General features: G+C 43.7%; 1 pseudogene; it reads left to right on the top strand.

Moving 5' to 3' along the window:
• Positions 1 to 30,922: 30,922 nt before the first annotated feature.
• Positions 30,923 to 43,274, top strand: LOC105705658 (pregnancy-specific beta-1-glycoprotein 2-like; annotated as a pseudogene).
• The last annotated feature ends 28,815 nt before the right edge of the window (positions 43,275 to 72,089 follow it).

The following is a 72,089-nucleotide window of genomic DNA, read 5'->3' as shown; positions in this document are numbered from 1 at the left end:
TATATATAAGTATATATGTCTGTAAGTCTGTATATATGTCTTTGTAGACATATATATATACTGTATACTATATATTGTATACATATAGTATAATTACTATACTTTAAAGATGCAACCACAGAAAGGTGAAATATTCTAATGGTATAGAAAAAAGCAATTACACTTTCTGATGTCCCAAACCTTCAAAAATATCTGAGTACAGCACGGCCAGTATGGATCTGACGGAAGACTCACTGTCAATCTAGAAACATGGTGAGAGGAATTTTTAAAAACTGAAACTGCAGGAATATAATTGGCTAATCACTGCCCAGCACCCTTTCCACAGGAATTATGTATTCCTTGAAGGAACAATTAGAGACTACTTCATGCTGCATGCTGGTTCCTGGGGCACCTGACTGTAAAATGACATCACCTTCATATTTTTCTTTTTCTTTTTTTTTCTTTGAGACAGAGTTTCGCTCTTGTTACCCAGACTGGAGTGCAATTTTGCGATCTCGGCTCACTGCAACCTCCACCTCCCAGGTTCAAGCTATTCCCCTGACTCAGCCTCCTGAGTAGCTGGGACTACAGGTGTGCACCACCACGCCTAGCTAATTTTTGTATTATTAGTAGAGATGGGCTTTCACCATCTTGGCCAGGCCATAACTGAGACATGAGAAAAAGATGCAACCACAAAAAGGTGAAATTTTCTAATGGTATAGAGAAAAGCAATGACCTTGGTCTTGAACTCCTGGCCTTGTGATCCACCTGCCTCGGCCTCTCAAAGTTCTGGAATTACAGGCGTGAGCCGCTGCACCCAGCCTTCTTTTCTTTCCATGACAGATGCTTCAGAATGAAGTTCTCTTGGCTTCTCAGCTGGGGCCACTGTCGGCATTATGATTGGAGTGCCGGCCAGGGTGGTTCTGATGTAGCAGCCCTGGTTTAGTTTCTGTATTTCAAAAAGACTGGCAGATCCAATGGCCTTCCCCCTTGTCCTATTTCCTACAGGACTGACTACCATGCTTGGGAGAGGGAAAGAACTTCTTTGCCTCTATCTGGACCAGATCTCCTCCTCCTCCCACTAAACTGCTTCTCAGCACTAATTCCTGCAGGTCGCTTCCTCCTTGGTGTCCATGCTCTCTGGATCCCCAGTTTCTCTTAGAAATCATTATCCCCAGCCTCTTCTCATTTGTTTCCCAGATTCAATACTTTGTAAAACCCTCCTGGTCCTTTTTAAACATCTCTCGCTTGTGTCATTCTCTCCATTTCCATAAAACCTCCACAGTTGCTTGAAGTACTGATTGACTTCTTGTCTCCAGCCTTTGAAATGTTCCCTGCATATGACTGCCTCATTACCTTCCCGAAATCTAGTGAATTCACCTAATCCAGAATCCTCAGGGTTCTACTCTAGCCTATTTGATATGTTCACTTTTCTGCTTTTTACTAATCCTTCTCACTTCCTTTACCTTTATTCCCTAGTGTAAGTTTTCCATCCTAATAGAACTGTCTTCCTCCACATCCCTGCCCCTCCACCCCACATATACATAGAATTCGTACTTTCAATGCTATGCCTAAAATCAGGGTGATCCCGCTCCACCATCTGCCTTTCAGGTTTACTCACACCCTCATCACAAGTAAACTCTGACCTCATGGAGAACAGAGACTCTAGCATTAATGTGTGAACCCGAGATTCAGGATACAACTTACATGTGATGGAGACTTTTTCCCTGATGACCAATTCATGTGTTTATGAAAGATACAGAAATGAAGGAGGCAAGGTCCGTACCCCAGGAAACATAAAGCCTAAGACAGGAGATAAGACCTGAAAATAATCATGATACCATAATACAAAGAACTGAGGCCAGGCATGGTGGCTCATGCCTGAAATCCCAGCACTTTGGGAGGCTGAGGCAGGCAGATCATCTGGTGTTAGGAGTTCTAGACCAGCCTGGGCAACATGGTGAAACCCCATCTCTACTAAAAATATAAAAATTAGCTGGATGTGTTGGTGGGTGCCTATAATCCCAGCTACTCAGGAGGCTGAGGCAGGAGAATTGCATGAGCCCAGAAGGCAGAGGTTGCAGTGAACTGAGATCATGCCACTGCACTCCAGCATGGGCAACAGAGCAAGTAAGACTCTGTTTCAAAAAAAAAAAAAGGAAAAAAAAAAAGAGGAAAGAAAGAAAGAAATGCATGTCACAAGAAATCAGAGAATTCTGAAATATAGCTACACATTGGAATCACTGGGAAACATTTTTATAAGTGGATGCTCTAGCCCCATCCATAAATTGTGATTTAATGACCATTAAATCAAACAGATTATAGAGTGGGACCCAGGCACTGGTAATTTTCAAGTCTTCTGAGATGCTACTAACATGTAACTAGAATAGAGAACCCCTGTTCTAATAGGTAGAATTCAGACCTACATCAATGATTTTTAGCTAGGAGTATCAGAATTACCAAGGGAACTTTTTCAACATACAGAAACCTACACTTTGTTGGCCCTACTCATTAATGGGCTACACAAAAACTAAGTAATCCATCTGAGAAACAGAAGGTAAATGGAAAACCCACCTCATTTGATATGTTAAATTATATGGAAAGCATTGTCAAATGATAAGTAATATGCGATGCTAAACTGTCTCTAATTTATATTTATGGGTGTGTTACTGAGGGTTCCAAAATTATGAGTCCTAGAAATCTATTATCAGTCATAATGTCATATGCCACAGTAGTACCTAAGTTTCTGTGTGAGCCATGTCTTTATCATAATGAACTCTAATCAGGTTTCTAACCATAGTAATTTTCAATCTTGGTCATTCACAGACAGCTGTTTTGACTTCTTCTCAAAGCAGGTGCAATCAGCTACAGTCCAAAGTTGCTTCTTCTTCAAAAAGATTTATAAAAAAGACTCTGACAAGTACTCTTGAATATAAGTTTCTGATAACTTTAAGATCATACCTCTGGACATTCTAAGAAGTTTTAGAATTTTAATAAACAGGCTGACATTTTCATGAAATTGCCAACCAAGAATAAGCAGGAAAAAAATCAATTTCATTGGACTAAATAATAATAATGAGGATAATATTTTTAAGATTTTTTTTATTTGGAATTTTGCCGATTCTTTAAATGTTTTGTTTTCCAGATTTATGACTTTTTTTTCTTTTAAGCAATCTACAGCTTACAGCCATTTGGTAAAGTACACTTTTGTGAATAAAACCAGAAATATTTATTTGTGCTCCTTACCTGACTGCCCCAGGAATGGGGAACTATTCATGAGTATTTATATGTTTATGGTAACACAGTTATTTGCACAAGTTCAGTAAGATTCTGCCCTTTCTATAACAGGACACATTTGAAACAACTGGTTATGTTACCAAGGCTTTGACTGGGATGTTATATTTGAGAATATACACAGAATGAGTCCACAGGTACTACAGGCAAATTCTGAAGTCAGCCTTGGTTTTTTTTTATAGTCTCAAAAGGTTTTTTTTTTTTTTTTTTAAAGTTTAATGTGAGATTCCTTATAAAAACTACTAGCAAAGCAAACTTTAAAAAGAGCCTCCGTGGTTCATTGGTACTCTTGCTGCACTTATTTGAAGAATCAGGCTAAGTTTGATGAAACTCAACTTACTTTGCAAACAACTTTGTCCTACTGGGAATTATCTTTGGTAAAAATAGAGACTCCTATAGAGAGAAAAAAATATGTTGAAAAGAAAGACTATAGTGCACCTGTGATGAGACTGCAACTCTGCTCCTTAAGTTTTTATTATCCACCTGTAGACTGAACTGGACTGTGGATTCTTCTAGCTACTTCAATCCAAAGCTCTCCCATGGAATTACTAAGAACAAGAGCTGCTCTGTTCCTGAAGCCCTATAAGCTGGAGGTGGACAACTCAATGTCAATTTCAAGAGATAACCCTCATGCCTGAGGTGTGAGCCACTTAGAGACTTCACTGAATTGTTTGACACACCATGACGAGAGACCCTCAAACTGCAGACCAGGACAAGAGTTGACAACTTCACACTGTGGACAGCTTTTTCAAAGATGTCAGAACAAGACTCCTCTCATGATGAAACTTTCACCCCTCTTAATTTGTTCTTGCTTATGCCTGCCTCCTTCACTTGGCAGGATAATGCTGTCATTAGAAATTCACCCACCGTTCTGGTATTATACTGCCCAGGGGGAGCTGCCCAAACAATGCCTCACAAATAAAAGTCAATTAGATGTATAACTAAATTAGTTGTAACTTTGCTTTATGATGCATGTTCACAGCCAGTGATGGCCAGTGGAGTCTCTCAGGCTGCATCTTTCTCACCCTGACCCTCCTGCCTCTCACTTTTACTTATATGGATGCTTCTGATTTCACTGGGCCACCCCAGATTATCCAGAATACCCTCAAGATACTTAACTTCATTACCACTGCAAAGCCTTTTTACCAAGAAAGGTAGATGCACGTGTCAGGGATTAGAATGTGGACACTTTTAGAGGCCATTGTTCTGCCTAACACTGGTAACCTTCTTTTGTAAAATGTATTTATTATACTTTATGTTCTGGGGTACATGTGCAGATCATGCAGGTTTGTTGCGTAGGTATACACATGCCATGGTGGTGGTTTGCTGCATCCATTGCCCTGTCATCTACATTAGGTATTTCTCCTAATGCTATCACTCCCCAATCTCCCCACCTCCTGCTATTCCTCCCCTAGATCCCCACCCACCAGGCCCCAGTGTGTGATGTTCCCCTCCCTGTGTCCATGTGTTCTCATTGTTCAACACCCACTTATGAGTAAGAACCTGTGGTGTTTGCTTTTCTGTTCTTGTGTCACTTTGTTGAGAATTATGGTTTCCAGTTTCATCCATGTTCCTGCAAAGGACATGAACTCAACCATTTTTATGGCTGCATAGTATTCCATGGTGTATATGTGCCACATTTTCTTTATCCAGTCTATCATTGATGGGCATTTGGGTTGGTTCCAAGTCTTTGCTATTGTGAACAGTGCTGCAATAAATACACGTGCTAACACAGGTAACTTTCATAAACTTCACCCACAACACACATTTGTTTTGTATAGTTTAAAACAAAGACGATAACAGTCCTTTCCCAAAACAAACCTCCTTCTTGCCTGGGAACTAGATTGCCTTTGTAGGACTTACAAATTAGCCACAAGATTAGAAATTACGGTTTAAGAGTCATGCAGTTGGAGGCTACAAGATTCTGACTCTCCCTAAACTGCTCCTAACATCAGTGTCTGAGATACGTTGTGGATCCGGCACTTGATGGATCAGCTGGCACCACCCAGATTGATAAACTGGGTCATCTGATCTCGTGACCCACCACTGAGGAGCTGACTCAGCACAAAAGGACAGCTTCAACTTCCTATGATTTCATCTCCCACTTTACCAATCAGCACTCATGCTATATCAGCTAATACTAAAGTTACTTAGATATACAATTTGAATGAACTCCATGGTCTAAGTCAAGTTACCTACAATAACCCATCACTTTTCAGTGCTATGCACATAATTTGAAGAACGACTGGGATTCAAGAGGATATAAGTCTAATATTAACTAGGGATGGACTCATGGCGAACCAGGATGGCCACCTTGTCCTTCCTAAGTCCTTAAAGCTTTTATCATTACAAATTCTGAATTCCATAACTCATCATGGAAATGAAAAATATTAAATGGAATATATTGGTGTGGTGACATCAATTGCTCAGAGCATTTATAACCAATGTTTGGCCCCATATTCCTGAGAAAACAATCAAAGCTTCAGGTACTCCTCATCACCTGGTGCTACATTTAAACATTTTAAAATGAGATTTCATTCAATTGTTATTTTCAATGCATGTTTTCTCACTCTGGTTGTATAAAAGTTCTCACATGCAAGGAGGTTCATGTTACCACACTAAGTTATTATGTTACAGTGTATTCTCACCAGGTAAAGGTTTCTATGGTTCACTAAATATAATCAACTTTTGCACATCTAGAACCTAAAGATTGGATCTTCTAAGAACAACAGAGAAAGCCTGTCCTTGCCATCCGGATTGCAGCAAAACGTTGGAACCTTGAACTTTGGTTTCATAACATGACAACTGTGAAGGGCCCCTCCACACGCTTGGAAACATACACCCATTGGAGCCCTTAAGGTAAAGCTAACCAGGAAACTCTCTCCCCAGAAGAAGCTGGCATCCTTGATGTGAAAAGTTTTCCAAGATCACGGATCAAGACTTCTACCATCATGAAATTGTTATCTTTGAATATTTTTTTCTTTTTTAGGCCTCTATAAACAACAGAAATGAAAAGCAGGTCTGTTGTGTGCACGTATGGGGTACACTTCTATTTGTGAAGGATTTTACAGCCAGCCTTATACATAGATAACCTTATGTTTTGATAGATAAAAGATAAAGGCCCAATGTAGGTGAGAAACCTTAATGGTATGTACGTTGCCTCATACCCAGTCAGAATCAGAACATTAATTCACTCCTCTTAACCTACATTATGAGTTTGAAACATCGCCAGGAGGCCTTCACTTTTCTATAATAGAAGGGCATTATTTGTTATGACCTTTTTATGTGGTTTGAAATAAATTAGGCAATAATTAGAAATGTGTCTTTCATAATAAGCTCTATAGCAGATTCTACTGTAAAGGCTGTGGTTACACAACAGGTTTTAAATTCTCATGTGAAAGTTATGCTAAATAAGGGAATTGGCTAAACAGAAAAGTATCTGTGCAGCTGCTGGCACTTACGGCCTATGGAGAAAACATCAGGTATTACAGAGATTTATTTGTAGAAGATTAACAAAAAGGTTACTTAGTCAAATGAGTAAGCTCTTTACCCAGCTTATTCTTTGATGTCTTTAATTTTAAGTGATTTGGTTTATGGGGACCCTGGGCAAAAAGCATACTCTAAACTCTTGGTATTATCCTCCTGATAGTCATAGTAAGTCTCCCCGGTGCACTGTATTTTCTCAAAGCTGTTAAATGTTTGCATGCAGTCATCTCTAGAATGACAAATGGTTACTCTTCAACCAGAATGACACAAGCTGAAAGAAAGGTGCAATCCTGAGGACACCAAAACCTATGAATGATATATGTTGAGACCAGAAACCCAAAGTGATGGTAACTGAGAGTGGCCCTGAGACCGTACGTTTTGGTCACACTCTCACCTAAGTGAGAACCTGACCCAAAAGGAGAACTTTCAAAAACAAAATTATGGGAGGACATTGTATTGGACTGAGCTCATGCACCAAACCCTGATAGAGCAAACCTAACAAAATGGAGTTTCTCATGCTAAACACCACATCATCAAGGTAAGACGTTAAAGAAACACATGGATATTAGACCAGAACAGACCAGGTTTTGTTTTTCTCCCGTAAACAGAAAGTTCCAGCATAAGGAGGCAGCTTCTACTTAGCCCTTCTTCCTACCTTTGAAAAACTCACTGTTCTACTGTTTTCCCAGTGGGCTTCAAAACCAATTAAGTACATTTATGATGGTGACAGTGATATCAAGGACTAAAGTTGTGGTCAATCTCTCAAAATGGAGAAAATGACCCAAAGGGATGAATTGTTAAAGCAAACTAAATATGGCCTGAAAAAGACTCTGTACTTCTCTATGGGAGTCCTTGTAGATGAACTGCAACCTCATTTAATAGCTAGACAAGATTAAACACCTACTTAGGTGTATGCACCTGTAACAACTGCTAAGTCTCGGCCAACCTCAGCAGCCATACTTCAACAAGTTATACACTGCTGATTGTCCAAACTGTGTTCAGATAAGGCAACCACTGAGCTGTAACTAATCCAGCTGTTTCTGTACCTCAATTCCAATGTCTGCACATCACTTTACTTTTTTTGTCTATAAATTTGTTCTGACCATGAGGCACTTCTAGTCACTGAATCTGCTGTGATTCAGGGGCTGCCTGATTCGTGAGTCATTCATTGCTCAATTAAACTCCTTTAAATTTAATTTGGCCAAAGTTTTTCTTTTAACACAGTAGAGATGAACACAGAGATATTGCTTGTGTGTTCAGAGAGAAGATGGTTTTTATAGGAACATATAAAAGCTGAAATTAGAGTCACCTTAAAATGTACATTATGTAGATGGTTCTCACCATTCATCTAAGAGATGCATTGTAAAATGTGACATTAGTGATGATTCTAGAAGAATAAAACATGCATGACATTACCGATACCGTTTTTCTAAAAATAATTTTAAAAGAATGGGGTGGTCCCTCCCATGTTCCCAGGCTGGGCCTCTGAACAAAATTCTCCCTCTCCAGTGAGAACATCTCAGAAAATGACATGGACTCAGCCTGATATGCAGCCATTCTTGTCTACCTTGCCCCAGCTGTAAAACAGCACCAGCCCAGGGCCCAAATCTTTAACTGGGGAGCTGAGAGAGGACATGGGATACCCAAGGCCTCTTATCGTGTTCCAGTCTATGGCAATGGGTACCAGAGTGGTCCATTTACTTCTGAGGACACCCACATGCTGAACCCCAGCTTCTAAGGGTCAGACCTTCCTGGTTTCTCTGGGTCCCAGCTGCTTTTACCCTGCTGAGATATCCTCCTCCCCATGGGGGTCACTGCTTTGCCAGGCACCTCCTCAAGCTCCAGCTGACAGGTCAGCTAAGATCCAGACCTCAGAGGATTAACAAAGATTTTAACATCTACTATATCCAACAGAGATGGGAGCCATACAAAAAAATAAAGAAGCAGAAATACATACGGCTCCCGCAACAACAGTGTGTCCCAAAACAATGTCCTCTTTGCCCCTCACTGTCCCTCCCCACATGGGCAAGTGCTTCCAGGGTCTCTCAATTCTTTCCCAGTAGGCAGTGCGCATGGTAACACCGTGCCTCAGCAAAGGAAGTGGGGATTATTTATCTATTTAGATTAAGTTCCTAAAAAGGTCTCTATACAACCGAATTCCACGTCCCTGGGAAGAAACAGAAAGGGCTTCCCCAGTTGTGAACCACCGCTTTTCAAAAAAGCATCTTTGAACAGCCAAAACAATCTTGCCAGGATAAATTTAAGAACTTTCACTTTCTTATTAGAAATCAGATTCTAAAACAATACAATTATGAAAACAGTGTGCTGCTGGTGTAAGAATACACATAGGGATCAATGCGATAAAATTTACAGTCCAGAAATAAACCCTCTCACTGATTGTCAATGGCTCTTTGACAAGGGTGTCAAGATAATTTAATGAAGGAAGAATAATCTTTTCAAACAATGTTTCAGAAAAATCTCAATAAACACATTAAAAACAATGAACTTAGGAAAATTTACTTCCCACCATATCCAGCAATTATCTAAAAACAGATCAGTGAGTTAAATATAAGAGCTATAACCAAAAATCAAAATCTTAGAAACAGACATAGGCGTAAATCTTGATGACCTCAAATGTGCAATGAATTCTTAGATATGACATGAAAGCATGAGATGCAAGGAAAAATAGATACACTGGGCTTTATCAAGATGTAAGAATTCTGTGCATCAAAGCAAATTATCAAGAAAAAGACTAGACACAATGGGAGAAATAATTTGCAAATCACATATGTAAGTGTTTTATGTCCAGAATATATAAAGAATAGCCATAACTCAATATAAAAATGAAAAACCACCCAATGTATAAATGGGCAAAGGACTCAAATAGACATTTCTTCAAAGAAGATATACAAATTGTTTATAAGGACATGAAAAGACACTCAACATCATTAGTTATTAGGAAAATGCAAAGTCAAAGCCACAGTGAGATACCATATCACACTTACAAATGTGGCTATCATTTTTTCAAAATGTTAAGTAACAAGTGGAAGCCTTATGTAGAATTTAAAATGCTCAGCATCGCTGATGGGATCATAAAAAGGAATGGCCGCTATGAGAAATAGTTGTACTGGCCCTCAAGAAGCTAATCATAGAATTCTCATAGGAACCAACATACATTCCCAGGTATATACACAAAGAATTGAATCCAGGGACTCAAACAGGTACTCAAATGGGGATGCTGACTGCAGCATTATTCACAATAGATAAAATATGGAAACAACTTAAGTGTCCTTCAACACATGAATAAAAACAAAAACATTGTGATACATACAACAGAATGCTAATCAGCCATAAAGAGGAATGAAGCTCTGACACCTGCTGGAACATGCGTGAACTTCAGAAACATTATGTTCAGTGAAGTATGCCAGTAACAAAGTGACATGGATGTGTATGATTGTATTCCTATGAAACATCGAGGATAAACAAATTCAGAGAGAGAGTAGACCAGAGATCATCAAGGTCTAGGGTAGAACGAATAGGGAGCATTTATTTAAAAGACAGAATTTCTGCTAGGAGTGAGGAGAATTTTCTCCAAAAAAATAGTGGTGATGGTTATTTAACATGGTGAATGTAATTAATTCCATTTGCACATTTGAAAGTGGTTAAAATGGCGCATTATGTAAAATATGTGTACATTCATTGATATATTTATAAATATGTATTAAATGTATAAAAATATATTTACAGCTTACATATATAAATGTGTAAGTGTGTATATATACACTCTCCCACAATTTTTTGAATAGCCTTTGATGAAGAAACGCTACTATGTAAAACAAACTCACCGTGATCAGATAGCCCTCCTATACTTATATGCACTTTATTCATGGCCTCATCCACAGAGAGATTCAAGGATTTAGGAACACAAGACGGCACAGCCAACTGCAGATGCACAATATAAATGTATTCGCAAAGGGACTGAGAGTTAAGTTGGGGGCATAGATCTCAGCACGCCAGGATACACACTCTCCCCATGGATTCTAACTTTATCTGACCCAGGCAATGATCCAGATCTTGTTGTGGCATTGAGGAAGGAGAGGTCAGGAAGCCTGTCCTCTGGATACTCTGTGTGAGCACATGAGCAACCCCCATTAGGTATCCACACACAGCTCTGACCATCAGGCATTGCGAGGAGGACTCTAGTAGCAGCTCAGGGATCACACAAGAGAAGCAGCTACAGACAGAAACAGAGTTAAAGGAGCTGGTTCCTAACACACACCAGGGTTCCAGAGTGGGTCCAACCCACTATTAAGTGCCCAGCCCCACCCAGCCCTGCTGTGATTTAGGAACCCCTGAGAAACAGCTTTTTCCAACAGTGGCCTCCTTGGTCACACATCAGGGTTTCTCACTGTCAAGCTGTCCAGAGAGAGTAGCACCTTGGACAGCACTCATCCTAGCTTCACTCTTCCTCCCTCCCAGGGCTCAGGACTTAGGGCTCAGGGCTCAGAAGAAATGGCAGATGCCAGAGAGGGGAGACATGGTGAATGGGATAGTGACCTAGGGGCAGCTGCCTGGAATGGGAGGAGATGGGGCCACAGGAAGAAGGTGACACATTAAGGAAAACCCAGGAATGGGCAGGAGAGGAGAGAAGGACACAGGCTCTGTGGGGCTGCAGCCTGGGGTAAAACCATGTGAAGCCATCTCACCAGAAAAGACCAGTCCCCATGATCAGGAAGCGAAGTAGCTCCCACCTCCCCTGCTCAGGACTGAATGTGTCTCCCCAGAATTGGTGGAACTCTTATCCTTCATGTGATGAAATTTGAAGGGGGAGCCTTTGGATGTAAGTATAGTAAGACTAGGTCTTAAAAATGTGGGCTTCATGATGGAATCCATGCCCTTCTAAAAAGAGAAAGACACAAGGAAATGGTCTTTCTCTCTTCCTCTGTCTTTCCAACCCTTCCCAAACTCCAACATGTGCAGATACAGCAAGAAAGCAGGCATCTGCAAGGGGGGCCTCACCAGGACTGAATCAGCTGGAACCTTGACCTTAAACTTCCCAGCCTTCAGAACTCTGAGAAATAGATTTCTATTATTAAATCACCCAGGCTACAGTGTTTGCTACAGCAGCTCAAGCCCAGGAATACATCATCTGACCCACTGTTTTAAATGAAACTCTTCAGTTTCTCCATCAAATCAGCTGGTAGCTCCTGTCCCCAGCAGCAACAGGGGTCCCAAGATAAAAGCTCTGCTGGAGACTTGAAGACTGTGGGACGTGACCAACTCAATATACCTCTGGAGGCTATATGAGCAAACAGCAAACTGTCCTCACGAAAGCAGCAAACTGCGTCTGCCACCAGAAGGAATGTTGAGGGCAGTCACGTCCCAGGTCCCGTGCTCCTTGAGGTCATCTGTGCTCCTTGAGGTTATTATTTACCTGAACATCTGGGACCTGTTGAACAAGCAAAGTGGTCCCTGTGATAAATCAAGTAGCTGAGCGACAATCACCCCCTCCTCCTTCTTCACTTTACTTAATAAATATGAAGGGATGTAAAAGCTCAGGGCCTTTTTTCACTAGAAGCAAAGAGCACCCTGACCCCTTCTTTCAAACAGAACCTTTCATCTTTGTCTTCAATTCCAAATTTGTCCCCTTCATTCATGAGATAACTACAGCAAGTGGTGCCCGAACAGGGACCTGAATGAAGGTCTGTTGGAGCAGAGGTAGTGAGGGTAGTGAAAGTCATCAGATGGAAAAGGAACCCTGGGAATTTTATATTGCCTTCAGCGGACATAAAAGTTTCTGAATCAGGGTACGTGGGGCAGAATTTGTCTATTGAGGAGCAACAGTATATGTAGCTGCTTAAAGTTTTACTTAATCTGGTGCCCAGGTCAGTTTTCACACACTAAGCTTCTACAGGAAGTCATTACACACTACACATGACCCACGGTTTCCGCAAACAGGCACGCTCGGTGTGGAAAATTGGGACCGGGTAGGAGAAGATTTGAAACGGGCTCATCAGAATGGTCTTAAAGTAGATCCCTCTGTTTTCTCTGCTTGGAGTTTGGTCCTCACTGTCCTTCTGCCATTATCTCCTTCTCATGCAATTGGACAGCAGGAGTCAGGCTCTGACTCTCAAAAATTGAAAGAGCCTCTGCCTCACCAACAGCGCCCATTGAAAGTCACAAACAGGAGAGAGGCAGAGAGTGGGTGCATGCCATTTCCTTTAGTAGCAGAAACAGAGACTCCAATACAAAAAGTTCTGGGCGCTGCAGCTATAGCTGGGGAGCCCTCAGGACCTAGAGCATTTCCTATCACTGGAAGGCCCGATCCAAACAATCCACAAGAACTAGTTCATGAACACAATTCAGTAGAATTTAAGCTATTAGAAGAATTAAAAACTCACGTGGTTAATAATGGAGTATGGAGCCCATTTATTTTAGGATTGCTAGAATCTGTATTTTGTGCTATGTGCCTCCCACCTTTGATATAAAGCATTTATCTCACACTTGCTTGTCTGCTACTGCATATTTGACATGGAATCTAAATTGGCAAGAAATGGGTGCACACCAGACTAGACAGAATCGTGCCCTGGACACGGAAACATTACAGAGGATATGCTATTGGGCAGTGGTCCTTATTCAGATTTGGTGCAGCAATTGGCACTCCCAGACGCTGCTTACCATCAGTGTGCCTTAGCTGCCAAACGTGCCTGGGTCAACATCCCTGAGGAAGCGGTCTCAGTGCAATCTTTCCTACATGTTGTGCAAGCATGGCAGGAACCCTATGCAATGTTGTCACATGAATACAGGAGGCAGTGGGGCACCAGATTCCTCATACCACTGCTGCAGAAATGCTTACACTGTCTTTACCCTATGAAAATGCAAATGCAGATTGTAAACGTGCATTGGCACAGGTAAAATGCACACAAAACTTGGCACAGTTTCTCAAAGCCTGCCAGGATGTAAGAACTGAGTCCCATGGTTCTATGGTGTTGGCTCAAGTCATGGCTAGTGTAGTAGTAAAGAAATCTAAAAAGGCCAAGGATTAAGCCCTAAACTGGGAAAATGTTACAACTGTGAAAAAACCGGGCATTTTAAAAAGGAACATCATCTAAATTGGTATTTCTCCTAACGCTATTTCTCCCCACGCCCTGCAAACCTCAAAAGCACGTGTATACCTATGTAACAAACCTGCAGGTTCTGCACATGTACCCCAGAACTTAAAGTATAATTTAAAAAATAAAATTTATTGGGAGGCCGAGGCAGGTGGATCACGGGGTCAAGAGATCGAGACCATCCTGGTCAACATGGTGAAACCCCGTCTCTACTAAAAGTACAAAAAATTAGCTGGGCATGGTGGCGCGTGTCTGTAATCCCAGCTACTCAGGAGGCTGAGGCAGGAGAATTGCCTGAACCCAGGAGGCAGAGGTTGCGGTGAGCCGAGATCGCGCCATTGCACTCCAGCCTGGGTAACAAGAGCGAAACTCTGTCTCAAAAAAATAATAATAATGAAAAAAAATAGGCCGGGCGCGGTGGCTCAAGCCTGTAATCCCAGCACTTTGGGAGGCCGAGGCGGGTGGATCACGAGGTCAAGAGATCGAGACCATCTTGGTCAACATTGTGAAACCCCGTCTCTACTAATACAAAAAAATTAGCTGGGCATGGTGGCGCGTGCCTGTAATCCCAGCTACTCAGGAAGCTGAGGCAGGAGAATTGCCTGAACCCAGGAGGTGGAGGTTGCGGTGAGCTGAGATCGCGCCATTGCACTCCAGCCTGGGTAACGAGTGCGAAACTCCGTCTCAAAAAAAAAAATAAATAAAAAATAAATAAATAAATAAATAAGTAAATAAAATTTAAAAAATTTTTTGAGAAAGAAAAAAAGGAATATCATCAGACTAATGGGCAAAAGGAATCTTGTAACGTGATACCCTCACCCCCCAACTGAAAAAAATGCCTGGAATTTGCCCTTGCTGTAATGAAGGAAACCATGGGGCTAATCGATGCTATTGAAAATTTCAGAGAACAGCACTCTCCTGTTGGGAAATGAGATGGGAGCCTGGATCTGGGCCCCTCACACAATGACAGCACTCCACATCCAGACCACAACCCCACTTCAGGGTGGGTCGCTGGGGGAACACTGATTCCCTCTCCCCAGGAACATCTGGAAGTGCAGGATGAGATCTCCCAGTCAGAGAATGACCCACATTAGTTGGAGGAGACAAACCCACCAAATTCCCACCAGCATTTGGGGACCTTTGGCAACAGGATATATGGGATTACTCTTGGGTAAAAGCCATCTTAACTTACAAGGCATTAGTGTTGTCCCCCAGGTTGTTGACTCTGACTATGAAGGAGAAATTCATGTAATTGCAATGTCACAGGATCCTGGGTTTCTGAACCGGGGAATATATTGCTCAGCTGCTGCTTATTCCCTGCAAGTCACACCCTTCTCCAAGAAAGGAGAGACAAGAAAATCAAAGATTTGGGAGTACAACTACACGGGAAGTTTACCTCTCCCAACCCATAGCTTCTAATCAGCCCACCTGTGTAGTGCAAATTAAAGGAAAGAAGTTCTATGGGCTTATGGACACAGGAGCGGATGTATCAGTAATATCTAAAAACAACTGGCCCCCACCTTGGCCCTTGAAATTAACCTCTACATCCTTAGTGGGAATCGGAACGGCTCAAAGTGTTCAGCAGAGTACTGAAATTGTACCCTGCCTTGGTCCAGATGGGCAATCATGTGCTTTTCAAACTTATGTTGCAAATACAGCTGTTAATTTATGGGGCTGAGACTGACTTACAGCATGGGATATGAGGCTTACAAATGAGAAAATTGATAACCCAGGATTTAAAATGTTGAAAAAGAGTTATCAGAGTGGAAAAGGCTTAGCAAAGTCCCTGCAGGGAAGCCCTGATCCAGTATCTGGAACTGGCCAAACAAATAGAAAAGGGCTGGGCTTTCAGGATTTCTAATGGGGGTCATTGATTCTTCTCCTTCACCCACCGCTTTGCCATTAGAGCGGCTGACTGATAAACCTGTATGAGTGGATCAATGGCCCCTATCACAGGAAAAACTGACTCAGCTTCATCAGCTAGTAAGAGAACAATTTAATGCAGGACATCTAGAAGAGTCAGTTAGCCCTTGGAATTCACCAGTATTTGTGATTCTGAAAAAAATCAGGAAAAATGGTGACTGCTACATGACTTAAGACCTCTCAATGCACAGAAGAAACCAATGGGTGCATTGCAGCAAGGTTTACCATCCCCAACAGACATTCCAAGGGATTGGCCTCCCGTGGTCATACATCTCAAAGGTGCTTGTATTACTACACCATCACATGAGAAGGACAAGCCTCGATTTGCATTCTCTGTGTCTCCTATTAATCAAAGAGAGCCTGTCTCTTGCTATCAGTGGAAGGTTTTACCCCAGGGCATGCTCAACAGTCCTACGTTATGCCAGCATTTTGTAAGAAAAGCATTGAAGGAGCCTCGGAGCATGTTTCCCACCGGCTACATCATTCATTACATGGATGATATTCTTTTGGCCGCTCCGACAAATCAAGTACTACACCAGCTATTTAGAGAAATAAAACAAGGCTTGACCAAATGGAACCTCAAAATAGCTCCTGAAAAGGTGCAAACAATCTCCCCATATCAGTACTTAGAAACTACTGTTACTGAAGAAGTGTTTGGCCTCAAAAGGTAGGTCTTTGCAGAGACAGATCACAAAATCTGAATGATATCCAGCAATTACTGGGGGATATTAATTGGCTGCAACCGATACTAGGTATTGCTACTTATCAACTCAAACACCTCTATCAAACACTCCAAGGAGATTCTTCATTAGATTCTGCATGACAACTTACTCAGGAGGCAGAAGCCGAGTTGCAGCTTCTAAAACAAATGCTTCAGGAATGACACATCTCCCGACTCCACCCACAAAAGCCTCTGCCTTGGTTTATTCTTCCCACTCCCCATTCTCCTACAGGACTTTTAGGACAGTTCACAGACAAAACTATAATGGGAATAGAATGGCTTTGTCTATCCAATCAGACAGCAAAATCTTTGCAAGTTTATCTTTTTTTTTTCTTTTCTTTTTCTGAGACAGAGTCTCACTCTGTTGCCCAGGCTGGAGTGCAGTGGCAGAATCTCGGCTCACTGCAATCTCTGATTTCAGGTTCAAGCGTTTCTCCTGCCTCAGTACCTGAGTAGCTGGGACTACAGGTGTGCGCCACCACACCCAGTTAATTTTTGTATTTTTCGGTAGAAACAGGGTTTCACCCTATTGGACAGGCTGGGCTATGAACTCCTGACCTCAAGTGATCTATCCACCTCAGCCTCCCAAAGTGCTGGGATTATAAGCATGAGCCACTGTGCCTGGCCTATCTTTCTTTAATCACATAACTTAAAACAATGGGCAGACACAGATCAAAAATGCTTACAGGTATGACCCTGATACGGTTACTGTTCCCTTGGATTCCCAACAGCAGGCTGTGGCCTGGGAAACATCGACTGCATGGCAAATCACTCTTGCGGATTTTGTAGGAGATAGAGGTAACCATCATCCATCAGATAAGATTTTGCAATTTTACGAAGTCCACCCTTTCATCCTCCCTGTGATCACTCATCACAAGCCTATTCCAGGTAGACAGACTTATTTTACTAGCAGCTCTTCTAAAGGCTGTGCAGGTATTTATGGACCTAAACTTACTCAATCAAGACCCCTGGAGTTTCAGCCCAATGTTGAGAATTATTGGTAATTATTCAGGTTCTGCAGCTCACCGCTTTATCCCCTATCAATATTTTCTGTGATTTGGCCTATGTTGTAACTGTAGCCAGTCATAGTGAGACTGCCACTATTAAAAGCACCCTAGAGCCAGAACTGCTTAACTTACTCCTAAGACTTCAACAACTTATTCACTCTCGTGCTGCTCCTTTTCATATTTCTCATATCTGATCACACACATAACTTCCTGGGCCATCATCTCTAGGCAAGGAGAAAGCAGACAAGTGAATTTGTTGTGTATTTCAGCAGGCCCAAGCTTCCCATGCATTACTACATCAAAACACCTCTGCCCTCATCCGCATGTTTCATCTATCTCACAACCAGGCTCGAGGCATTGTGCAAGCCTCTCCCACCTGCAAACATATCCCTGGTGTTACACCCAAGGAAGGATGTAACCCATGAGACTTAGCTCCAGATGGAATTTGGCAGATGGATGTTGCACATGTGGCAGCCTTTGACAAGCTCACCTATGTTCATGTAACTGCAGATACCTGCTCTCAAATGTTACATGCCACATGTCAAGCAGGAGAAACAGCTGGTCATGTCCGACGACACTGCCTGTCATCATTTGCCCACATGGGAGTCCCTAAACAATTCAAAACTGACAATGAACCTGCTTATGGCAGTCATGCTTTTCAAAACTTTTTACAATTGTGGGCAATCAAACACAAAACAGGAATGGCATACAATCCCCAACAACAAGGGATTATTGAGCAGGCACATCAAACACTACAATGAATGTTGAAAAAACAAAAAGGGGGATAGGAGACCAATTACCACCTTAAACAAAATTACACATAGCCTTGTTTGCTTTAAATTTTTTGACTCCAGCAGAAAGACAGTGGCAAATGTTAGGGGAAAAGAGGCAAGTTTATCCAGAAGTGTTATGGAAATGTCTGGAAGAAGGACGATGGAAAGGCCCGGTGGATTTGCTGATGTGGGGATGAGGGTATGCCTGTGTTTTTACAGAAGATGGGCAAACGGTGTGGGTGCCGTCCACGTGTGTGCGACCATGGAACAGGAGACTGGAGGGATCATGGTGGCCAACCACGGGCGCAGTCCCTCCAGCATGAGCCATCTGAATGTGAAAACTGAATGAAGGCCAACCGGAGTCACAATGATAACCAAACCTTTAACGGGCACAGATCAAGAAAACCATGCAGGAAGCTGAGAAATTGCTGGAACAAAAGCCCCTGACTCCATGTTCCTGGCAGTGCTAGCTGTAGTGCTCTGTGCAGTATGTTTTCCCTGTGTGGAGGCAAAAACATATTGGGTATATGTTCCCAACCCCCCAGGAGTGGGACCGGTACTCTGGAGTGATATTTCTCCTAAAATATCTCATGATCAGGGAGCGGGGGCTCCAGGACTGCTGACTCCCCGAGACACAGAACAATTAAACTCCCAGAACAATAGCATCGATTACACTGCCCCTTTAGAAGGATTCCCTTAGTGTATCACCATGGATACATCACTCAACCATAGCTGTTGTGCAGTCCAATCTCAGGCATGGTTAAGTCACCAGGGGAAAACTTTGTATCTATTAGGCCTCAGCTCTATTTATATTACTGGTGTGTTTACTAATTGCTCCCAGTCCCATCGCCCAATTCGTATTGATTATGTGACATGGACTCCCTTTGAGAATTCTCACCCCTGTCCTCGGAACCAGTGTCTTGACCCCCTGGCCAGACAATCCATGTTAATAGGAGACATTACTGACTGGGGTTCTTGTGGCCATTTAGATGGGAAAGATGTAAATCAAACCTCTTGGCATAAACGTTGTTGGCACTGGACCTTCAGCACCTCTTCTTTACACCAAACTGGGATTCATCGCAATCTGCCCCACAACTTGCTTCGCATGCCACCGGCTTCAGCCCACCGTTACCTCAGTGGCATTATCTAGGGAAGAGGGGCCCAGTTCAGGAGTCGATTTGGAAAACAGCACTCCCATGTATCAATGGTAGCATTTGGGTTGGAACACTATCCAATAACATTAATTCTGTTCAACACAGTTTCAATATCACCTTTTGTTAGAAACATTACCACTCAATTTATGGTGTTTTCAATCCTTAGGTTTTTCTGGCAGCTAAGAAGGGTCAACTCCAGGTAATCATCACCCAACTGATTTATGTCTCTTGTCAACTGTATCATTGCCTTAATCATACTACTAGACAAACACACAACATATCCACCCTAATAATTCTAAGTTGTATTCCTGGATTATGGATTCCTGTCAATTTGTCTGAACCATGGGCTGCTACCCCTGCTTTACCTTTTGTGAAACTTCCTCCCGAGCTCACTCAGCATGCTCGTAGAGCCTTACACATGATAATTTTTGCTCTCATCTCCCTGGCCACAGTAATAACTTCTGTCATAGTGTCCTCAGTAGCACTACAAAGTTCAATTCAAAGAGTCTGACCTGTAGAAAATTGGACACGTACAGCTGACCACGCGTGGATGCTCCAGAAAAAATATTAATGCCAAATTACAAACAGAAGCCGCAATGCTGAAGACGACTGTTTGGCGGCCTGGAGAACAACTACAAGGTTTGCAATCGCAGCAGCAGTTGTGCTGTCGTTTTAACCATACTCACATCTGTGTAAACAGTTTGGAATACAATCAAAGTGAATATCCGTGGAACCTCGTAAAGGCTCATAACAAGGAGCTCTTACTCCAATGTTACTTTCAATTTCAGTGATTTACAAAACAAAATTCTTGACTTGAATAAGCAAACTCCTTCTTTAGAATCCTGGACAGAATTCCAGCAGGCCTTGGAGAGCCTTAACCCTGGGACTTATCTTAAACATAATCTCAATGTTTCTTTTATCATTATAGGAATAATGCTATTATGTCTCTGTTTTCTGTTCGTAGTCTACAGGATCAGGTGGACCACCAACCAGTAACTGAAAGCTGCCCAGCCTAGAATTACCTTTATTCAATTAACACAAAGAATGAAAGGGGGAGATGCTGGATACCCCAAGAATGCGGGATGTGACCAACTCAACATACCTCTGGAGGCTACATGAGTAAACAGCAACCTGTCCTGACGAAAGCAGGATGTCGGGAAACTGACAAACTGCATCTGCCACCAGAAAGAATGTTGAGGGCAGTCACGTCCCAGGTCCCGTGCTCCTTGATGTCATCTGTACTCTTGAAGGTCATCTACCTGAACATCTGGGACCTGTTGAACAAGCAAAGTGGTCCCTGTGATAAATCAAATAGTTCAATGACAATCGACCCCTCCTCCCTATTCACTTTACTTAATAAATACAAAAGCTCACACCTGTAATCCCAGCACTTCAGGAGGCCAAGGCATCTGGATCACAAGGTCAAGAGTTTGAGATCAGCCTGGCCAACAAGTGAAACCCTGTCTCTACTAAAAATACAAAAAAAAAAAACACAATTGGGCATGGTGGTGGGTGCCTGTAATCCCAGCTACTTGGGAGGCTGAGGCAGGAGATTTGCTTGAATCCGGGAGGCGGAGGTTGCAGTGAGCCGAGATCGCACCAATGCACTCCAGCCTGGGCCACCGTGCAAGACTCCATCTCAAAAAATAATAATAAAATAAAATAAAAATGAAGGGCTGTGAAAGCTCAGGGCCTTTGTTCACTAGAAGCAAAGAGCCCCCTGACCCCTTCTTTCAAACAGAACCTTTGTCTTTGTCTTCAATTCCACGTTTGTCCTCCTTCGTTCATGAGATAACTACAGCAGAGCTCCATTGGGTGAACCTGCAGAGGTCCCATGGGCCGCCTCAATGTGAGGTCCTTCCTCACTCCTCCTCCCCCCAACCACAGTTTGAGCCGTGTATTTTTCATCTACACATTCAAAGAAATAAGTAGTCCTCTGAAATAATCATTTATCGTAACCACTGTTAGTGTCCTCCAAAGCCGTAGCTCTTATCACTGACCCAGCAGCCATCACACATACATGGTCAAGTATCTTCACAGTACTAACTAATCTCTGATGTCCCCCAAAAGCCGAAGAAGTCAGGTAACACAATAAAAAAGAGAGAAGAGTTTTAGATCTGACAGGAATCCATTCACTTAAAATTCTTGGGGTTCCATGATTAAAAACTGTGGTTCCTCCTAAATAGGGGTGTCTGTGGCATCTTTTCTGTTTATCTAAAGAAGTCCCTGGCTTTTAGAAATTCTTCATGTCCCCTCATGTGTCAACAAGGGGAGCAAGAGGAAGGAGGAACAGAAAGAAATAAACAAAAAGAGATTTCTAAAAAACAAGAGAGAGACTAAGCACATAATTCTGAAAGATTTCAGTCTTCTGAAAAAAACGTTTAAAGATACAAGAGAAAAGCGGAAACTTTTTGAATATCTGTTCAAGTGCTTTCTGAATATATAAAGAATATAAATACATATGTCACATATTTAAAATGACTATATTCTACATTCATATATATTTAATATATAATAAAGATATGACTTGAATGTAAGTTCTTAATTAAGCTGACTTTTCATCATAGACCTCTTTTTAAACATTTTTCTCTTAGGAACCAAACATATCTGACACACGGAACCCAAGTATGTTAGCAGAAAATCTGCACAAGTCTGCAGCAACCTCACTTCTCGCCTCTTCAGGAGAAAGAATTTGACTAAGAGACGTTAGGCAGAAGAAGAGATTGAGGCAAGTTTTAGAGCAGGAGTGAAAGTTTATTAAAAAGCTGCAGAGAAAGAATTAAAGTACACTTAAAAGAGGGCCAAGCACGTGACAAGAGATCAAGTGTGTGATTCCATCTCTGACTTAGGATTTTGTAAGTTGGCATAATTCTGGGGTCTGAATCTCTTATTCCCTTCTTCCTCCCTTGGAGTGGGCTGTTGGCATGCACAGTGGCCTGCCGACACTTGGGGGTGGGGAGCAGGTGCAGTGTGTTCACCAGAGTCACACACATGTTCACTTGATGCCTTTTTCCCTTCTAGTCAAATGCTCCTGAAAGGTCATACACCAGTAAAACTCTACCATTTTGTCTCTTAATGCACGTGCTTGAGCTCAGTCACGCAACTTCTGAGAATTTGTCAGGAAGCTGCTCATCACCTATTTATCACCTATTTCTGGTGTTTCTTATCTGCTGGGAGACTGCCTTTCTCTGGCACTGACTGTGACCAATTATTATTTTAGAGAGACAAATAACAACCACCTTACTGTCACCTGGTGTCACTTGACATTCCTGGTGTATGGGGTGGGAAGCTCCCTCCTGCCCTGCTTAAGTCTCATGACACCTGATGTTCACCTGACATTCCTGGTGTATGGGGTGGGAAGCTCTCTCCTGCCCTGCTTAAGTCTCATGAGCTACCTACTGCAACACGTTCACACTTCTTATTAGCAGAGTTTAGCTAGGACACACAGCTGAAATTTATGGATTTTAAACTTTTTTCTTTACCAGAATTATCCTCTAAACTTAAACTAATAAGCCTTAATCAAGATTATGGCTTATCCAAGGATGTATGAGACATCTCGAAAGAGGTACATGAATACCACAAAAACTCAAGAATCAAACAAATATTAGAACAAAAGGGCTGTTTCCCTGACCCAAAAATTAAAATCAGGCCACAGCAGTGAAAGCAAAGCATAGAATTTTAACTATTTAACCACAAGGTAAGAGTGGCTTTTACTCGTATGCCCTCAGGGAATCTAAAGCAGGAAGTTTGAGCTTACAAAGGAAGTTAACTTTGTTTTAGGTCTGATTTTGACTCTGTAATTTAGTCAAGAAAAATTTTAAAGCTAGCTCTGCCACTATAATGTGTCTTTCTTTGAAATTTCATCCTCTCATCAACATTTGAAATAACAGATCTCTAAAATATATATGTATTTTTTTTTACTTAGAATTCCAATTTAATGGATCTAACTTCTGGCCATGGACAATCAGAATTTCCAGTGGTGTATTGATTCTAAGTGACTCAATGCAACAGCCTCTTCAGTGAAGATGCAGTCCCAAAGATCCTCTCCTCCCCGGTCCCAGTGAAATAAAATATTGACTCCCAGGAATAGGCTAGGAAAGCAAAAGACTCTTTTTACCACAGTCCTATCCAGGCAACAACAGTTGGGATGACCAAAGCCCCTTATGGATGGAACTTATTATGACAAAACCTCCCGGGAGCTCGATCCATTTGGAAGAAACAAAACAAAACATCTTGAGTTCCCAGGGACTCGAAGGCTGGTCATTTTATGTGACTCAAACCAATGACTTTCTTCAGAGAATTGGGAAAAAACACCTTAAACTTCATATGGAACCAAAAGAGAGCCCGCATAGCCAAGTCAATTCTAAGCAAAAGGAACAAAGCTGGAGGCATCACACTACCTGACTTCAAACTATACTACAAGGCTACAGTAATCAAAACAGCATGGTACTGGTACTAAAACAGAGATATGGACCAATGGAGCAGAACAGAGGCCTTGGAGGCAACACCACACATGTACAACCATCTGATCTTTGTCAAACCTGACAAAAACAAGCAATGGGGAAAGGATTCCCTGTTAAATAAATGGTGTTCAGAAAACTGGCTAGCCATGTGCAGAAAGCAGAAACTGGACCCCTTCCTGACACCTTATACTAAAATTTACTTCAGATGGATTAAAGCCTTAAGCATAAGACCTAACACCATAAAAATCCTGAAGAAAACCTAGGCAAAACCATTCAAGACATAGGCGTAGGCAAGGACTTCATGACCAAAACGCCAAAAGCATTGGGAACAAAAGCCAAAATAGACAAATGGGACCTAATCAAACTCCACAGCTTCTGCACAGTGAAAGCAACAGTCAAAGAGTGAATCAGCAACCAACAGAATGGGAAAAATTTTTGCAGCCTAACCATGTGACAAAGGGCTGATATCCAGAATTTAAAATGAACTAAAACAGATTTACAAGAAAAAAACAAACAAGCCCTTTCAGAAATGGGCAGAGGATATGAACAGATACTTTACATAAAAAGACATACATGAGGCAAACAAGCATATGAAAAAATGCTTATCATCACTGGTCATTAGAGAAATGCAGATCAAAAGTACATTGAGATACCATCTCACGCCAATCAGAACGGCAATCATTAAAAAATCTGTAGACAACAGATGCTGGAGAGATGCGGAGAAATAGGAACACTTTTACACTGTTGGTGGGAGTGTAAATTAGTTCAACCATTGTGGAAGACAGTGTGGTGATTCCTCAAGGACCTAGAAATAGAAATTCCATTTGACCCAGCAATCCCATTCTGGGTATATATCCAAAGGATTATATATCGTTCTACTATAAGGACACATGCACACGAATGTTCATTGCAGTACAGTTTACAATAGCAAAGACCTGGAACCAACCCAAATGCCCATCGATGATAGACTGGACAGGAAAAATGTGGCTCATATACACCGTGGAATATTATGCAGCCATCAAAAACGATGAGTTCGTGTCCTTTGTAGGGGCATGAATGAACCTGGAAACCATCATTCTCAGCAAACTGACACAAGAACACAAAATCAAACATCGCATGTTCTCACTCATAGACGGGTGTTGAACAATGGGAACACATGGACACAGAGAGGGGAGCACTATACACTGGGGTCTGTTGGGGGGGAGTGGAGGGACAGCAGGGGGTGGGGAGTTGGGGAGAGATAGCATGGGAAGAAATGCCACATATAGGTGAAGGGGAGGAAGGCAGCAAATCACACTGCCACGTATGCACCTATGCAACAATCTTGCATGTTTTTCACATGTACCCCAAAACCTAAAATGCAATAAAAAAAAAATTTCACATGATGTACCTTCTGCGAGTAACAGATTGACAGATATATCACGTCACCCTCAAATTTTTACATAACATCTCAGGGGGAAATGTGACTCTCTCCACCCTGCATACAGGGTTCCTGATAGAAATGAACACAGAGATATTGTCTGTGTTTTTGCAGAGAAGATAGTATCTATACAATGTCATGAAAGCTGAAATTATAATAGAGTCCATTTAAAATACATATTGTGTGGTTGGCTCTCACCATTTCCTAAGAGATACATTGTAAAACATGACAGTAATAGTGATTCTAGCAGAATAAAACATGTACCACATTTGCTAATAGTGTTTCCATAAAATAACTTTATAGGAATGGGATGGGCGCCCTCCCACATGTCCAGGCCAGACCTCTAAACAGAATCCTCCATCTGCGGTAACAATGCCTAAGAAGATGACATAGACTTGGCCCTGATATGCAGCCATCCCCATACAAATTTCCACTGTGGGCTGCCCACGGACATGGAGAGTAGCTGCAGAGTCCCTGGTGGCTGCACTGGGCTTGCCACTTTTTGTCTGTGCCATTTTTTGCTTTTTGTTTGTGCCGCTCCCTCCCCTCGCCTCCAGGGTGCTGCTGCCTGCTGGGCAAACATTTTTGTGCACCCCTAGCACCCCTCCCCAGCAGGTTAACTCCTGCACGTTGAGCCTGGCTGGCTGTCACCATAGCCCCATGAAGGCTGAGTTCCTGGCAGCATTTGCCAGCTCTGGGTTTCTGAGCTTTCTTGCTGTCAAGGCTTTCCTTCTGCCTACCGCTCGCTTGGCTGGCTGTGGACTTTAATACTTTTTCTTATCCTTTTATGTACCTGATTGATTTGTCAATCCTTTATTAAGGGGCAGGCTAAGAACTCCCTTTCTTTTTTTGTTTGTTTTATTTGTTTTGTTTCATATTTGTTTGTTTTGGAGATAAAGTTTCATTCTGGTTGCCCAGGCTGGAGTACAATGGCATGATTTCGGCTCACTGCAACCTCCGCATCCCGGGTTCAACCAATTCTACTGACTCAGCCTCCTGAGTAGCTGGGATTACAAGCATGGGCCACCACACCCAGCTATTTGTTTTTTGGTAGAGACGGGGTTTCTCCATGTTGGTTAGGCTGGTCTCAATCTCTCGACCTGTGGTGATCTGCCCACCTTAGCCTCCCAAAGTGCTGGGATTACAGGCATGAGCCACTGTGCCCTTTCTAATGCTGCTTGCCTATCTATTGGAGAAGGGGTCTCAGACAGAACCCCCATTTCCTCTTTGTTATTTTGGCCCAGTGGTAATGTTACTGGGACCGTTCCCCTTGTGCATGATGCTAAGATTTCTCCCCACTTGTTCTCAGAGCTTTACATCTAGCTTACTTTCTGCCGGGAACCCTGGGCTGTGGGAAACAACAGTTTGCGTTAGATCCCTTAATTGAGCCTGTGAAGCTGAGGTTCCCCTAGCCTTGAGCAGTTGTTTCAATACTTTTATATACTGTTTCTGTTGAGCTGGTAACTGTTGTCCCATGATGAAACCTCAGCCTGAACAATCCCCCCACCCCAATCTTGGTAATCCCCAGCAGGCACCAATGACGTACTAACTCACTGTTTTACTGACTTGACCGTGCAGTCCTCTTAATCTTCATCTCATGGGGTCCGACATGCTTTCTTTGCAGCGATGGTGAAACGGGTACCATTGTCAGGGTTGCCACCTGCGGGGGTCTGTCCTGCAGACCCTGACACAATGACGGATGGATAAAGTACACTGACACACAGATATTATGCTTTGCCAGTTTGACTGAGTGTCTGTGGCCACACAGAGGAGAGTGCCGTAAAGAGATAGCAGTGCTGACACACTGGCCTCGTGGGTCTTTATTGAGCACACATTAACTGATGAAAACCGAGTCAACACCACTAGAGGTTAAAGATTAAAGGATAAGTTCCGATGCCCAAAGCAAACACCAGTATTGGTTAAATCCGTGGTCGACCTTGGCCTTTCAAAAAGGTTTCAGACTATTCTGTGACTATCTCTAATATGTTTCCCTTAATATTTTTGCCACCACCCAGACTGAATCCCCACATGGTGATACAACCACAATGTGAAAGTGTAAGTGTTTTCACTACTTACAGACACTGGGGAGCACTCAGCACACCTGCAGACCACAGACACAGAGGTCAGTGAGCCCAGGCAGGGAGGAGAGAAGGGACCTGTAAGCCAATGTCTTTATTAAGTCCAGGGTGTTATCTGACAGGTTTCCAGCAGGGAGCATTAATGGATGTGTTTAAAGCAAGCAAACACTAGGACCAGGAGATCACACTGTGACTGAGAGGTGCTCACTATATTTGTTTATTTATTTTGTTATTCTTGCTATTATTTTTTGAGATGGAGTTTTGCGCTTGTTGCCCAGGCTGGAATGCAATGGCACAATCTCAGCTCACTATAACTTCCACCTCCCGGGTTCAAGCAATTCTCCTGCCTCAGCCCCCTGGGTAGCTGGGATTACAGGCATGCACTGAGGTGATCACATTAAATTTGAGGGCAAATGTCAGAACTGTCAGTTTAAAGAAAGCAGCTGGAGAGAGGGGAGCCCAGCATACCAAGCATGAGAGATGCCTCTAAGATTTTATCTCTGGTCACCAACTGGAGCCACTTGAACCAGGTACAGTATTAGAAACTGCCATGGTGACCAAGCCCTGCCTCTGATGTGAGGCAAGTAAACCTACACCTGAAAAAATAAATGCTAAGGCAATATGACATTATGAGCACTCAAGACATCCAGGGACACCAGCAGGGTGTGGCGCTGTGCCCTGGAGTCACGATATTGGGTTCTGGCCTCTGGGAGTGAGAAATGAAAATGACTTGTCCCTGCTCCCCTGACATTGATCTTCCCACCCTGCTTCTCCCTCTTCTCCTCCTAAACCCATGTGCAATGCTCAGCCCCAGATGTCACTGCCCCCAGGGTATCCACCATGCTGCCTACTGCACACACACACAGACCACAGGAGGTGACAACAATCTGCATTTGGGACCCCTGGTTGATTGTGAAAGAGGGAGAACAGTAAAGTTACATCTACGGAGAGTGGGACTCACCGGGCTGGAAGGTGATGGAACCGTCACATGATATATGTGTGACCTCATGTGGAATGTGCAGATCCATGAGGAATAATAAAACACACAGCCTGGCCTGGGAATGCTGCCATCCACACTTCCCTCCCCATCTACCAGAGGGTGGAAGAGTCCCTCCTTGCTTGGAGCCTCCCTGGGGGTTGCTGACTTCTCTCAGGGCCCACAGCCCAGCATGGTCCACCCTCACCAGGGTAACTTTAGCTCACATCCTTCTACATCATCCTCACTCTCTGACATCCCCACAGGGACTGTTAGCTCCTCCCTACAGCCTGGCAGCCGCTCCCTCTACAAACAGCTCCTTCCCCCATATTCCTTCCTTCTTGGGTCTCAGCCAGTAGGACATCTCCCAGGGCAGCGCTGGTGCATGTGAAGCCACACTGGACACGTTCCCTTCATGAACTCCTTCCATCCACATCAACTCTTTCTGTTACTGCTCTCTAAATGCCCACCCATGCTCCATCCGCCTTGTTCTCTGGGGCATCCCAGGCCAAGCCTAGCACTGACACAGAACAGCGGCTGCCTGGGGGCCCACAGAGTCCCTGGGAATCATCCAGACACCCTGTGACCGGCCTGCTGCACCCCAGGAGGCTCAGTGCATGTGACGGTCATACAAGGTTACCATCTGGGATGTGGCCGCCTACCCCCGGCTGTCCCTGGTGAAGTCAGGAGGGAAAACAGACCTGTCCTGTGTGCATGGGGGAAAATGGAGTGCATTAGTTCTCTTTGCTCCCAGAAATAACCCACTTGCCCTCTCAGGTGTGAGCAATGTCCCTCCAGACAGGCTCTGTGGCCACTGCCCTTTCTTCCTCCAGAGAGAGCAGCTTGGCCACGTCAAAACCCTCAGAGCAGACCCCTGAATATGTCAGCACATGGAGGGCTGAGCCCATGATGGCCACACAGTAAGTCGGGATGAATCTCTCCAGTTCTGAGCTCCTGCTCTGTCCCAGGCTCCCCCTCCTGAGTGTTAATGAGCCATGTCCTGCAGGATTCCTGGGTAACTACCTGCTTCCTGCTCAGACCTCAATCATGTCTGGATCACCACCACCTGCAGAGGTCTGTCCTGCAGACCTTGACTCAGCAACGGATGCATAAATGCACTCTCACACCCATTACAGTGATTAGAGTGGGCCAGGGATGGTCATCGGCTGCTTTCAGAGGGCAATTGCAGCCAACTGACCAAGACTCCCTCTCCATCCTCATATTTATTCAGGATACATGTCAGAACAGAGGCTCTAAATCAACATGCTCGTGGATAATTAACATGGTTAAAAGAGTGGTTTTACGAACGATAAAAGCTTTAGGTTCTGGGGCCCAGAGTAAACATTATTCATGCGTAATTCCCCTTTGACCTCCCCTGAGAGGGTCATCCTGCAGAAAGGTTACATGATCAAACAAATCAGAGTAGAGACAAAGGGATGTGGAGTAAAGAGACTTAGCTGGGGAAATTTGATTGCTCTTTTACCCTATGACTTAAAATTCTAACGTCATGAACTGGCTGCCTTCAGTCTGTTCCATCAAAACCTTTAGGCCTTCCAAAAGGTTTGAGACTATATTCTTCTAACTTTCCCTAACATTTCCCTAATATTTTGCCAGCCGCCCCGAGTGAACCCCAACATCCTGCGGCACCACCATGGGAAAGGTGTGGGGACCACAGGACAACCAGCTGGGCAGAGAAGAGAGGACATCTGAGATGGTCAGGAAGAATGTGAAAAGCCCTGATCCCCAGCTCAGCTGCCAGACCCCAGGGATCAAGAGAATGACAGAACTTTCCCTGTGACCATGGGACTCACAGGCCCCACTGAGCAACCAGCACAGGCCTCTCCTCCCAAGAGGCATGAGAGATTTACCCTGCACACCTCCAGGAAGGATGGTTTCCTCTGGGACACCCAGGTCCTGAATGTCCATCCTTGGAAGTTGCAGCCAAGTTAGACGCAATCAGAGAAAGGAAGGGTCCTTCTCACCAGCCAACACTCAGCTCACCCACAGCACAGTCAGGCGTCCCTGTGACAGGGAACTGATACAGCCCCAGGCCCCTGCACTGAAAGGAAGAGCCAGATGGGGATGAGAAAGGGCAAAGGGTGTGAATGTGCATCCTGACCCAGAGCCATGGGGAGAGCAGGAGGCTGAGGTTCAGGACTGTGCTTGCCCAACCTATAGGGTATGTGTGTGACTGTATGTCTCTGTGTGTGTCTCTTTTGTGTGTGTGTGTCTGTGTTTCTGCACATAGCGTGTGTAGAAGTGGGTGAGAGAATCACTGCTGAAGGAGGCAGAGCAGTTCCCAGGGGCCTGAAACACAGAAAAAAGGAAAAAGAGAAGGAGGGAAAAGGAGGCAGGACTGAGGGGAGGGGACGAGAGGTGTCCTGGGTACAGACCCCACCCATGAGACTGATAAGTGCTCCTGCCAGGGAAGAGGCTCAGTGCAGAAGGAGGAAGGACAGCAGAGCTGGCAGCCAGGATCTGAAAGTTTCTGGATCCCAGGCTTATCTCCACAGAGGACACACAGGCAGCAGAGACCATGGTGTTCCCCTTAGCACCTCCCTGCACACAGCGCATCACCTGGCAGGGGTTCCTGCTCACAGGTGAGGAGAGCACAGGAGGAGGAAGTGCAGTTACTGGCTGGGGTCTCCTGGGGAGGAGGGGGCTCTAAAAAAGAAACAAGGCTCTGTTGGAGCCTAGATAGGGGGAAAATACACCAGAAAGGGACAGGGGTCAAAACGGGAAAATCTCAGTGAACTGGAATTGGTAAGAGGCAAGAAAATCTCAAGTGTTCTGTTTTCCTGGTTAATTATCACTGGCCACTACATTTCATAAAATGAGAATAACTATATCAATGACACTTAAAAACATAAGCAGGGCATGAAACAGTGTCCTCAGCCAAAAACCTCAACGGTTGGAAAAGGAAAAAAACACCACCAGGATGTGGAGGGCCCCGGGATCTCTCACATCTACGGGAGTCTGCAGTCTTTCCCAGGTACTAGGGTGCAACCAAGATCACAAAGCGTCTGTCCTCATGGAGCTCATGCTCTCATGGGGAGGAAGACAAACGTGCAAAGAGATCTAGAATGTGAGGTCAGGTGTTGACAAGAGCCCTGGAGGGAACAGAGCAGAGAAAGGTCAGAAAGGGAAACCCAGGGTCTCCGGAGGAGGTGTCAAGAAAGAAGGCTTCTAAGGGTGCCCTGATGTGAACAGGATCTGAGGGCAGTGGGGAGGGAGCCAGGCAGCCCTGAGGGAAGAGGATACCAAACAGCAAAAAGGTCAAGGTCAGAAGTGTTGAAGGAATGAGGGTCATGCTGCTGACCTTGACCCAGTAGAACAGTAGGACACACACACACACACACACACACGAGGTGTATGTGTGTGTCTCTTCAAGGCTGAGGATTGAAGAGACCTTCTCAGGACTCAGAGCCCCATCTTTACACCCCAATACAAAGCTCTCCATATTGACAGATGCTCTCTCTACCTCCTAGCATCAGTTTTAAACTTCTGGAACCCACCCACCACTGCCCAAGTCATGATCGAAGCCCAGCCACACGTTGTTTCAGAGGGGAAGGATGTTCTTCTACTTGTCCACAATTTGCCCCCAAATCTTATTGGCTACATCTGGTACAGAGGGAAAATCAAGGACAACGACCATTACCTCACAGCATATTTAATAGACACTCATGAAATTATATTTGGGCCTGCATACAGTGGACGAGAAACAATATATTCCAATGCATCCCTGCTGATTGAGAAGGTCACCCTGAATGATGCAGGATCCTACACACTGCAAGTCACTACGCACGGTGATAGGAATAAAGGAATAACTCGACATTTCACCTTACACCGTGAGTGATTCCACAGGATCCCTGGGTGGTGTCGGGTGGGAGGGTGGTCACTTCTACTTTGCACACACAGGATTGTCAGACCTGGACTGTTTGTGTTTCTCTCTGCGTTATGTCCCATGTTGGGGTTTGGGCATTTAGCACAGGACACACACAGGGGGGACAAACTTCCACAGATCAGAATTCCTTTCCTGCATCCAGACCCCACAGACATTCGCTGCAGAGGAAGGACAGTCTGATGGGGGACTCAGCAGGAGATCAGTCTCAGCCAAGCATCTCATGCCCTCTCCATAATCCTGACCCTGAGGAAGACCCTGGAGAATGGAGTAGGGCTTGGCCTGAGGGGTCCCCTCGGATACTCTCAGAGCAGCTCAGCCCTAGAAGCCCCAACTCCAGACCCTATCCCAAAATCCTTACTCCAGATAAACCTGAGGAGCCTGTGCGAGGGCCGGGTTGTGTCTTCCTGAGCAGGGCTTACTGGGAGTGAGGTTTTACCAGCTGTCTGAGGACTGTGGCTCCTGGAGCTGCTCACCAGCCAGGGCTTATCTCTCAGAGCCTCATCTGGGCAAGGACAGAACCTTCTTCACCCGATACTCAGAGTAGAGAGGACAGAAAGACAAGCTTTGTAGGCCATCAGCCAACTACCTTGGGAGGTTTAGGACACTCCATAGAAAGTCCAGTGTCCCCAGAAGCAGAAACAGAAGACAGAAGATGTACCTGGCAGCAGCTTGTCCACAGGGATCTGACCTAAAGGTGCTCTCTCATGGAGGCAACTCATAATAAATGCGGTTTGTGGGAACACCTCCTCTGTGCCAAGCATTAGGTCAGGTGAGTAATTTAAAGTGTATTTACAGATAGCATGAAAAGCCACAGACTTTGATGGAGAAAAAGCTTATTTGATGGAGAGAAAACTGAGGCACAGGAAGGCACAGTCACCCAACCAGAGTCACACAAACACCAAGGGCAGGTCAGAGTCCTGTGAGGTCTGTCTGCAGCCACAGGCCCATCCTCTCCACCAAAAGTGAGGGCTTACTGGGGTCTAAGGACCCTACAGTCATTTACTGGCTCAAATCCTTTCTTCTTAGGCATCCAAACCTCAGAGAAGTGAGGGCAAATGGACCGTTGATTAGTTTGTACTCCACAACTAAATCACCGGCCTCAACTGTCAGAGTCAGGGCAAAACTGTCCCGGCCTCCCCCTTAGATCTTAACCCCGATCACTGAATCTAAAATCCGGTGTTTCCCAAAGTGGTGACGTCACTCTCGTGAGAGGATACAGGAGAGGCCTTTGTTTTCTTTCCCCATTCACACCCTGCACCAGCACAGGCCCAGTGGGAGACACATACTCAGGAGTTCTCACGTCGAAAATGAAGGAATTGAATGAAGGAAGGAATGATCCGTAACCTCTTTAGGGACTGGATCCTGGATGCAGAATCCTAGGAGGTTCTAGCCACACCTGTTCTTTGTCCTTCCTAGACTGACGTCTATGTTTCATCCCCCTCTACCTCTTGCCCTAAAGCCACCCCACCTCATGTGACTTTGAATCTCCTTGGCCACCGGAAGGTTTTCAGGGCTCCCTGGACCTCGACTGTGGCACTGGGGACACCTGGTCCCTCGGGACTCTGAGGTCACTGTAGCCCCCTCTGCTCACTGCCATGGGTGTCTCTGGCTCTCTCTGCTCCTCCGTGTCCCTCATCTTCCTCCCCCTTCATTCTAACTGGCAAGGCGTGTCCTGCAAAATTTCCTCCACCTTAGGACTTCTCCAGACATTCCCTCTAACTAGGCTGATGATTCTGTTCCCTTCCCACTCACAGTTTGCCCTGGCCCACCTCCCACAATTAGGAAAGGCACAGAAATCAGCTGGAGTTGCCGCTCCTGCCAGGACATCTCAAGCCAATGTCCCCAGGTCACTAAGAGAATGAGCTTCCACTGTGTCCCCATCTAGGGCTCTTTCCCTGTGTGAGGCTGACCTGTGGAAAACACCATGGGGCAGGGATGGGCAGTACCTCCATCCACTCCTATAACTGCCAGACCAGTTCTTCTGGCCACCTGCACAAACAATACCAACTTATAGAGAGAGTGATTTGCAGTAAAGAAAGATTTTAATTACTCCAAATCTGCCAAACAGGAGGACAGAGGTTTATTATTTCTCAAATCAGCCTCCCCAGTGGATCAAAAGTTAGAGATTTTCAAGGAGTTGGCCAGGCGCAGTTGCTCATGCATGTAATTCCAGCACTTTGGGAGGCCGAAGTGGGTCAGGAGATCAAGACCATCCTGGCTAACACGGTGAAACCCTGTCTCTACAAAAAATACAACAAAATTAGCAGGGCGTAGTGGCACATGCCAGTAGTCCCAGATACTCGGGAAGCTAAGGCAGGAGAATCACTTGAATCTGGGAGCTGGAGGTTGCAGTAAGCTGAGACTGTTCCACTGCACTCCAGCCTGGGAGACACAGCAAGACTCTGACTCAAAAAAAAAAAAAAAGATTTTCCAGGAGTTTCAGGGACACAGGACTAAAAAATAAGTACTGCTAATTGTTTGGGGATGAAATCATGCAGGTGGGGGGAAATGATCTGTCTTTGTGGAATCCGCCTCTAGGTGGGTACCACATGACTGGATGAGCCATTAGTCTTTGGTATGGATGATGTCGGCTGGTTGCCAGAATGCAAAATCTGAGAAACATCTCAAAAGACCAATCTGAGGTTCTGCAATAGTGATGTTATCTACAGGAGCAATTAGTCACATATTTTGTAAACTCCGGCCAAATGACATTGGAACAGTAAGGGATTATAGACTGTGCCTACATTTTAGCAGAATTCAGGCTGCTCCTATAATCTTAATCTCATGATCTTTCATTAGTTTTACAAAGGCAGTCCCTGGGCAATAAGGGAATTAGTTTCACAGAGGAACGATTATCACTCTTGCTTCAAAGTTAAAGCATAAACTAAATTCCGCCCATGGTTAGCCTGGCCTATGCCCAGGAATGAGTGAGGACAGCCAGCCTGAGGCTAGACACCGGATGGAGTCAGCCATCTAGTTTGCTCTCACTGTTGTCATCTTTGCACTGACTCACCGGGGTGTCACAGGCTGGACAAGCCTGCAGTCCCCAAACCCCATGGGCTCATTTCACCCATGTCACTCGTGATTACATCCGCAACCTGCTGTGGAGCTCACATTCTCCAGTCACTTCCTAGAGGCTTCTGGTTTCCTGTCAGGCACATAACAAGCTGGAGATTTGTCATTCAGTTCCAACAGCAAGTAAAACACTGAACAAACTCAAAACTCAACAACTCTTCAAAATCCCTCAGAGATGTGAGGTCTCAGTGCCAACTGACCCACATATTGGAGAGAGTGACAGGCAAAGACAGATCAGCAACCTCATCTGAGCACAAACCCCGGCACTGAAACCCCAGTGGGAACCAGTGCTGGGGACAGAGAACCTGAACTGTAACTGGTGAGTTGCCAAAGAATCAATGCGGACAAGACCCAGAGGGAAACACTCGAGGGGATGGACCACTTTTGAGAACAGGGGCACTTTTTGTGACTCTTAGCTTCTGGAGCTCTACCAGGTTTTTGCAGTGAATATTCACTAAAAATATCCTCATCCTTTCAGTGGGGGGAGCGTAAAGGAACGACCTGAAGATATGCCAGTGAATTCTATTATTCTTAATAAGACCTGCCTTTAAGAGAAACTATTTTACCACAGCCTAATCAGCTAGGGTTTTGTCAGAGCCTAAATGGCCCGGAGGAGAGAAAATATCCAACTCCAAATTCCTCTAGCCATTATGTCTCACCTATAATGAGGACAAACCTGAGAGGCTTCAGGTTTTTGTGTCCTGGGCTGTGAATGTCACAAGTGCTCCTTGTGACATTAAAAGCCCAGGGGCACTCGTGACATTCACAGTCCAGGGCACAGACCTCATCCAGGACCACAGAACCCTTCCCTCTCCACTCAGTATCACATCACTGAATGCCTGCTCTCTCAAGTCCCTTTACCCACTACATCATGTCTGACTTTCCACAAATCATACGAGACAGACTATGACAAAATATATATATATATGCAATTTGAAAAGCAAGGATCAGAACAAAGCATAGATGTGACAGATGTGTTGAAATTATCAGACTGGGAATTTTTTTTTTTTTTTTGAGATGGAGTTTTTGCTCTTGTTGCCCAGGCTGGAGTGCAGTAGCATGATCTCAGCTCACTGCAACCTCTCCTTCCAAGGTTCAAGTGATTCTCCTGCCTCAGCCTCCTGAGTAGCTGGGATTACAGGCTCCTGCCACCATGCCTGGCTAATTTTGTATTTTTAGTAGAGATGCATTTCTCTATGTTGGTCAAGTTGGTCTCAAACTCCCAACCTCAGATGATCTACCTGCCTCGGCCTCCCAAAGTGCTGGGATTACAGGTGTGAGCCACTGCACACAGCCCACACTGGGAATTTAAAAGAAATGTCATTAAGGGTCATAATTTAAAAAGTAGACACCATGCAGGAACAGATGAATGATGTAAGCAGAGAGATGATTATTCTAAGAAAGAATCGACAGAAATGCTAGAGATAAAAAATACTGTTAGAGAAATGAAGAATGCCTTTGATGGGCTTACTGATGGACTGGACACAGCTGAGGAAAGAATCCCTAGCTGGAGGACGTGTCAATAGGAACATCCAAAACTGAAACAGGAAAGCTCAAAAAGGGTGGAAAAAAGCAGAACAACATATTCAACTACATGTTTAATATTTTGTATTGCAAATAGCAATTTTTAAATTTTATAGTTGTGGGTGAACTACAAAGTCTGTAACATACATGTAATGGGAATACCGGTGGTTTGGGGGAGCAGTTGGAGGTGGTGAGGTGGGTGCTATCTGATGGTTTTACTGTCTGTTCCACATACACCTGTTTCTTCATGATGATGCCATTTTCATAAGTTGGGGTTCTTCATGTGGAGAGACACACGAGCCACTGGCATCTCACTTAGACTCTTCCTAATTAACATGAACTTAAACTCTAGTTGTGTTTCCTGAGGTTACGAGAAAATGAAGAAAGCATTTCACATACGTGTTGTGGGCTCCTCCCCATTTTTCCTAACTCTGCACAGAAATGAGAAGCAGGGAGCTCTTTCTATATTTACTAACACAACACACATCACTTCTCTTAATTTGGCATCATTCCTCCCTTTATGTAATTGACACACCTAAGACTCTCTCTCTCACCAGTTCTGTCCTTTGATTGGGACTCTCTACTTGGGGAGTGGCTCATTTCAACTCACCTTCGGCTTCTTCCTTTGAGCATAGTGTGATCCTGCTGGAATTCACAACACACCTAAACCTTATTTTGCTATCAAGAGAAATACTACTACCAGCAATTGATCATAGTTGTTTGGACCATCAATAAAAATGTCCACTTATGAAAAAATTTTCATGTTGCCACCAAATGTTTTTTGTTACTAGAGTCAGAACATAACATGAGGTCTGAACTCCTGACAACTTTTACATTATTACAAATTGAGCAGCCAAAATCTAAAAATCCAAAATCTGAAATGCCCCAAAATCCAACACTTCTGACCACTTCTGTGATGCAAAAAAGAAGTGCTCACTGGAGCATTCTGGATTTAAACTTTTTCAGATTTTGGATGCTAAACCATTAAGTACACTGCAAATATTCCAAAATCAAACCAAGCTAGAAATCCAAAACACTTCTGGTTTTAGGTTTTCTGCATAAGGAATCCTTTATTCATATAAACTATAGGCATGAAGCTGTACAGCAGATCTCTAGAACCTCCTCATCCTGCATAACTGAAACTGCACACCCATTGAACAATGCCCTATTCTCCTGACCCCAGCTCCTGGCAACTACCATTCTATTCTCGGACTCACTCTGGAATTCGCTGATATGAGGTCCATAGAGTAGTCAAAATCCTGGAATCACAGAGTAGAATGTCTAATGAGACAAAGGATCTGCAAGACTTCTTCCCAAATTTTGGTCTCATGTCCAAACACATATGATCCATGAGGTGCAGATTTCCAGCAGTTCCTGCTCCCGCTTTCCACCAGTCAGTTCTGCATTTGCAGACATCCACATGTATTTCTAGAAAGATCCACATGGTCCTCACCTTTGCTCTACAAGGGGAAAGAGAGTATCATGGACCCAGAACAGGGAACATGGTCTTGCTCCAAAGCTGCCAGCTCTTGCCTGTCCCCTTCACTCTTTCTAGATCCTTCCTTGGACTCTGCTCTATCTTTAGAGTCACTGGCTCAAGTCAGTCACTATGAAACCCCTGGGGGAAACTGCCCCACCTTGTGCCTCCACTGCCTGATGGCTGAACTGACCTCCAGGCTTGCTCCTGGCCTCCCCTGTGTTACTTCTGCTGAAGTACCCAGTCCCAGGCCAGGCTTCCCAGTACCCACAGGGTACCCAAAGGACAATGGTAAGGTCCATCATCACCCATCTCTAGGACATCCTTGGAAAGGGAAGCTGCAGAGAAAACATACCAGGGGGAAAATTAAAACTGAACCTGAAAAGATTCCTGCAGCTGCATGTTCCAGGTGAGGACCACAAGGTGGGCCAGGCAGGCAGCTGGAGAGGGAGGAACTCAGAGATGCACCAGGAGCTGTTACTCTTGGTCTTGTGCCTTTGCATGACCCAACAGAGCTGCTCCATTCATGCTGGAGAAAGTCTGTACTTCTCCCACATAAAACAGGCAGCCTCACTATCTCTGAGCCCTCAGATTGCCATGCATCTGTCTTGTAACACACACACACCTGCCATGGGGTTTTAAGGACTTCAGTAGACTGAGAGGTGGGAGATGCCAACTCTCACTGAAAAATGCCTTTGGAGGAATCAAAGGTGCCACACAGGGTAATCTTCTCTCTGTTATGTGCGCAGTGGAGACTCCCAAGCCCTCCATCGCCAGCAGCAATTCAAACCCCAAGGAGGCCGACACTGTGACCTTAACCTGTGAACCTGAGATTCGGGATGCAAGCTACCTGTGGTGGATAAATGGTCAGAGCCTCCCAATCAGTAGCAGGTGGGAGCTGTCCAATGGCAACAGAACCCTCATTCTATTCAGTGTCACGGAGAATGATGCAGGACCCTATGAATGTGAAGTGAAGAACCCAGTGAGTGCCAGTCGCAGTGATCCAGTCACCCTGAATGTCCTTCGTGAGTATTGTCTGTTCCTCTGTGGGCCCAGGCTTCCATCCCAGATACACATGGCCAGCGACCAGGCCACTCAGGTCCAAGTACAGAGACCTTTACCCCTGGACATCGAAGCTGGCCATGATTTTCTGCCCTGGGCAAACCAGAGTAGGCCTAGCCTTAATCAAAAAAGGGAAGAAAGGGGCTGCTCCTGTCACAGGAGGCTAAGGGTCCACAGCTTGTGATGAAAGAAACAGGTGAGTGTCTCAGGCTCCAGATCAGTGAACACAGCAGGGGTTTGCCTGGGACTTCGGTGCTGTGACTTGGTTCACAGGGTCACTCTGGCCCTTCCACAGATCAGGAGCTTCCCCTTCCCCCTGACAATATCACCTGTGGCTTTATTCTCTTTGCTCCAGATGGCCTGGATGCCCCTACCATTTCTTCTTCATACAACTATTACCATCCAGGGGAAATCCCCAAGGTCTCCTGCCTCACAGACTCTCACCCACTGGAAGAGCATTCTTGGCTGATTGATGGGAAGTTCCAGCAATCAGCACAAGTGTTCTTTATCCCCAAAATCACTAAGACATGGAGGGGTCTATAACTGTGTCATCCATAACTCAGACACTGGCAGAACACATCTCATAATCAAGAGGATGACAGTCCCTGGTAAGTGGATCCCTAGAGCACTGGCAATGTTTCCCAGTGAGGTCTATCTGGATAGCAGGAAACAGCCACCTGCCCTCTGCAAAGGGAGAGGGGACATCAAAAACCCATGACAGGGAATGTTTCTACTCCAAAGCCACCAGCTTTGGCCTGTTCACTGCACTCTTTCTAGATGATTCTCTAGACTATACGCTAACAATAAACAATCTGAAAGGAAATTAAGAATTTCAATTGACATTAACATCAAAAGGAATAAAATATTTTGAAATAATTTTAACCAGAAAGGAAAAAGGATTCTACTCTGAAAACTACAAAACATTGCTGTAAGAAATTAAAGATGACATCAATAAATAGAAAGACATTTCATTTGCATGGACTTGAAGACTCAATACTGTTAGGAAGACAGCATTACCCAAAGTGAGCTGCAGTTTCAGCCCAACCCCTACCAGAATCCCAGTAACAGTTTCTGCAGAATTAGAAACATCTGTCCTAAATCTGACCTGACAGGCTCTTATTAATGACTGCCACAACAAAGACACTGAGAGAAAGAAGCAACCATGGGAAGGTTGAAAGTTCTGATGACACAGAAAATAACAACCAGCCCTTCTCACATCCCAAAGCATTCAAAAATATACGAGTGCAGCAGGGCCAGTATGGAATTCACCAAAGACTGATCACCAAGCTAGAAACGTGGTGAGGAACAAAAGAAGGCAGGAATATATCTGACTTGTCACCTCCCACTTTTACCTACTAATCTGATGCTGAAAGGAAATGCTCACTGGAGTATTTTGGATTTTGAATCTTTCAGATTTGGGATGCAAATCAGTAAGTGTATGACAAATATTTCAGAATCAAAAAATGTCAGAAATAAAAAACCCTTTTCATCCTAAGTCTTATGCATAGGAAATACTCAATCTGTGTGAACTACAGGCATCAAGCTGTAGAGCACATGTCTAGAACCTCCCCATCTCCCATAACTGAAACTGCACACCCATCAATAACTCCTTATTCTCCCCACTACCAGCTCCTGGCAACCAGCAGTCTCTCCTCTGATTCATTCTGGAATCCACTTATATGAGGTCCCTAGAGCAGTCAAACCCATGGAATCAGAGAGTAGAATGTCCAATGAAAGAAAATATTTGCAAAACTTCTTCCCAAATTTCTGTCTCATATCCATCAAACACTCATGGTCCGTGAGGACCAGATTTCCAGCAGTTCATGCTCCCCATTTCCGCCAGTCAGCCCTGCATTTGCAAATGTCCACGTGTACTGCTAGAAGGATTTCCATGGTCCTCACCTGCCCTCTGCAGAAGGAGAGGAAACTTCAAGAACCCAGGACAGGGAATATGGTTCTGCTCCAAAGCCACCAGCTCTTGCCTGTCCCCTTCACTCTTTCTAGGTCATTCCTTGGACTCTGCTCTATCTTTAGAGGTCACTGGCTCAAGTCAGGCACTATGAAACATCTGGGGAAAACTGCCCCACCTTGTGCCTCCACTGCCTGATGGCTGAACTGACCTCCAGGTTTGACTCTGGTCTCCCCTGGCTTATTTCTGCTGAAACATCCAGTCCTAGGCCAGGCTGCTCAGTACCTTCAGGGTTTCAGGACAATGGGAACTCCCATTATTACTCATCTCTAGAATGTCCTTGGAAAGGGAAGCTGCAGAGAAAATACACCTAAGGGGGCAAAGTAGGATGGAATTTGGAAGGGACCCAGCAGTCAAACATTCCAGGTGAGGAACCCAAGGTGGGCCAGCCAGTCAGCTGATTAGGGAAGGACTGGGAGGGGCACCAGGGGCTGTGACTCCCACTCACATGTCTGTTCATGACCCAACACTGCTGCTCAATTCACACCTGAGAAAGCCTGTGCTTCCCTAAGACAGAGCAGGTGGCCTCACTGTCTTGGAGCCCTTAGATCATCGTACATCTGTCTTGTGACACACATACCAGCCATTGGCCTTCAAGGACTTGGGTGGGCTTAGAGGTGGGAGATGCAACTCTGATTGAAAGATGCCTGTGGAGGAATCAAAGATGCCACACAGGGCAATCTTCTCTGTGTTATCTCCACAGGGCAGCTGCCCAAAGCCTCCATCACCATCAACAAATTCAATGCCGTGGAATATGACGATCAGGTAACCTTAACCTGTGTACCGGAAATTGGACATGCCACCTACCTGTGGTGGGTTAATGGTCAGAGCCTCCCGTTCAGTCCCAGGATGCAATGGTCTGATGACCACAGGACCCTCACTCTACAGAGCGTCACAAGAAATGACAGAGGATCCTATGAATGTGGAATACAGACATCAATTGGTGCCATTCTCAGTGACCCAGTCACCCTAAATGTCCTCTGTGAGTATCTTTTGTTCCTCTGTGGGTCAGGCCACCAGCTCAAATCCAAACAGCCAGAGGTCAGGACTCTCAGTCTCTCTCAGGTTCAAGTACAACACCTTTACTTCTGGACACCCGAGCTGGCCATGACTTCTTGCCCTGGGAAACCTGGGTGGGCACAGTCTTGACCAAGAATATAGGGGGAGGGATGCTCTTGTCATGGGAGACTTGGGGTCAACAGCTTGTGATGGGAGAAACAGGTGAATACTTCAGGCTTTGGCTCAGTGAACACAGAGGGGGTTTGGCTGGGACTTCAGGGTGTGTCTTAGCTCAGAGGAACACTGTATCCCTTTAACTGACCAGGACCATCCCCTTCCCTCGGAGGAGGTTACCTGTGGCTTTATTCTTTTGCTCCAGATGGTCCAGACTTCCCCAGGATTTCTCCTTCAGATACCCTTTACCGTCGAGGAAGAAACCTCCACCTGTCCTGCTTCGCAGACTCTAACCCACCAGCAGAGTATCTTTGGATTGTTAATGGGACATTTCTGCCACCAGGAAAAGAGGTCTTTGCCCCCCAAATCACTGAAAAGAATAGTGGGCTCTATGGTTGTTTTGCTCATAACTCAGTCACTGGCAATGGAAACTTCGCATTCAAGAAGATCAAAGTCGTTGGTAAGTGAATCCCAGCATCATTGGCAGTAGGTTTTTAGATGGAGTCTATCTGGCTTTCAGAGAAAGTCAGGAAAACATTTTTATTCCCAGCCTGTGTCCCATAGGCACAAGCAAATCCTAAATTCTCCTCCTGAACCCTCCCAATTGGTCTCTACAGACTCTGTTTTCCTTGTTTTTCTGATTTCTCATGACTGACCTTGTGTCCGGCCTGAGCAATGTAGGGAGGGGGCTTTGTCATGCCTGAGCCCTATGCGGTGGAAGAGGCTTCACAGAGGGACAAGAAGGAGAGGCCTCAAGATCAGACGCTTCTCGTTGTCACCAACACATCCCTTTCTGTCACGTCTTTGTTTTCTTTTACCTACTGCATGAGCTTCAAGAAACATCTGAGGCTTTGAAACAAGCTCACACTTTTCCCCCAGATGAGAGGAGGAAGCCCCTTGGATGAGGGAGGAGCAGCTCAGACTCTGCTCCCTGCTCTGCCTCAGGCTGCTCTGTGACTGGCCCTGCCTGACTGCACCTGGGGTGGGACCACTGTGTGTGGAGAAAGAGCCCTAGTGGCCTGTCCTGAATTTGGCTAAATCGAGTTGCCAGTTGAAGGCAAGTGTCCCCTGGGTCAGCCTGCAGGGAAATTAGCAGATGGGAAGCCTCAGGGAGGACTCCTGAGCTGTGTCCTGGCTCTGACATCAGTGGCTGTATGAGGCTGTGGGCACAGCACATGGGACACAGTACAGAGGACAGTGAGTAACGTACAGCTGGAGACATACAGAGATTCACCCATGGGGACTCTGCATGGGAGGGGAAGGGCAGTGCCAAAAAGTGTGTGTGTGTGTGTGTTTGTGTGTGTATATATATATATAGACTTTATATATACATAGTCTATATAAAGCATATAGTATATAATATATAAGTATATATAAGTTTATATATATATGTCTGTAAGCCTATATATATGTCTTTGTAGACATATATATATATATACTGTATACTATATATTGTATATATATAGTATAAGTACTATACTATAAAGATGCAACCACAAAGAGGTGAAATATTCTAATGGTATAGAAAAAAGCAATGGCCCTTTCTGACGTCCCAAAGCCTTCAAAAATATCTGAATACAGCATGGCCAGTATGGAGTTGACGGAAGACTCACTGCCAATCTAGAAACATGGTGAGAGGAATTTTTAAAAACTGAAACTGCAGGAATACAGTTGGCTAATCACTGCCCAGCACCCTTTCCACAAGAATTATGTATTTCTTGAAGGAACAATTAGAGACTACTTCATGCTGCATGCTGGTTCCTGGGGCACCCTACTGTAAAATAACATCACTTTCATATTTTTTTTTCTTTTTTTTTTTTTTTTTTTGAGACGGAGTATCGCTCTTGTTACCCAGACTGGAGTGCAGTGGCGCGATCTCGGCTCACTGCAACCTCCACCTCCCAGGTTCAAGCTATTCCCCTGACTCAGCCTCCTGAGTAGCTGGGACTACGGGTGTGCACCACCACGCCTAGCTAATTTTTGTATTATTAGTAGAGATGGGCTTTCACCATCTTGGCCAGGCCATAACTGAGACATGAGAAAAAGATGCAACCACAAAAAGGTGAAATTTTCTAATGGTATAGAAAAAAGCAATGACCTTGGTCTTGAACTCCTGGCCTCATGATCCACCAGCCTCGGCCTCTCAAAGTTCTGGGATTACAGGCATGAGCCACTGTGCCCAGCCTTCTTTTCTTTCCATGACAGATGCTTCAGAATGAAGTTCTCTTGGCTTCTCAGCTGGGGCCACTGTCGGCATTATGATTGGAGTGCCGGCCACGGTGGTTCTGATGTAGCAGCCCTGGTTTAGTTTCTGCATTTCAGAAAGACTGGCAGATCCAATGGCCTTCCCCCTTGTCCTATTTCCTACAGGACTGACTGCCATGCTTGGGAGAGGGAAAGAACTTCTTTGCCTCTATCTGGACCAGATCTCCTCCTCCTCCCACTAAACTGCTTCTCAGCACTAATTCCTGCAGGTCGCTTCCTCCTTGGTGTCCATGCTCTCTGGATCCCCAGTTTCTCTTAGAAATCATTATCCCCAGCCTCTTCTCATTTGTTTCCCAGATTCAATACTTTGTAAAACCCTCCTGGTCCTTTTTAAACATCTCTCGCTTGTGTCACTCTCTCCATTTCCATAAAACCTCCACAGTTGCTTGAAGTACTGATTGACTTCTTGTCTCCAGCCTTTGAAATGTTCCCTGCATATGACTGCCTCATTACCTTCCTGAAATCTAGTGAATTCACCTAATCCAGAATCCTCAGGGTTCTACTCTAGCCTATTTGATATGTTCACATTTCTGCTTTTTACTAATCCTTCTCACTTCCTTTACCTTTATTCCCTAGTGTAAGTTTTCCATCCTAATAGAACTGTCTTCCTCCACATCCCTGCCCCTCCACCCCACATATACATAGAATTCGTACTTTCAATGCTATGCCTAAAATCAGGGTGATACCGCTCCACCATCTGCCCTTCAGATTTACGCACACCCTCATCACAAGTAAACTCTGACCTCATGGAGAACAGAGACTCTAGCATTAATGTGTGAACCCGAGATTCAGGACACAACCTACATGTGATGGAGACTTTTTCCCTGATGACCAATTCATGTGTTTATGAAAGATACAGAAATGAAGCAGGCAAGGTCCCTTCCCCAGGAATCATAAAGCCTAAGACAGGAGATAAGACCTGAAAATAATCATGATACCATAATACAAAGAAGGGAGGCCAGGCATGGTGGTTCATGCCTGAAATCCCAGCACTTTGGGAGGCTGAAGCAGGCAGATCATCTGGTGTCAGGAGTTCGAGACCAGCCTGGGCAACATGGTGAAACCCCATCTCTACTAAAAATATAAAAATTAGCTGGATGTGTTGGTGGGTGCCTATAATCCCAGCTACTCAGGAGGCTGAGGCAGGAGAATTGCATGAGCCCAGAAGGCAGAGGTTGCAGTGAACTGAGATCATGCCACTGCACTCCAGCATGGGCAACAGAGCAAGCAAGACTCTGTTTCAAAAAAAAAAGAGGAAAGAAAGAAAGAAATGAATGCCACAAGAAATTGGAGAATTCTGAAATATAGGAACACATTGGAATCACTGGGAAACATTTTTATAAGTGGATGCTCTAGCCCCATCCATAAATTGTGATTTAATGACCATTAAATCAAACGGATTATAGAGTGGGACCCAGGCATTGGTAATTTTTAAGTCTTCTGAGATGCTACTAACATGTAACTAGAATAGAGAACCCCTGTTCTAATAGGTAGAATTCAGACCTACATCAATGATTTTTAGCTAGGAGTATCGGAATTACCTAGGGAACTTTTTCAACATACAGAAACCTATACTTTGTTGGCCCTACTCATTAATGGGCTACACAAAAACTAAGTAATCCATCTGAGAAACAGAAGGTAAATGGAAAAGCCACCTCATTTGATATGTTAAATTATATGGAAAGCATTGTCAAATGATAAGTAATACGCGATGCTAAACTGTCTCTAATTTATATTTATGAGTGTGTTACTGAGTGTTCCAAAATTATGAGTCCTAGAAATCTATTATCAGTCATAATGTCATATGCCACAGTAGTACCTAAGTTTCTGTGTGAGCCATGTCTTTATCATAATGAACTCTAATCAGGTTTCTAACCATAGTCATTTTCAATCTTGGTCATTCACAGACAGCTGTTTTGACTTCTTCTCAAAGCAGGTGCAATCAGCTACAGTCCAAAGTTGCTTCTTCTTCAAAAAGATTTATAAAAAAGACTCTGACAAGTACTCTTGAATATAAGTTTCTGATAACTTTAAGATCATACCTCCGGACATTCTAAGAACTTAGAATTTTAATAAACAGGCTGACATTTTCATGAATTTGCCAACCAAGAATAAGCAGGAAAGAAATCAATTTCTTTGGACTAAATAATAATAATGAGGATAATATTTTTATGATTTTTTATTTGGAAATTTGCCGATTCTTTAAATGTTTTGTTTTCCAGATTTATGACTTTTTTCTCTTTTAAGCAATCTACAGCTTATAGCCATTTGGTAAAGTACACTTTTGTGAACAAAACCAGAAATATTTATTTGTGCTCCTTACCTGACTGCCCCAGGAATGGGGAACTATTCATGAGTATTTATATGATTATGGTAACACAGTTATTTGCACAAGTTCAGTAAGAATCTGCCCTTTCTATAACAGGACACATTTGAAACAACTGGTTATGTTACCAAGGCTTTGACTGGGATGTTATATTTGAGAATATACACAGAATGAGTCCACAGGTACTGCAGGCAAATTCTGAAGTTAGCCTTGGTTTTCTTTTATAGTCTCAAAAGGTTTTTTTGTTTTTTAAGTTTAATGTGAAGTTTCTTAGAAAAACTTCTAGCAAAGCAAACTTTAAAAAGAGCCTCCGTGGTGCATCGCTACTCTTGCTGCACTTATTTGAAGAATCAGGCTAAGTTTGATAAAACTCAGCTTACTTTGCAAACAAATTTGTCTTTCTGGGAATTATCTTTGGTAAAAATAGAGACTCCTATAGAGAGAAAAAAATATGTTGAAAAGAAAGACTATAGTGCACCTGTGATGAGACTGCAACTCTGCTCATTAAGTTTTTATTATCCACCTGTAGACTGAACTGGACCATGGATTCTTCTAGCTACTTCAATCCAAAGCTCTCCCATGGAATTACTAAGAACAAGAGCTGCTCTGTTCCTGAAGCCCTATAAACTGGAGGTGGACAACTCAATGTCAATTTCAAGAGATAACCCTCATGCCTGAGGTGTGAGCCACTTAGAGACTTCGCTGAATTGTTCGACACACCATGACGAGAGACCCTCAAACTGCAGACCAGGACAAGAGTTGACAACTTCACACTGTGGACAGCTTTTTCAAAGATGTCAGAACAAGACTCCTCTCATGATGAAACTTTCACCCCTCTTAATTTGTTCTTGCTTATGCCTGCCTCCTTCACTTGGCAGGATAATGCTGTCATTAGAAATTCACCCACCGTTCTGGTATTATACTGCCCAGGGGGAGCTGCCCGAAACAATGCCTCACAAATAAAAGTCAATTAGATGTATAACTAAATTAGTTGTAACTTTGCTTTATGATGCATGTTCACAGCCAGTGATGGCCAGTGGAGTCTCTCAGGCTGCATCTTTCTCACCCTGACCCTCCTGCCTCTCACGTTTACTTATATGGATGCTTCTGATTTCACTGGGCCAACCCAGATTATCCAGAATACCCTCAAGATACTTAACTTCATTACCACTGCAAAGCCTTTTTACCAAGAAAGGTAGATGCACGTGTCAGGGGTTAGAATGTGGACACTTTTAGAGGCCATTGTTCTGCCTAACACTGGTAACCTTCTTTTGTAAAATGTATTTATTATACTTTATGTTCTGGGGTACATGTGCAGATCATGCAGGTTTGTTACATAGGTATACACATGCCATGGTGGTGGTTTGCTGCATCCATTGCCCTGTCATCTACATTAGGTATTTCTCCTAATGCTATCCCTCCCCAATCCCCCAACCTCCTACTATTCCTCCCCTAGTTCCCCACCCACCAGGCCCCAGTGTGTGATGTTCCCCTCCCTGTGTCCATGTGTTCTCATTATTCAACACCCCCTTATGAGTGAGAACATGTGGTGTTTGCTTTTCTGTTCTTGTGTCAGTTTGTTGAGAATTATGGTTTTCAGTTTCATCCATGTTCCTGCAAAGGACATGAACTCATCCTTTTTTATGGCTGCATTGTATTCCATGGTGTATATGTGCCACATTTTCTTTATCCAGTCTATCACTGATGGGCATTTGGGTTGGTTCCAAGTCTTTGCTGTTGTGAACAGTGCTGCAATAAATACATGTGCTAACACAGGTAACTTTCATAAACTTCACCCACAACACACATTTGTTTTGTATAGTTTAAAACAAAGACGATAACAGTCCTTTCCCAAAACAAACCTCCTTCTTGCCTGGGTACTAGACTGCCTTTGTAGGACTAACAAATTAGCCACAAGATTAGAAATTATGGTTCAAGAGTCATGCACTTCAAGGCTACAAGATTCTGACCCTCCCTAAACTGCTCCTAACATCAGTGTTTGAGATACGTTGTGGATCCGGCACTTGATGGATCAGCTGGCACCACCCAGATTGATAAACTGGGTCATCTGATCTCGTGATCCACCACTGAGGAGCTGACTCAGCACAAAAGGACAGCTTCAACTTCCTATGATTTCATCTCCCACTTTACAAATCAGCACTCATGCTACATCAGCTAATACTAAAGTTACTTAGATATACAATTTGAATGAACTCCATGGTCTAAGTCAAGATGCCTATGATAACCCATCAGTTTTCAGTGCTATGCACATAATTTGAAGAATGACTGGGATTCAAGAGGATATAAGTCTAATAGTAATTAGGGATGGACTCATGGAGAACCAGGATGGCCACCTTGTCCTTCCTAAGTCCTTAAAGCTTTTATCATTGCAAAATCTGAATTCCATAACTCATCATGGAAATGAAAAATATTAAATGGAATATATTGGTGTGGTGACATCAATTGCTCATAGCATTTATAACCAATGTTTGGCCTCATATTCCTGAGAAAACAATCAAAGCTTCAGGTACTCCTCATCACCTGGTGCTACATTTAAACATTTTTAAATGAGATTTCATTCAATTGTTATTTTCAATGCATGTTTTCTCACTCTGGCTGTATAAAAGTTCTCACATGCAAATTAGCTGAGCATCGTGGCGCGTGCCTGTAATCCCAGCTACTCAGGAGGCTGAGGCAGGAGAATTGCCTGAACCCAGGAGGCGGAGGTTGCGGTGAGCCGAGATCGCGCCATTGCACTCCAGCCTGGGTAACGAGAGCGAAACTCCGTCTCAAAAAAAAAAAAAAAAAAAAAAAAAAAAAAAAATTCTCACATGCAAGGAGGCTCATGTTACCACACTAAGTTATTATGTTACAGTGTATTCTCACCAGGTAAAGGTTTCTATGGTTCATTAAATATAATCAACTTTTGCACATCTAGAACCTAAAGATTGGATCTTCTAAGAATAACAGAGAAACACTGTCCTTGCCATCCGGATTGCAGCAAAACATTGGAAACTTGAACTTTGGTTTCATAACATGACAACTGTGAAGGGCCCCTCCACATGCTTGGAAACATACACCCATTGGAACCCTTAAGGTAAAGCTACCCAGGGAACTCTCTCCCCAGAAGAAGCTGGCATCCTTGATGTGAAAAGTTTTCCAAGATCACGGATCAAGGCTTCTACCATCATTAGATTGTTATCTTTCAATACTTTTTTCTTTTTTAGGCTTCTATAAACAACAGAAATGAAAAGCAGGTCTGTTGTGTGCACGTATGGGGTACACTTTTATTTGTGAAGGATTTTACAGCCAGCCTTATACATAGATAACCTTATGTTTTGATAGGTAAAAGATAAAGGCCCAATGTAGGTGAGAAACCTTAATGGTATGTACGTTGCCTCATACCCAGTCAGAATCAGAACATTAATTCACTCCTCTTAACCTACATTATGAGTTGAAACATTGCCAGGAGGCCTTCACTTTTCTATAATAGAAGGGCATTATTTGTTATGACCTTTTTATGTGGTTTGAAATACATTAGGCAATGATTAGAAATGTGTCTTTCATAATAAGCTCTATAGCAGATTCTACTGTAAAGGCTGTGGTTACACAACAGGTTTTAAATTCTCATGTGAAAGTTATGCTAAATAAGGGAATTGGCTAAACAGAAAAGTATCTGTGCAGCTGCTGGCACTTACGGCCTATGGAGAAAACATCAGGTATTACAGAGATTTAGTTGTAGAAGATTAACAAAAAGGTTGCTTAGTCAAGTGAGTAAGCTCTTTACCCAGCTTATTCTTTGATGTCTTTAATTTTAAGTGATTTGGTTTATGGGGACCCTGGGCAAAAAGCATACTCTAAACTCTTGGTATTATCCTCCTGATAGTCATAGTAAGTCTCCCCGGTGCACTGTATTTTCTCAAAGCTGTTAAATGTTTGCATGCAGTCATCTCTAGAATGTCAAATGGTTCCTCTTCAACCAGAATGACCAAGCTGAAAGAAAGGTGCAATCCTGAGGACACCAAAACCTATGAATGATATGTTGAGACCAGAAATCCAAAGTGATGGTAACTGAGAGTGGCCCTGAGACCGTACGTTTTGGTCACACTCTCACCTAAGTGAGAACCTGACCCAAAAGGAGAACTTTTAAAAACAAAATATGGGAGGCCATTGTATTGGACTGAGCTCATGCACTAAACCGTGATAGACCAAATCTAACAAAATGGAGTTGCTCACGCTAAACACCATATCATCAAAGTAAGACTTTAAAGAAACACATGGATATTAGACCACAACAGACCAGGTTTTGTTTTTCTCCCGTAAACAGAAAATTCCAGCATAAGGAGACAGCTTCTACTTCGCCCTTCTTCCTACCTTTGAAAAACTCACTGTTCTACTGTTTTCCCAGTGGGCTTCAAAACCAATTAAGTACATTTATGATGGTGACAGTGATATCAAGGACTAAAGTTGTGGTCAATCTCTCAAAATGGAGAAAATGACCCAATGGGATGAATTGTTAAAGCAAACTAAATATGGCCTGAAAAAGACTCTGTACTTCTCTATGGGAGTCCTTGTAGATGAACTGCAACCTCATTTAATAGCTAGACAAGATTAAACACCTACTTAGGTGTATGCACCTGTAACAACTGCTAAGTCTCGGCCAACCTCAGCAGCCATACTTCAACAAGTTATACACTGCGGATTGCCCAAACTATGTTCAGATAAGGCAAACACTGAGCTGTAACTAATCCAGCTGTTTCTGTACCTCAATTCCAATGTCTGCACATCACTTTACTTTTTTTGTCTATAAATTTGTTCTGACCATGAGGCACTTCTAGTCACTGAATCTGCTGTGATTCGGGGGCTGCCTGATTCGTGAGTCATTCATTGCTTAATTAAACTCCTTTAAATTTAAGTTGGCCAAAGTTTTTCTTTTAACACAGTAGAGATGAACACAGAGATATTGCTTGTGTGTTCAGAGAGAAGATGGTTTTTATAGGAACATATGAAAGCTGAAATTATAGGAGAGTCACCTTAAAATGTACATTGTGTAGATGGTTCTCACCATTCACCTAAGAGATGCATTGTAAAATATGACATTAGTGATGATTCTAGAAGAATAAAACATGCATGACATTACCGATACTGTTTTTCTAAAAATAATTTTAACAGAATGGGGTGTTCCTTCCCATGTTCCCAGGCTGGGCCTCTGATCAAAATTCTCCCTCTGCAGTGACAACATCTGAAAAAATGACATGGACTCAGCCTGATATGCAGCCATTCTTGTCTACTTTGCCCCTTCTGTTAAACAGCACCAGCCCAGGGCCCAAATCTTTAGCTGGGGAGCTGAGAGAGGACATGGGATACCCAAGGCCTCTTATCGTGTTCCAGTCTACCACAATGGGTACCAGAGTGGTCCATTTACTTCTGAGGACACCCACATGCTGAACCCAAGCTTTTAAGGGTCAGACCTTCCTTGTTTCTCTGGGTCCCAGCTGCTTTTACCCTGCTGAGATATCCTCCTCCCCATGGGGGTCACTACTTTGCCAGGCACCTCCTCAAGCTCCAGCTGACAGGTAGGCTAACACCCAGACCTCAGAGGATTAACAAAGACTTTAACATCTACTATGTCCAACAGAGATGAGAGCTGTATAAAAAAATAAAGAAGCAGAAATACATATGGCTCCTGCAACAACATTGTGTCCCAAAACAATGTCCTCTTTGCCCCTCACTGTCCCTCCCCACATGGGCAAGTGCTTCCAGGGTCTCTCAATTCTTTCCCAGTAGGCAATGCGCATGGTAACACAGTGCCTCAGCAAAGGAAATGGGGATTATTTATCTATTTAGATTAAGTTCCTAAAAAGGTCTCTATACAACCGAATTCCACTTCCCTGGGAAGAAACAGAAAGGGCTTCCCCAGTTGTGAACCACCGCTTTTCAAAAAAGCATCTTTGAACAGCCAAAACAATCTTGCCAGGATAAATTTAAGAACTTTCACTTTCTTTTCGAAATCAGATTCTAAAACAATACAATTATGAAAACAGTGTGCTGCTGGTGTAGGAATACACATAGGGATCAATGGGACAAAATTGAAAGTCCAGAAATAAACCCTCTCACTGATGGTCAATTGCTCTTTGACAAGGGTGTCAAGATAATTTAATGAAGGAAGAATTCTCTTTTCAAACAATGTTGCAGAAAAATCTCAATAAACAATGAACTTAGGAGACTTTACTTCCCACCATATCAAGCAATTATCTAAAAACAGATCAGTGAGTTAAATATAAGAGCTAAAACCAAAAATCAAAATCTTAGAAACAGACATAGGGGTAAATCTTGATGACCTCAAATGTGCAATGAATTCTTACATATGACATGAAAGCATGAGATGCAAGGAAAAATAGATACACTGGGCTTTATCAAGATGTAAGAATTCTGTGCATCGAAGCAAATTGTCAAGAAAGACCACACACAGAATGGGAGAAAAAAATTGCAAATCACATATGTAAGTGTTTTATGTCCAGAATAAATAAAGAATAGCCATAACTCAATATAAAAATGGAAAACCACCCAATGTATAAATTGGCAAGGGACTCAAATAGACATTTCTTCAAAGAAGATATACAAATTGTTTATAAGGACATGAAAAGACACTCAACATCATTAGTTATTAGGAAAATGCAAAGTCAAAGCCACAGTGAGATACCATATCACACTTACAAATGTGGCTATCATTTTTTCAAAATGTTAAGTAACAAGTGGAAGCCTTATGTAGAATTTAAAATGCTCAGCATCGCTGATGGGAACATAAAAAGGAATGGCCGCTATGAGAAATAGTTGTACTGGCCCTCAAGAAGCTAATCATAGAATTCTCATAGGAACCAACATACATTCCCAGGTATATACACAAAGAATTGAATGCAGGGACTCAAACAGGTACTCAAATGGGGATGCTGACTGCAGCATTATTCACAATAGATAAAATATGGAAACAACTTAAGTGTCCTTCAACGCATGAATAAAAACAAAAACATTGTGATACATACAACAGAATGCTAATCAGCCATAAAGAGGAATGAAGCTCTGACACCTGCTGGAACATGCGTGAACTTCAGAAACATTATGTTCGGTGAAGTATGCCAGAAACAAAGTGACATGGATGTGTATGATTGTATTCCTATGAAACATCGAGGAAAAACAAATTCAGAGAGAGTAGACCAGAGATCATCAAGGTCTATGGTAGAACGAATAGGGAGCATTTATTTAAAAGACAGAATTTCTGCTAGGAGTGATGAGAATTTTCTACAAAAAAAATAGTGGTGATGGTTATTTAACATGGTGAATATAAATAATTCCATTTGCACATTTGAAAGTGGTTAAAATGGTGCATTATGTAAAATATGTGTACATTCATTGATATATTTATAAATATGTATTAAATGTATAAAAATGTATTTACAGCTTACATATATACAAATGTGTAAGTGTGTATATATACACTCTCCCACAATTTTTTGAATAGCCTTTGATGAAAAAACGCTACTATGTAAAACAAACTCACCGTGATCAGATAGCCCTCCTATACTTTTATGCACTTTCTTCATGACCTCATCCACAGAGAGATTCAAGGATTTAGGAACACAAGACGGCACAGCCAACTGCAGATGCACAATATAAATGTATTCGCAAAGGGACTGAGAGTTAAGTTGGGGGCACAGATCTCAGCACTGTCAGGATACACACTCTCCCCAGGGATTCTAACTTTATCTGACCCAGGCAATGATCCAGATCTTGTTGTGGCATTGAGGAAGGAGAGGTCAGGAAGCCTGTCCTCTGGATACTCTGTGTGAGCACATGAGCAACCCCCATTAGGTATCCACACACAGCTCTGACCATCAGGCATTGCGAGGAGGACTCTAGTAGCAGCTCAGGGATCACACCAGAGAAGCAGCTACAGACAGAAACAGAGAGTTGAAGGAGTTGGTTCCTAACACAGAGCAGGGTTCCAGAGTGGGTCCAGCCCACTCTTAAGTGCCCAGCCCCACCCACTCCCGCTGTGATTTAGGAACCCCTGAGAAACAGCATTTTCCAACAGCGGCCTCCTTGGTCACACATCAAGGTTTCTCACTGTCAAGCTGTCCAGAGAGAGAGAGTAGCACCTTGGACAGCACTCATCCTACCTTCACTCCTCCTCCCTCCCAGGGCTCAGGGCTTAGGGCTCAGAAGAAATGGCATACACCAGAGAGGGGAGACATGGTGAATGGGATAGTGACCTAGGGGCAGCTGCCTGGAACGGGAGGAGATGGGGCCACAGGAAGAAGGTGACACATTAAGGAAAACCCAGGAATGGTCAGGAGAGGAGAGGACACAGGCTCTGTGGGGCTGCAGCCTGGGGTTAAAACCATGTGAAGCCATCTCACCAGAAAAGACCAGTCCCCATGATCAGGAAGGGAAGCAGCTCCCACCTCCCCTGCTCAGGACTGAATGTGTCTCCCCAGAATTGGTGGAACCCTCATCCTTCATGTGATGAAATTTGAAGGGGGAGCCTTTGGAGGTAAGTATAGTAAGACTAGGTCTTTAAAATGTGGGCTTCATGATGGAATCCATGCCCTTTTAAAAAGAGAAAGACACAAGGAAATGGCCTTTCTCTCTTCCTCTGTCTTTCCAACCCTTCCCAAACTCCAACATGTGCAGATACAGCAAGAAAGCAGGTATCTGCAAGGGGGGCTCACCAGGACTGAATCAGCTGGAACCTTGACCTTAAACTTCCCAGCCTTCAGAACTCTGAGAAATAGATTTCTATTATTAAATCACCCAGGCTACAGTGTTTGCTACAGCAGCTCAAGCCCAGGAATACATCATCTGACCCACTGTTTTAAATGAAACTCTTCAGTTTCTCCATCAAATCAGCTGGTAGCTCCTGTCCCCAGCAGCAACAGGGGTCCCAAGATAAAAGCTCTGCTGGAGACTTCAAGACTGTGGGACGTGACCAACTCAATATACCTCTGGAGGCTATATGAGCAAACAGCAAACTGTCCTCACAAAAGCAGCAAACTGCGTCTGCCACCAGAAGGAATGTTGAGGGCAGTCACGTCCCAGGTCCCGTGCTCCTTGAGGTCATCTGTGCTCCTTGAGGTTATTATCTACCTGAACATCTGGGACCTGTTGAACAAGCAAAGTGGTCCCTGTGATAAATCAAGTAGCTGAGCGACAATCACCCCCTCCTCCTTCTTCACTTTACTTAATAAATATGAAGGGATGTAAAAGCTCAGGGCCTTTGTTCACTAGAGGCAAAGAGCACCCTGACCCCTTCTTTCAAACAGAACCTTTCATCTTTGTCTTCAATTCCAAATTTGTCCCCTTCATTCATGAGATAACTACAGCAAGTGGTGCCCGAACAGGGACCTGAATGAAGGTCTGTTGGAGCAGAGGTAGTGAGAGTAGTGAAGTCATCAGATGGAAAAGGAACCCTGGGAATTTTATATTGCCTTCAGCGGATATAAAAGTTTCTGAATCAGGGTAACATGGGGCAGAATTTGTCTATTGAGGAGCAACAGTATATGCAGTTGCTTAAAGTTTTACTTAAACAATCTGGTGCCCAGGTCAGTTTTCACACACTAACTAAGCTTCTACAGGAAGTCATTACACACTACACATGACCCACGGTTTCTGCAAACAGGCACGCTCGGTGTGGAAAATTGGGACCGGGTAGGAGAATATTTGAAACAGGCTCATCAGAAAGGTCTTAAAGTAGATCCCTCTGTTTTCTCTGCTTGGAGTTTGGTCCTCACTGTCCTTCTGCCATTATCTCCTTCTCATGCAATTGGACAGCAGGAGTCAGGCTCTGACAATCAAAAATTGAAAGAGCCTCTGCCTCACCAACAGTGCCCATTGAAAGTCACAAACAGGAGAGAGGCAGAGAGCGGGTCTGTGCCACTTCCTTTAGTAGCAGAAACAGAGACTCCAATACAAAAAGTTCTGGGCGCTGCAGCTATAGCTGGGGAGCCCTCAGGACCTTGCGCGTTTCCTATCACCAGAAGGCCCGATCCAAACAATCCACAAGGACTACTTCATGAACACACTTCAGTAGAATTTAAGCTATTAGAAGAATTAAAAACTCACATGGTTAATAATGGAGTACGGAGCCCATTTATTTTAGGATTGCTAGAATCTATATTTTCTGCTATGTGCCTCCCACCTTTGATATAAAGCATTTATCACACACTTGCTTGTCTGCTAGTGCATATTTGACATGGAATCTAAATTGGCAAGAAATGGGTGCACACCAAACTAGACAGAATCGTGCCCTGGACACGGAAACATTACAGAGGATATGCTATTGGGCAGTGGTCCTTATTCAGATTTGGTGCAGCAATTGGCACTCCCAGACGCTGCTTACCATCAGTGTGCCTTAGCTGCCAAACGTGCCTGGGACAACACCCCTGAGGAAGGGGTCTCAGTGCAATCTTTCCTACATGTTGTGCATGCATGGCAGGAACCCTATGCAATGTTGTCACATGACTACAGGAGGCAGTGGGGCACCAGATTCTTCATACCACAGCTGCAGAAATGCTTACACTGTCTTTACCCTATGAAAATGCAAATGCAGATTGTAAACGTGCATTGGCACAGGTAAAATGCACACAAAACTTGGCAGTTTCTCAAAGCCTGCCAGGATGTAAGAACTGAGTCCCATGGTTCTATGGTGTTGGCTCAAGTCATGGCTAGTGTAGTAGTAAAGAAATCTAAAAAGGCCAAGGATTAAGCCCTAAACTGGGAAAATGTTACAACTGTGAAAAAACCGGGCATTTTAAAAAGGAACATCATCTAAATTGGTATTTCTCCTAATGCTATTCCTCCCCACCCCCTGCAAACCACAAAAGCACGTGTATACCTATGTAACAAACCTGCATGTTCTGCACATGTACCCCAGAACTTAAAGTATAATTAAAAAAAATAAAATTTATTGGGAGGCTGAGGCGGGTGGATCACGGGGTCAAGAGATCGAGACCATCCTGGTCAACATGGTGAAACCCCATCTCTACTAAAAATACAAAATATTAGCTGGGCATGGTGGCACATGCCTTGTAATCCCAGCTACTCAGGAGACTGAGGCAGGAGAATTGCCTGAACCCAGGAGGCGGAGGTTGCGGTGAGCCAAGATCGCTCCATTGCACTACAGCCTGGGTAACAAGAGCAAAACTCCATCTCAAAAAAATAACAATAATAATAAAAATAAATAAATAAAATTTAAAATTTTTTTTTAAAAAGAAAAAAAAGGAATGTTGTCAGACTAATGGGCAAAAGGAATCTTGTAACGTAATACCCTCGACCCCCAACTGAAGAAAACGCCAGGAATTTGCCCTTGCTGTAATGAAGGAAAACATGGGGCTAATCAACGCTGCGGAAAATTTCAGAGAACGGCACTCTCCTGTTGGGAAATGAGACCAGGGCCTGGATCTGGGCCCCTCAAACAATGACAACACTCCCCATCCAGACCACAACCCCACTTCAGGGGTGGGTCCCTGGGGGAACACTGATTCCCTCTCCCCAGGAACATCCGGAAGTGCAGGATGAGATCTCCCAGTCAGAGAATGACCCACATTAGTTGGAGGAGACAAACCCACCAAAATTCCAACCAGCATTTGGGGACCTTTGCCAACAGGATATATGGGATTACTCTTGGGTAAAAGCCATCTTAACTTACAAGGCATTAGTGTTGTCCCCCAGGTTGTCGACTCTGACTATGAAGGAGAAATTCATGTAATTGCAATGTCACAGGATCCTGGGTTTCTGAACCGGGGGAATATATTGCTCAGCTGCTGCTTATTCCCTGCAAGTCACACCCTTCTCCAAGAAAGGAGAGACAAGAAAATCAAAGATTTGGGAGTACAACTACACGGGAAGTTTACCTCTCCCAACCCATAGCTTCTAATCAGCCCACCTGTGTAGTGCAAATTAAAGGAAAGAAGTTCTATGGGCTTATGGACACAGGAGCGGATGTATCAGTAATATCTAAAAACAACTGGCCCCCACCTTGGCCCTTGAAATTAACCTCTACATCCTTAGTGGGAATCGGAACGGCTCAAAGTGTTCAGCAGAGTACTGAAATTGTACCCTGCCTTGGTCCAGATGGGCAATCATGTGCTTTTCAAACTTATGTTGCAAATACAGCTGTTAATTTATGGGGCTGAGACTGACTTACAGCATGGGATATGAGGCTTACAAATGAGAAAATTGATAACCCAGGATTTGAAATGTTGAAAAAGAGTTATCAGAGTGGAAAAGGCTTAGCAAAGTCCCTGCAGGGAAGCCCTGATCCAGTATCTGTAACTGGCCAAACAAATAGAAAAGGGCTGGGCTTTCAGGATTTCTAATGGGGGTCATTGATTCTTCTCCTCCACCAACATCTTTGCCATTTGAGTGGCTGACTGATAAACCTGTATGGGTGGATCCATGGCCCCTATCACAGGAAAAACTGACTCAGCTTCATCAGCTAGTAAGAGAACAATTTAATGCAGGACATCTAGAAGAGTCAGTTAGCCCTTGGAATTCACCAGTATTTGTGATTCTGAAAAAAATCAGGAAAATGGTGACTGCTACATGACTTAAGACCTCTTAATGCACAGCAGAAACCAATGGGTGCATTGCAGCAAGGTTTACCATCCCCAACAGCCATTCCAAGAGATTGGCCTCCCGTGGTCATACATCTCAAAGGTGGTTGTATTACTACACCATCACATGAGAAGGACAAGCCTCGATTTGCATTCTCTGTGTCTCCTATTAATCAAAGAGAGCCTGTCTCTCACTATCAGTGGAAAGTTTTACCCCAGGGCATGCTCAACAGTCCTACGTTATGCCAGCATTTTGTAAGACAAGCATTGAAGGAGCCTCGGAGCATGTTTCCCACCGGCTACATCATTCATTACATGGATGATATTCTTTTGGCCGCTCCGACAAATCAAGTACTACACCAGCTATTTAGAGAAATAAAACAAGGCTTGACCAAATGGAACCTCAAAATAGCTCCTGAAAAGGTGCAAACAATCTCCCCATATCAGTACTTAGAAACTACTGTTACTGAAGGAGTGTTTGGCCTCAAAAGGTAGGTCTTCGCAGAGACAGATCACAAAATCTGAATGATATCCAGCAGTTACTGGGGGATATTAATTGGCTGCAACCGATACTAGGTATTGCTACTTATCAACTCAAACACCTCTATCAAACACTCCAAGGAGATTCTTCATTAGATTCTGCATGACAACTTACTCAGGAGGCAGAAGCCGAGTTGCAGCTTCTAAAACAAATGCTTCAGGAATGACAAGTCTCCCGACTCCACCCACAAAAGCCTCTGCTTTCGTTTATTCTTCCCACTCCCCATTCTCCTACAGGACTTTTAGGACAGTTCACAGACAAAACTATAATGGGAATAGAATGGCTTTGTCTATCCAATCAGACAGCAAAATCTTTGCAAGTTTATCTTTTTTTTTCTTTTCTTTTTCTGAGACAGAGTCTCACTCTGTTTCTCAGGCTGGAGTGCAGTGGTACAATCTCGGCTCACTGCAATCTCTGATTTCAGGTTCAAGCGTTTCTCCTGCCTCAGTACCTGAGTAGCTGGGACTACAGGTGTGCGCCACCACACCCAGTTAATTTTTGTATTTTTCGGTAGAAACAGGGTTTCATCCTATTTTACAGGCTGGGCTATGAACTCCTGACCTCAAGTGATCTATCCACCTCAGCCTCCCAAAGTGCTGGGATTATAAGCATGAGCCACTGTGCCTGGCCTATCTTTCTTTAATCACATAACTTAAAACAATGGGCAGACATAGATCAAAAATGCTTACAGGTATGACCCTGATACGGTTACTGTTCCCTTGGATTTCCAACAGCAGGCTGTGGCCTGGGAAACATCGACTGCATGGCAAATCACTCTTGCGGATTTTGTAGGAGATAGAGGTAACCATCATCCATCAGATGAGATTTTGCAATTTTACGAAGTCCACCCTTTCATCCTCCCTGTGATCACTCATCACAAGCCTATTCCAGGTAGACAGACTTATTTTACTAGCAGCTCTTCTAAAGGCTGGGCAGGTATTTATGGACCTAAACATACTCAATCAAGACCCCTGGAGTTTCAGCCCAATGTTGAGAATTATTGGTAATTATTCAGGTTCTGCAGCTCACCGCTTTATCCCCTATCAATATTTTCTGTGATTTGGCCTATGTTGTAACTGTAGCCAGTCATAGTGAGACTGCCACTATTAAAAGCACCCTAGAGCCAGAACTGCTTAACTTACTCCTAAGACTTCAACAACTTATTCACTCTCGTGCTGCTCCTTTTCATATTTCTCATATCTGATCACACACATAACTTCCTGGGCCATCATCTCTAGGCAAGGAGAAAGCAGACAAGTGAATTGGTTGTGTATTTCAGCAGGCCCAAGCTTCCCATGCATTACTACATCAAAACACCTCTGCCCTCGTCCGCATGTTTCATCTATCTCACAACCAGGCTCGAGGCATTGTGCAAGCCTCTCCCACCTGCAAACATATCCCTGGTGTTACACCCAAGGAAGGATGTAACCCATGAGACTTAGCTCCAGATGGAATTTGGCAGATGGATGTTGCACATGTGGCAGCCTTTGACAAGCTCAGCTATGTTCATGTAACTGCAGATACCTGCTCTCACATGTTACATGCCACATGTCAAGCAGGAGAAACAGCTGGTCATGTCCGACGACACTGCCTGTCATCATTTGCCCACATGGGAGTCCCTAAACAATTCAAAACTGACAATGAACCTGCTTATGGCAGTCATGCTTTTCAAAACTTCTTACAATTGTGGGCAATCAAACACAAAACAGGAATGGCATACAATCCCCAACAACAAGGGATTATTGAGCAGGCACATCAAACACTACAATGAATGTTGAAAAAACAAAAAGGGGGATAGGAGACCAATTACCACCTTAAACAAAATTACACATAGCCTTGTTTGCTTTAAATTTTTTGACTCCAGCAGAAAGACAGTGGCAAATGTTAGGGGAAAAGAGGCAAGTTTATCCAGAAGTGTTATGGAAATGTCTGGAAGAAGGACGATGGAAAGGCCCGGTGGATTTGCTGATGTGGGGATGAGGGTATGCCTGTGTTTTTACAGAAGATGGGCAAACGGTGTGGGTGCCGTCCACGTGTGTGCGACCATGGAACAGGAGACTGGAGGGATCATGGTGGCCAACCACGGGCGCAGTCCCTCCAGCATGAGCCATCTGAATGTGAAAACTGAATGAAGGCCAACCGGAGTCACAATGATAACCAAACCTTTAACGGGCACAGATCAAGAAAACCATGCAGGAAGCTGAGAAATTGCTGGAACAAAAGCCCCTGACTCCATGTTCCTGGCAGTGCTAGCTGTAGTGCTCTGTGCAGTATGTTTTCCCTGTGTGGAGGTGAAAACATATTGGGTATATGTTCCCAACCCCCCAGGAGTGGGACCGGTACTCTGGAGTGATATTTCTCCTAAAATATCTCATGATCAGGGAGCGGGGGCTCCAGGACTGCTGACTCCCCGAGACACAGAACAATTAAACTCCCAGAACAATAGCATCGATTACACTGCCCCTTTAGAAGGATTCCCTTAGTGTATCACCATGGATACATCACTCAACCATAGCTGTTGTGCAGTCCAATCTCAGGCATGGTTAAGTCACCAGGGGAAAACTTTGTATCTATTAGGCCTCAGCTCTATTTATATTACTGGTGTGTTTACTAATTGCTCCCAGTCCCATCGCCCAATTCGTATTGATTATGTGACATGGACTCCCTTTGAGAATTCTCACCCCTGTCCTCGGAACCAGTGTCTTGACCCCCTGGCCAGACAATCCATGTTAATAGGAGACATTACTGACTGGGGTCCTTGTGGCCATTTAGATGGGAAAGATGTAAATCAAACCTCTTGGCATAAATGTTATTGGCACTGGACCTTCAGCACCTCTTCTTTACACCAAACTGGGATTCATCGCAATCTGCCCCACAACTTGCTTCGCATGCCACCGGCTTCAGCCCACCGTTACCTCAGTGGCATTATCTAGGGAAGAGGGGCCCAGTTCAGGAGTCGATTTGGAAAACAGCACTCCCATGTATCAATGGTAGCATTTGGGTTGGAACACTATCCAATAACATTAATTCTGTTCAACACAGTTTCAATATCACCTTTTGTTAGAAACATTACCACTCAATTTATGGTGTTTTCAATCCTTAGGTTTTTCTGGCAGCTAAGAAGGGTCAACTCCAGGTAATCATCACCCAACTGATTTGTGTCTCTTGTCAACTGTATCATTGCCTTAATCATACTACTAGACAAACACACAACATATCCACCCTAATAATTCTAAGTTGTATTCCTGGATTATGGATTCCTGTCAATTTGTCTGAACCATGGGCTGCTACCCCTGCTTTACCTTTTGTGAAACTTCCTCCCCAGCTCACTCAGCATGCTCGTAGAGCCTTACACATGATAATTTTTGCTCTCATCTCCCTGGCCACAGTAATAACTTCTGTCATAGTGTCCTCAGTAGCACTACAAAGTTCAATTCAAAGAGTCTGACCTGTAGAAAATTGGACACGTACAGCTGACCACGCGTGGATGCTCCAGAAAAAATATTAATGCCAAATTACAAACAGAAGCAGCAATGCTGAAGACGACTGTTTGGCGGCCTGGAGAACAACTACAAGGTTTGCAATCGCAGCAGCAGTTGTGCTGTCGTTTTAACCATACTCACATCTGTGTAAACAGTTTGGAATACAATCAAAGTGAATATCCGTGGAACCTCGTAAAGGCTCATAACAAGGAGCTCTTACTCCAATGTTACTTTCAATTTCAGTGATTTACAAAACAAAATTCTTGACTTGAATAAGCAAACTCCTTCTTTAGAATCCTGGACAGAATTCCAGCAGGCCTTGGAGAGCCTTAACCCTGGGACTTATCTTAAACATAATCTCAATGTTTCTTTTATCATTATAGGAATAATGCTATTATGTCTCTGTTTTCTGTTCGTAGTCTACAGGATCAGGTGGACCACCAACCAGTAACTGAAAGCTGCCCAGCCTAGAATTACCTTTATTCAATTAACACAAAGAATGAAAGGGGGAGATGCTGGATAACCCAAGAATGCGGGATGTGACCAACTCAACATACCTCTGGAGGCTACATGAGTAAACAGCAACCTGTCCTGACGAAAGCAGGATGTCGGGAAACTGACAAACTGCATCTGCCACCAGAAGGAATGTTGAGGGCAGTCACGTCCCAGGTCCCGTGCTCCTTGATGTCATCTGTACTCTTGAAGGTCATCTACCTGAACATCTGGGACCTGTTGAACAAGCAAAGTGGTCCCTGTGATAAATCAAATAGTTCAATGACAATCGACCCCTCCTCCCTATTCACTTTACTTAATAAATACAAAAGCTCACACCTGTAATCCCAGCACTTCAGGAGGCCAAGGCATCTGGATCACAAGGTCAAGAGTTTGAGATCAGCCTGGCCAACAAGTGAAACCCTGTCTCTACTAAAAATACAAAAAAAAAAAACACAACTGGGCATGGTGGTGGGTGCCTGTAATCCCAGCTACTTGGGAGGCTGAGGCAGGAGAATTGCTTGAATCCGGGAGGCGGAGGTTGCAGTGAGCCGAGATCGCACCAATGCACTCCAGCCTGGGCCACCGTGCAAGACTCCATCTCAAAAAATAATAATAAAATAAAATAAAAATGAAGGGCTGTGAAAGCTCAGGGCCTTTGTTCACTAGAAGCAAAGAGCCCCCTGACCCCTTCTTTCAAACAGAACCTTTGTCTTTGTCTTCAATTCCACGTTTGTCCTCCTTCATTCATGAGATAACTACAGCAGAGCTCCATTGGGTGAACCTGCAGAGGTCCCATGGGCCGCCTCAATGTGAGGTCCTTCCTCACTCCTCCTCCCCCCAACCACAGTTTGAGCCGTGTATTTTTCATCTACACATTCAAAGAAATAAGTAGTCCTCTGAAATAATCATTTATCGTAACCACTGTTAGTGTCCTCCAAAGCCGTAGCTCTTATCACTGACCCAGCAGCCATCACACATACATGGTCAAGTATCTTCACAGTACTAACTAATCTCTGATGTCCCCCAAAAGCCGAAGAAGTCAGGTAACACAATAAAAAAGAGAGAAGAGTTTTAGATCTGACAGGAATCCATTCACTTAAAATTCTTGGGGTTCCATGATTAAAAACTGTGGTTCCTCCTAAATAGGGGTGTCTGTGGCATCTTTTCTGTTTATCTAAAGAAGTCCCAGGCTTTTAGAAATTCTTCATGTCCCCTCATGTGTCAACAAGGGGAGCAAGAGGAAGGAGGAACAGAAAGAAATAAACAAAAAGAGATTTCTAAAAAACAAGAGAGAGACTAAGCACATAATTCTGAAAGATTTCAGTCTTCTGAAAAAAACGTTTAAAGATACAAGAGAAAAGCGGAAACTTTTTGAATATCTGTTCAAGTGCTTTCTGAATATATAAAGAATATAAATACATATGTCACATATTTAAAATGACTATATTCTACATTCATATATATTTAATATATAATAAAGATATGACTTGAATGTAAGTTCTTAATTAAGCTGACTTTTCATCATAGACCTCTTTTTAAACATTTTTCTCTTAGGAACCAAACATATCTGACACACGGAACCCAAGTATGTTAGCAGAAAATCTGCACAAGTCTGCAGCAACCTCACTTCTCGCCTCTTCAGGAGAAAGAATTTGACTAAGAGACGTTAGGCAGAAGAAGAGATTGAGGCAAGTTTTAGAGCAGGAGTGAAAGTTTATTAAAAAGCTGCAGAGAAAGAATTAAAGTACACTTAAAAGAGGGCCAAGCACGTGACAAGAGCTCAAGTGTGTGATTCGATCTCTGACTTAGGATTTTGTAAGTTGGCATAATTCTGGGGTCTGAATCTCTTATTCCCTTCTTCCTCCCTTGGAGTGGGCTGTTGGCATGCACAGTGGCCTGCCGACACTTGGGGGTGGGGAGCAGGTGCAGTGTGTTCACCAGAGTCACACACATGTTCACTTGATGCCTTTTTCCCTTTCAGTCGAATGCTCCTGAAAGGTCATACACCAGTAAAACTCTACCATTTTGTCTCTTAATGCACGTGCTTGAGCTCAGTCACGCAACTTCTGAGAATTTGTCAGGAAGCTGCTCATCACCTATTTATCACCTATTTCTGGTGTTTCTTATCTGCTGGGAGACTGCCTTTCTCTGGCACTGACTGTGACCAATTATTATTTTAGAGAGACAAATAACAACCACCTTACTGTCACCTGGTGTCACTTGACATTCCTGGTGTATGGGGTGGGAAGCTCCCTCCTGCCCTGCTTAAGTCTCATGACACCTGATGTTCACCTGACATTCCTGGTGTATGGGGTGGGAAGCTCTCTCCTGCCCTGCTTAAGTCTCATGAGCTACCTACTGCAACACGTTCACACTTCTTATTAGCAGAGTTTAGCTAGGACACACAGCTGAAATTTATGGATTTTAAACTTTTTTCTTTACCAGAATTATCCTCTAAACTTAAACTAATAAGCCTTAATCAAGATTATGGCTTATCCAAGGATGTATGAGACATCTCGAAAGAGGTACATGAATACCACAAAAACTCAAGAATCAAACAAATATTAGAACAAAAGGGCTGTTTCCCTGACCCAAAAATTAAAATCAGGCCACAGCAGTGAAAGCAAAGCATAGAATTTTAACTATTTAACCACAAGGTAAGAGTGGCTTTTACTCGTATGCCCTCAGGGAATCTAAAGCAGGAAGTTTGAGCTTACAAAGGAAGTTAACTTTGTTTTAGGTCTGATTTTGACTCTGTAATTTAGTCAAGAAAAATTTTAAAGCTAGCTCTGCCACTATAATGTGTCTTTCTTTGAAATTTCATCCTCTCATCAACATTTGAAATAACAGATCTCTAAAATATATATGTATTTTTTTTTACTTAGAATTCCAATTTAATGGATCTAACTTCTGGCCATGGACAATCAGAATTTCCAGTGGTGGATTGATTCTAAGTGACTCAATGCAACAGCCTCTTCAGTGAAGATGCAGTCCCAAAGATCCTCTCCTCCCCGGTCCCAGTGAAATAAAATATTGACTCCCAGGAATAGGCTAGGAAAGCAAAAGACTCTTTTTGCCACAGTCCTATCCAGGCAACAACAGTTGGGATGACCAAAGCCCCTTATGGATGGAACTTATTATGACAAAACCTCCCGGGAGCTCGATCCATTTGGAAGAAACAAAACAAAACATCTTGAGTTCCCAGGGACTCGAAGGCTGGTCATTTTATGTGACTCAAACCAATGACTTTCTTCAGAGAATTGGGAAAAAACACCTTAAACTTCATATGGAACCAAAAGAGAGCCCGCATAGCCAAGTCAATTCTAAGCAAAAGGAACAAAGCTGGAGGCATCACACTACCTGACTTCAAACTATACTACAAGGCTACAGTAATCAAAACAGCATGGTACTGGTACTAAAACAGAGATATGGACCAATGGAGCAGAACAGAGGCCTTGGAGGCAACACCACACATGTACAACCATCTGATCTTTGTCAAACCTGACAAAAACAAGCAATGGGGAAAGGATTCCCTGTTAAATAAATGGTGTTCAGAAAACTGGCTAGCCATGTGCAGAAAGCAGAAACTGGACCCCTTCCTGACACCTTATACTAAAATTTACTTCAGATGGATTAAAGCCTTAAGCATAAGACCTAACACCATAAAAATCCTGAAGAAAACCTAGGCAAAACCATTCAAGACATAGGCGTAGGCAAGGACTTCATGACCAAAACGCCAAAAGCATTGGGAACAAAAGCCAAAATAGACAAATGGGACCTAATCAAACTCCACAGCTTCTGCACAGTGAAAGCAACAGTCAAAGAGTGAATCAGCAACCAACAGAATGGGAAAAATTTTTGCAGCCTAACCATGTGACAAAGGGCTGATATCCAGAATTTAAAATGAACTAAAACAGATTTACAAGAAAAAAACAAACAAGCCCTTTCAGAAATGGGCAGAGGATATGAACAGATACTTTACATAAAAAGACATACATGAGGCAAACAAGCATATGAAAAAATGCTTATCATCACTGGTCATTAGAGAAATGCAGATCAAAAGTACATTGAGATACCATCTCACGCCAATCAGAACGGCAATCATTAAAAAATCTGTAGACAACAGATGCTGGAGAGATGCGGAGAAATAGGAACACTTTTACACTGTTGGTGGGAGTGTAAATTAGTTCAACCATTGTGGAAGACAGTGTGGTGATTCCTCAAGGACCTAGAAATAGAAATTCCATTTGACCCAGCAATCCCATTCTGGGTATATATCCAAAGGATTATATATCGTTCTACTATAAGGACATATGCACACGAATGTTCATTGCAGTACAGTTTACAATAGCAAAGACCTGGAACCAACCCAAATGCCCATCGATGATAGACTGGACAGGAAAAATGTGGCTCATATACACCGTGGAATATTATGCAGCCATCAAAAACGATGAGTTCGTGTCCTTTGTAGGGGCATGAATGAACCTGGAAACCATCATTCTCAGCAAACTGACACAAGAACACAAAATCAAACATCGCATGTTCTCACTCATAGACGGGTGTTGAACAATGGGAACACATGGACACAGAGAGGGGAGCACTATACACTGGGGTCTGTTGGGGGGGAGTGGAGGGACAGCAGGGGGTGGGGAGTTGGGGAGAGATAGCATGGGAAGAAATGCCACATATAGGTGAAGGGGAGGAAGGCAGCAAATCACACTGCCACGTATGCACCTATGCAACAATCTTGCATGTTTTTCACATGTACCCCAAAACCTAAAATGCAATAAAAAAAAAATTTCACATGATGTACCTTCTGCGAGTAACAGATTGACAGATATATCACGTCACCCTCAAATTTTTACATAACATCTCAGGGGGAAATGTGACTCTCTCCACCCTGCATACAGGGTTCCTGATAGAAATGAACACAGAGATATTGTCTGTGTTTTTGCAGAGAAGATAGTATCTATACAATGTCATGAAAGCTGAAATTATAATAGAGTCCATTTAAAATACATATTGTGTGGTTGGCTCTCACCATTTCCTAAGAGATACATTGTAAAACATGACAGTAATAGTGATTCTAGCAGAATAAAACATGTACCACATTTGCTAATAGTGTTTCCATAAAATAACTTTATAGGAATGGGATGGGCGCCCTCCCACGTGTCCAGGCCAGACCTCTAAACAGAATCCTCCATCTGCGGTAACAATGCCTAAGAAGATGACATAGACTTGGCCCTGATATGCAGCCATCCCCATACAAATTTCCACTGTGGGCTGCCCACGGACATGGAGAGTAGCTGCAGAGTCCCTGGTGGCTGCACTGGGCTTGCCACTTTTTGTCTGTGCCATTTTTTGCTTTTTGTTTGTGCCGCTCCCTCCCCTCGCCTCCAGGGTGCTGCTGCCTGCTGGGCAAACATTTTTGTGCACCCCTAGCACCCCTCCCCAGCAGGTTAACTCCTGCACGTTGAGCCTGGCTGGCTGTCACCATAGCCCCATGAAGGCTGAGTTCCTGGCAGCATTTGCCAGCTCTGGGTTTCTGAGCTTTCTTGCTGTCAAGGCTTTCCTTCTGCCTACCGCTCGCTTGGCTGGCTGTGGACTTTAATACTTTTTCTTATCCTTTTATGTACCTGATTGATTTGTCAATCCTTTATTAAGGGGCAGGCTAAGAACTCCCTTTCTTTTTTTGTTTGTTTTATTTGTTTTGTTTCATATTTGTTTGTTTTGGAGATAAAGTTTCATTCTGGTTGCCCAGGCTGGAGTACAATGGCATGATTTCGGCTCACTGCAACCTCCGCATCCCGGGTTCAACCAATTCTACTGACTCAGCCTCCTGAGTAGCTGGGATTACAAGCATGGGCCACCACACCCAGCTATTTGTTTTTTGGTAGAGACGGGGTTTCTCCATGTTGGTTAGGCTGGTCTCAAACTCTCGACCTGTGGTGATCTGCCCACCTTAGCCTCCCAAAGTGCTGGGATTACAGGCATGAGCCACTGTGCCCTTTCTAATGCTGCTTGCCTATCTATTGGAGAAGGGGTCTCAGACAGAACCCCCATTTCCTCTTTGTTATTTTGGCCCAGTGGTAATGTTACTGGGACCGTTCCCCTTGTGCATGATGCTAAGATTTCTCCCCACTTGTTCTCAGAGCTTTACATCTAGCTTACTTTCTGCCGGGAACCCTGGGCTGTGGGAAACAACAGTTTGCGTTAGATCCCTTAATTGAGCCTGTGAAGCTGAGGTTCCCCTAGCCTTGAGCAGTTGTTTCAATACTTTTATATACTGTTTCTGTTGAGCTGGTAACTGTTGTCCCATGATGAAACCTCAGCCTGAACAATCCCCCCACCCCAATCTTGGTAATCCCCAGCAGGCACCAATGACGTACTAACTCACTGTTTTACTGACTTGACCGTGCAGTCCTCTTAATCTTCATTTCATGGGGTCCGACATGCTTTCTTTGCAGCGATGGTGAAACGGGTACCATTGTCAGGGTTGCCACCTGCGGGGGTCTGTCCTGCAGACCCTGACACAATGACGGATGGATAAAGTACACTGACACACAGATATTATGCTTTGCCAGTTTGACTGAGTGTCTGTGGCCACACAGAGGAGAGTGCCGTAAAGAGATAGCAGTGCTGACACACTGGCCTCGTGGGTCTTTATTGAGCACACATTAACTGATGAAAACCGAGTCAACACCACTAGAGGTTAAAGATTAAAGGATAAGTTCCGATGCCCAAAGCAAACACCAGTATTGGTTAAATCCGTGGTCGACCTTGGCCTTTCAAAAAGGTTTCAGACTATTCTGTGACTTTCTCTAATATGTTTCCCTTAATATTTTTGCCACCACACAGACTGAATCCCCACATGGTGATACAACCACAATGTGAAAGTGTAAGTGTTTTCACTACTTACAGACACTGGGGAGCACTCAGCACACCTGCAGACCACAGACACAGAGGTCAGTGAGCCCAGGCAGGGAGGAGAGAAGGGACCTGTAAGCCAATGGCTTTATTAAGTCCAGGGTGTTATCTGACAGGTTTCCAGCAGGGAGCATTAATGGATGTGTTTAAAGCAAGCAAACACTAGGACCAGGAGATCACACTGTGACTGAGAGGTGCTCACTATATTTGTTTATTTATTTTGTTATTCTTGCTATTATTTTTTGAGATGGAGTTTTGCGCTTGTTGCCCAGGCTGGAATGCAATGGCACAATCTCAGCTCACTATAACTTCCACCTCCCGGGTTCAAGCAATTCTCCTGCCTCAGCCCCCTGGGTAGCTGGGATTACAGGCATGCACTGAGGTGATCACATTAAATTTGAGGGCAAATGTCAGAACTGTCAGTTTAAAGAAAGCAGCTGGAGAGAGGGGAGCCCAGCATACCAAGCATGAGAGATGCCTCTAAGATTTTATCTCTGGTCACCAACTGGAGCCACTTGAACCAGGTACAGTATTAGAAACTGCCATGGTGACCAAGCCCTGCCTCTGATGTGAGGCAAGTAAACCTACACCTGAAAAAATAAATGCTAAGGCAATATGACATTATGAGCACTCAAGACATCCAGGGACACCAGCAGGGTGTGGCGCTGTGCCCTGGAGTCACGATATTGGGTTCTGGCCTCTGGGAGTGAGAAATGAAAATGACTTGTCCCTGCTCCCCTGACATTGATCTTCCCGCCCTGCTTCTCCCTCTTCTCCTCCTAAACCCATGTGCAATGCTCAGCCCCAGATGTCACTGCCCCCAGGGTATCCACCGTGCTGCCTACTGCACACACACACAGACCACAGGAGGT

Source organism: Aotus nancymaae, unplaced genomic scaffold, assembly GCF_030222135.1.
Source record: "Aotus nancymaae isolate 86718 unplaced genomic scaffold, 86718_ANA_hifiasm-v0.15.2.pri h1tg000028l, whole genome shotgun sequence".
NCBI lineage: Eukaryota > Metazoa > Chordata > Mammalia > Primates > Aotidae > Aotus > Aotus nancymaae.
Note: the sequence above shows the minus strand (reverse complement) of the source record. Positions and strands in the feature narration are given on the sequence as shown.